The 64584-nt window shown below is 46.1% G+C and overlaps 1 pseudogene across 1 annotated transcript; it reads right to left on the bottom strand.

The window, feature by feature from the left end:
• Positions 1-20663: 20663 nt before the first annotated feature.
• On the bottom strand, positions 20664-32256 carry LOC310823979 (annotated as a pseudogene). The gene is made up of 3 exons: positions 32121-32256; positions 30615-31797; positions 20664-20850 (listed from the first exon to the last, which is right to left on the bottom strand). The product of its transcript is annotated as an uncharacterized misc_RNA (transcript).
• Between the last annotated feature and the right edge of the window lie 32328 nt (positions 32257-64584).

Here is a 64584-nt window from a genome sequence, read left to right as displayed (position 1 = left end):
ATGCATTTGTAGCCTGAATGTGTTATCTAAATGATGACTCTTTGTGGAGTTAGCATATGCGGCATATCCAGTTATATCCTGTTTTTGTCAGGTTAATGAGACTAGAGTCAAGTTTCTCTCTGAAACGAAGTCAGCAACTTGGCAACCTCAGTCACATCCAATAGAGGTAATATAAGTATGTACACACATTTGCATTTGTGATAGTTAGGTTTCTGTCTGTTTACTACTGCCGTTTTGACTTCCTTGTCATGTATATAGAGTGAGAGAATCCCCAATTTGCCTGCAGCGGGTATTGCACTGTATGCAAGTATATGCAGAGAAACGTAATTCATTTGTTAACCTTGTCCTGGGACAACTCAGGGTGTGCCTAGTGTTGTTACAACTCACAACATTGTGCTGTCCAATTTAGGCCATGAACTAATCATCAAGCCCTTGATTACATTATTCCGGCATTATTGGTGTACTATGACAACATGGGCACAATCTGAGTCCTCAGGACTGGGAGAGCAAAGATATTGTATTGTATCTTGATCTACAGTCCTGTGCGCAGCCCTGATTGGAACCCTGATTGCAGCTCCGAGCAAAGTGGTGATACATGTGGCCAAAAGGACCATGAATAAATATTATGGTAATATTAACATCTGTGCATATTTCAGTCGATTCAATAGCAGATTCAGTCATATAATTTATTACATGATTTAATCCTGTCTCACTCAGTGAAGATGTGCTGTGTTGGCTAGCTGACCAAGTTGAGTCAAGCAAAGGATTTGTGTCAAGGACCAACCTCCTCGAAAGAGGTCTCACTCAAAGGGCTCGCTTGTCAACCGACTCAAGCTAACCTTTATCATTGAGGCTGGAGTGGACACAGGTGCTTTAAGGAAAGGGCTTTTGACCGGTAAGTCATTTAATTAGTGTTCAGTTTTTACATACAAACCTGACTAAACAGATGGGTAAGGAACAGCACCTCTCATGTATTTTCTCTAGAGATAAGTGTCATCAAGATACGTCTCTTTGTGGGCAAAGGAGATGGAGACAGGAAGGAATCAGGAATCCCCAGTACTTCATCAGTGACCTTGACGATGGTCTTTTCAGGTTTGTTCACCTCCAGTTATTTTACGTGTGCCCGATTTGTGTAATTGCCTATTTAGGCAACATGATGTCATGATTTCTGTTTTTATTGCAGTGTGGCAGGAGAGATATTTGCTGTGAGTTTAGCACTGGGTGGGCCAGCCCCTTCATTCCTGAGAGAGTGGTGCTACTCCTACCTAGCAACAGGGGATTTTCTCACTATTGATCGCAAGGGTAATTCATTATTAATTAAAGTGTGCAAAAGGGGTTACATCAGAAATTCCAAAATCAATTACATATGTTCTTCTTTTTCTTTTTTATCAGGTGTGACAGCACTAGGCTGGGACTAAAACCCTAAACAAAACATTTTACCTTCAGCCAGTCTGAGGGAAACCATTGAATGTTAGACTAAGAATGGACAGAGACTTTGTTTTCAGAAGCATATATATAAAAAAAAAATGATTACATGATTTGTGATTGGTGTGTTTTGTTTAATTCAAACATTCCAATGCAAAAAGCAAATGTTTTCTTCTTTTAACAGCAGAATCCTCAGTATTTCATGCTGTGCAATTTCATTGATTCTTCAGTGTACCCCCTTCCCTGTCTAGTTTGTAGTTACAGGATCAGGGGTATAACAGGCAACACAGATGTTAGCCTGCACCCAAACTTCCAACAATGAATTTAGTCATTATTTGTCCCCAACCCTCAGCTTAACAAACAAAAATGTCACCATGTGTCACCCTGAGTGTTCTGTGGTGTGAAGAAGCACATAACAGTTCTAAATTATGTAAATGTCTCGTCCATGGTCCTGAGACAGCGAGAATGGGTCAATCGCAGCTCTCAGCCCGGCCATACACCAGTGGGCATTCAACAGGGGGGATGACAATTCCAGGGCTCTGCTCTTCTGTAACGGTGGCAATGTCCCAATCAAAGTCATCCACAGCCTACACACAAAGTTGTTTGGAATAGTTGGTCTTAGTATTAACAAATGTAATCTTTAAAGAATGCAATACCAGTCTAGTTAACTGGAATGAACACCTGAAATTGAATGCCCATGCTGCTATTCTAATTGCCATGAAATGTGTCAGATTCTGTGAAATACATGCCTGGAGAAGTGACAGGGTTCTGGATGTATCCTATTTCCCCACATTTGGTTGGGGGACAGATTTTGCTCTGTGAGCACAGGATGGTTATCCCAACCATCAGTGAAGGCATCCAGGGCTGCCTGGAGGCGGGACAGGAACACAATGTGCACAGAAGAGGTGAAGGCTGTTGGCAGGGTCAAGCGAGCCCTCCTCCTCTAGACTGTGCAGAACTTAGAAGATGTTTGATGCGGCCATCCACACATCCCACCATTGGTATTCGATCCTGGAAGTGGGTGAGAGGGAGATCCTTTTCCATGAAGTGCACAATCCCTACACAGATTAAAAAGCATGTAACAGCCATGTTTACACCAATCCTATGTAGGGCAGTGTGTAGATGAATTTTGGTGGTGCCAGCCTTGATTTTAAATGTGAACACCTATTTACAGTTGAATGCGCATACCTGGCGGACATCCTGAAGATATCGCACTCTCGCCATTTGTCAATTCCTTCGCGATTGTAATGTAATGTCTCACACCTTGTCCTTTGTTGGGAATGATACTTAAAGAGAAGGACAGCAAGATGTCCTTTGAGTTACTCAGGTTAGGAGACCAGTGGCCATGGGCCTGTGTTGTCCTCGATACGTCTAGGTATGGTTAAAACTTAGTCATATGTTGCTTTGAAACTGTTCAATTGGTTATTTTGTTGATACTCTATTGTCATTCTTCCTATGTGCATTAATGTGATGTTGTGCACTAGATAAAGGTTCTGTTAAAACAGCACGACAACCTGGTCACAATTATCATAGTGTTGAATCGAGGATCCGATAAGATCGAGTGTCTGTCACACAGGGATGCGCAAATCATTATTAACCATTGTGGGGGGACATGCAGCGTTTACGTTGAGGGAACAACTTTCCCGTTTATTCATACAGGGCGTTTTAAATGTTCGTTGGGACTTTCCCGTCCCCGCTTTCCAGCCTTTCCACGCTCAGCGACTTTCCAGTCGACGTTCTCTCTACTGTCAGCCTGTCTCGCCGTCTCCAGCTTAGCTCGCCTACTGAAATGGCAGAAGCACACACATCTTAAACATTCGCCGGCGAGACTTAATTCGCAGCAGGTGTGCAACAAAAGTCTCGCCGACACAACCCCGGCCACGGTCCTGTAGCTCCCTCTACAGGCCGAACGCTGCATGTCCCCCCACAACCATGAAATATCTTTTGGAGTCAGATATAACGTAATGTTAACTTGTGTTAGTTGGTCATGTGACCACTTGTGTTGAGTTCGCTTCATCATGTCCATAACCGTTTGAAGTAATTATTGGGAATAAATCTGTCTTATTTTTGACCTGTCCGCTATTCTTCAGTGTTTTATTTCCAATTCTTCAAGTGGACTAGTGTTCACTTCAAGGGAAAAGATGGAGAATTGGGACCTGTGGGGGGACATGCAGCGTTCGGCCTGTAGAGGGCGCTACAGGACCGTGGCCAGGGTCACGGGGGACGAGGCTTTGTTGCACAGCTGGTGCGAATGAAGCCTCGTTTTAACGAAATGGTTAAGATGTGTGTGTCTCTGCTTTCAGTAAGTGGGCTGGGAACGGCGGAGCAGGAGGAACTAGACAAGAACGACGACTGGAAAGTCGCCGAGTGTTTTCGAAGGGCTGAAAAAGCCACAACTTGTACAATAAACGGAATAGCAATTCATCCTCACTCTGCGTCTGCTTCTGTATATAACGGACATTGCTACAGGACCCATGTACAGTGTTCCTACTTACCTTTTGATTGTGAATGCTTTTACCAGAGATGAAGCTTCCCCTCCCACAGCCACGGACTGTAAACATGCATCTTGCAATTACATTTTCCATGCCTTGGTCTGCCCTCACCTTTGATGTTTTAACACACACACACAATGAGCAATTAGTTATGAAATGAACCTGCAGAACTGTTTGAGAGAAGAAATCCATACCTTAATGGAAAGCCATGCTTCTCCACTGACTATGAAGAAACCAAGGGCGGTTGCTGCCTTGTTATTTGTTGCAGCACCCAGCAAATTAGAATTAGGCAAATTAGAAATGTATAAGCTACTGTAGTACATTGAAGCACAAATCATCCCTCGCACACCCCCTGCATTGCAGTTTTAGCCAAAACATTTTCAAATCTGTCATCTCTGTGAAATAATAAAATACATGATGTACACTCACCGGCCACTTTATTAGGTACACCTTGCTAGTACCGGGTTGGACCCCCTTTTGCCTTCAGAACTGCCTTAATTCTTTGTGGCATAGATTCAACAAGGTGCTGGAAACATTCCTTAGAGATTTTGGTCCATATTGACATGATAGCATCACGCAGTTGCTGCAGATTTGTCGGCTGCACATCCATGATGGGAATCTCCCGTTCCACCACATCCCAAAGGTGCTCTATTGGATTGAGATCTGGTGACTGTGGAGGCCATTGGAGTACAGTGAACTCATGTTCAAAAAAACAGTTTGAGATGGTGTGAGCTTTGTGACATGGCGCGTTATCCTGCTGGAAGTAGCCATCAGAAGATGGGTACACTGTGGTCATAAAGGGATGGACATGGTCAGCAACAATACTCAGGTAGGCTATGGCGTTTAAACGATGCTCAATTGGTACTAAGGGGCCCAAAGTGTGCCAAGAAAATATCCCCCACACCATTACACCACCAGCCTGAACCGTTGATACAAGGCAGGATGGATCCATGCTTTCATGTTGTTTACGCCAAATTCTGACCCTACCATCTGAATGTCGCAGCAGAAATCGAGACTCATCAGACCAGGCAACGTTTTTCCAATCTTCTATTGTCCAATTTTGGTGAGCCTGTGCGAATTGTAGCCTCAGTTTCCTGTTCTTAGCTGACAGGAGTGGCACCCGGTGTGGTCTTCTGCTGTTGCAGCCAATCTGCTTCAAGGTTCGACGTGTTGTGCGTTCAGAGATGGTCTTCTGCATACCTTGGTTGTAACGAGTGGTTATTTGAGTTACTGTTGCCTTTCCATCATCTCGAACCAGTCTGGCCATTCTCCTCTGGCATCAACAAGGCATTTTCGCCCAGAGAACTGCCGCTCACTGGATATTTTCTCTTTTCCGGACCATTCTCTATAAACCCTAGAGATGGTTGTGCGTGAAAATACCAGTAGATCAGCAGTTTCTGAAATATTCAGACCAGCCCGTCTGGCACCAACAACCATGCCACGTTCAAAGTCACTTAAATCATCTTTCTTCCCCATTCTGATGCTCGGTTTGAACTTTAGCAGGTCGTCTTGACCATGTCTACATGCCTAAATGCATTGAGTTGCTGCCATGTGATTGGCTGATTAGATATTTGCATTAAAGAGCAGTTGAACAGGTTTACCTAATAAAGTGGCCGGTGAGTGTATATGAATTCTCAATAGCTCCATAAGTGTAAAAACTAAAACAAATTGCTTGTTTGTTGTTCTTGTCATAGAAGATTAACAAAATTCAAACCAATCCTGTTTAAAACAAGTTGCGCTGCTCTCACGTTGTCATTCCTTGAGCACTAAAGATATGTCATGTCCTGGAAATCAAGTACTATTAATGTATTTGCTCCATTGTTTAGGTTTTTGTTTGTGACCTGGTATGCAGAAATCACTGTGTAGGGCAGTAATTTATTGTTAGACCAAAATGTTTTCATCCATGCACTGTTACATTTTGCTTTGAAATTGCTTATTATAAGAAAGATAACTATCTAAAAGTTACCTTCATTGAAAAACCATCAATGCCACCAAAGATCACAAGGCCATACCTGTTTAAAGACAGATCAGTATTAGCAGTATCAGTACAATTCAGACTTGTTTTTTGTGATTAAATGCAAAGCAATCTTGGTGACTGCCAAATGAACCAGTCTGCGAAATTGAGATGATGAGAGAGTGCTGTCTAATGCCCCAGAAGAATGAAATCAACATTTGCTAAGACATCGCTTTAGACTCACTCACCTGATCCATATTCTATAAGTGTTGCCGAATAGAGTGGTACCAGAAATTAATTTAAATATTTGAAAAACAGTTCTGCACAGTCCATTATGTGTCCTACACAGTGCAGATAGGGCACTTTGAGCTATATGCCGCCAGTAAATAGCCAACAACATTTGCTAAGACATCGCTTTAGACTCAAACTCACCTGATATGCATTCTAGATGAGTGTTGGTGAGTAGAGTAGTACCAGAGATTAATTTAAATCTTTGAAAAATATTTCTGTACAGTCCAGTTTATACAAATATAAAATCACATTTTTAAAGATCAAAATAACTTTTTCAAAATGGTATATACTTTCTGTTGGTTAATTTGTGATTATTTCAGCAAAAATAAGAGAAAATATTGTGATCCCATCACTTTCCATTCATGTTTTAACCTGCGCTTTTATTTTTAGTGGCTTCAAAGCAAAACCGGAAGTTTTAATGGAGCTAGGTGGAGCTTATTGGAGCTCAGAGAACGCAGATCTGAAGTTGAAGCAGTGGAGAAGCTGATCACTTGCTTGTAGCGTCGCACATAATGACTGTAAATGAATGGACACTTGAGTCTAACGTCACCCGAATAATTTCATTAGTAGCTTGCGTCACTAATCCGCCAACAAAATGCATACTTCCTCGTCGCCATTTTGATCTGTCGGCCCGCTGAACGTGCTCAGTATTCGCTCTCGTCTCGAACAATATGAGAAGAACACATGTTCTTCTCATATTGGAAGCAAAAGGAAGCCCCATGCAGGCCTCTGCCGATCGAGCATGCGCAGTGGTTTGTCAAGACAAGCATCACACGGTAATGCGTAGGCTCTGCCACTGAGCATGCGCACTGGGTTACCAATACGAGAAGCACAGAGAACGCGCCTTGGCCCTCAAGCAATGTTGGCAACAGGGCAATGTAGATAAGAGTACATCATTCAGCTGATGAAACAATACCCGCTACAGAAGTCGCTTTTCTTTAACCAAGGCTAAAGTGCATATAGGTAAACTGCAGTAACCTTAATACCTACATCGGAATTATTGATTGTATTTATTTTGTTCTGACGTTTAATCATTTATGTAGATTACATTTACATTACATTTATGGCATTTAGCAAACGCCTTTATCCAAAGTGACTGACAACAAATACATTTGTTTAAGTAAGTGAATCATCTATCCATCAGTCATCTTAAGATAAATTAACCAATGCTCGGGCCATTGGCAGTCACAATGCTAGAAGAAGGAAAAATTACTTTTTTTAATTATAATTATTTTTTTAACAGGAGAGAAACTTGTACAGGGGGGTAGTGGGGATGAAGAGGCCTTTAGGAAGGACCGTTAAGATGTAGCCTGAAGTCAATCTACGGCGGAAGATTGGTAGTGACTGCAGTCATGACAGCAGTGGGAAGCTCGTTCCACCAGCGGGGTGCCAGGACAGTGAAAAACCGTGACCGAGTAGTGCGGCTGCTGCATCCACGTAGAGGCGGTGATGCCAGGCGGCCAGCTGAGGTGGAAGAGCGGAGTGATCGGACAGGGCTTTGGGGGCTGACCATTGCTTGCAAGTAGGGAGGGGCTGTTCCCTTTGCCGCTTGGTAGACGAGCACCAGGGTCTTGAATCTGATGCGAGCTGCTACAGGGAGCCAGTGAAGAGTGCGGAGGAGGGGAGTGACATGGGAGAATTTGGGGAGATTGAACACCAGACGGGCGGCAGTGTTCTGGATGAGCTGCAGAGGCCTGATGGTGGAGGCGGGGAGACCAGCCAAGAGTGCGTTGCAGTAGTCAAGGCGAGAGATCACAAGTGTTTGGACCAAAAGTTGTGCTGCTTCTCTGGTGAGGAATGGACGTATCCTTCTGATGTTGTAGAGGAAGAATCTACAAGAGCATGCTGTCGCTGTGATGTTCGCCACACAGGATAAGTGGTTGTCAAGGATCACCCCAAGGTTCTTGGCTGTATGGGAGGTTGTAGAGAAGTCTTGGAGAGGGCAGGCTTTCCCTGGGAGGAAGAGCAGCTCAGTCTTGTTAAGGTTGAGCTTGAGGTGGTGGGCTGACATCCAAGCAGAAATGTCTGCAAGACACGCAGAGACACGTGTTGCCAACTGTGAGTCAGAAGGAAGGAAAGAGAGAAAGAGTTGTGTCATCTGCGTAGCTGTGGTAGGAGAAACCATGTGAGGAAATTAAGAGCCAAGAGATTTGGTATAGAGGGAGAACAGTAAGGGCCCTAGGACAGAGCCCTGGGGGACCCCAGTGGTGAGTCACCTGGTAAGAGCGATCGGCCAGGTAGGATGCAAACCAGGAGAGTGCAGAGCCAGAGATGCCCAATTCTGAGAGGGTGGAGAGAAGGATCGGGTGGTTTACTGTGTCGAATGCAGCGGACAGGTCCAGAAGAATGAGAACAGAGGAGAGGGAGGAAGCTCGAGCAGAGTGCCTCCGTGACAGCAAGGAGAGCAGTCTCAGTCGAGCGCCCAGCCTTAAAGCCGGATTGGTGAGGGTCAGGGAGGTTGTTCTGAAGAAGGTAGAGAGACAGTTGGTTAGAGACAGCACGTTCAAGGGTTTTAGATAAGAAGGAACGAAGAGATACCGGTCTGTAGTTATGGACAGCAGACGGGTCAAGAGTTGGTTTCTTGAGAAGAGGCTTGACTCTGGCTGTCTTGAAGGCCACTGGGACAGATCCTGTGGATAGAGAGGAATTAATTAAGGTGGTAAGGAACAGAAGGAGGTTATTGGAGATGGATTGGAGAAAGGGGGAGGGGATAGGATCGAGGGGGCAGGTGGTTGCCTGCTTGGATGTGACCAGTTTTAGAACATCATCAGGGGAGAGGGGGGGGAAATCTGATAAACTAGAGACCGGGTGGAGCACAAGTGGGTTTGGGAGGAAAGGTAGCAGTGTTGGTGAGAGGTAGAGGGAAAGAGCTGCTAATGTCATCAACCTTCTTTTCAAAGTAGGTGACAAAGTCACCCGTAGACAAGGGAGGAAGGAGAGGAGGTGGGTTGAGGAGTGAGGAAAATGTGGAGAACAGTTTCCTTGGGTCAGAGGCAGATGATTGAATTTTGGAATGGTAGTAAGATGATGCAGATGAGGTGTAGTTGAGGAGGAGAGAGAGATAAGGGTCTAGGTCATCACGGAGGCCAGTTTTTCTCCATTTCCTCTCAGCTGGCCGGAGCCCTATTCTACAAGCTTGCAGGGTTTCAGACAGCCAGGGAGCGCGTGGAGAGGATCGTGTCGGCCTTGAGGTCTGTGGACAGAGAGAGTCGAAGAATGAGGAAAGAGAGGACAGGAGGGTGGAGGAGGCTGCATCAGTGGATAGAAGGAAGAAGGATTCAACAGAGGGTAGGGCGGATAAGACAAAGGAAGAGAGAGCGGTGAGTGAGAGGGTACGCAGGTTGCGACGAGAGGATACAGTGTGGGTAGAGACTGACTGGGAGGGGGAGGATTTCAGAGGAAAGGAGAAGGATACAAAATCAGAAACTAGAAGAGGGGTAACAGTAAGGTTGGAGGTATGGGAGGATCTGGTGAAGACAAGGTCAAGCTCATTGCCCGCCTTATGAGTTGGAGGAGAGTGGGACAGGGTAAGGCCGAAGGAGGAGGGAAGGTCAAGTGCTCCAGACGAGTGAAGCTTCTTCGACTGGATGTTGAAGTCACCCAGTAGTGTGAGCGGTGTGCCGTCCTCAGGGAAGAAGCTGAGAAGGACATCCATCTCGTCTAAGAAGTGGCCAAGCTGACCTGGTGGACGATAGATAACAACAATGTGACGTTTGACAGGGGAGGTGACAGAAACAGCATGGAATTCAAAGGTGGATATGGACAGGTGTGACAGGGGAAGGACATTATGTGACCACTTAGGCGAGATGAGGAGTCCTGTTCCTCCTCCTCGACCAGAGAGTCTAGGGGAATGAGAAAAGGAGTAGGCATCAGAGAGGGCTGCCGGAGTAGCTGTTATCCGGTGTAATCCATATCTCTGTGAGAGCAAGGAAGTGGAGGGACATGAAGCAGGCATAGGCTGAGATAGTGTCTGCTTTCCGAACCGCTGACTGGCAGTTCCAAAGTCCTCCCGTGACAGTGAGGTTGTGGTCAGTTGAGCATGGTGGGTAGATTAGATTGGAAGGGTTGCGAGTGGGGGTGTAGCATCGATGTGTCCTCCTGAGGGATGAAATAACAGGAATGGGGAGGAAGCACATTGTGAAATTTGCCGGTATAGAGAGAGAGGGTTTGTGGGCAATACAAGATGTCGGTAGCACTCAGTACACTCAGAGTAGTGAAAAAACAAAGTAGAAGAATAAAAATACTTAGTAGTTTGGCCTTCCTCTCAGGCCTTCCTTGATGGAGTCCACAGATTGACTCCTTCGTCTTTGTGTCAGGAGGCTGTCGCTCTGTGATCGTCACGATATAAATGCAGATTCTGTGATTGCTAATGACTAGCAGGATAGCAGCCCCTCCCACCTGACGATCAGTTAACGACCAGACAGGTTTCCCCACTCACCACTTCGTTCATACAATGTAATAATAATGCATTTATTTTGTATACAGCTTTTTGAGGGATCGTTTGAAGGAGAGAGCATGCTGGATAAATTGTCACGCCTTTGTTTGTTAATCAGAAACGATCAAGAAAAAGATGGCCCTCCCCAAGGGACAGACTGGGACAACAAAACGGCCTGGGACTTTCAGCCAAAGGGGGGAGGGGGGGGATATTTTTGGTGACAAATAGGACACTATTGAGAAGCTGGTAAAAATGACAACCATTATTGACAACTAATTTGGCCACATCTCTCTTCAATGACTTCCACAGCAGAGGCGTGTCTTTTTTCCCCCCCCTTGGTTTCGCTAATTCTATATTGCCACAAATATAAAACAGCCTTTTGGAGTTGCAATGACTACTGAATACCTGAGGCTCTCAAAACGCAAATTAATACAAATGCGATTTACACAAATGATCAATATAGGCTACAGGGTCCATCCGACTGCAGCCATGTATTTTCCACGAAATATGTAGAGGGGAAAGGAGACATGCAGGCAACGAGCATGGCATTATTTCTATTACAGCATATTGGATGACATTCATCATATTCCATTCACCAGCACAATGTAACATTGATTGGTTTAGGCTATTTACATACCCACCCCGGGCATGATACTCAAATTTAGCCACCCTATACCCATCATGAGGTTGCTACAACCTAGCCAACAAATGAAAATTTAGAACGCAAGTGCACAGGAGGAGAGTAACATTGAAGGAATCAAGGTGACAGTGACGCATTCAATAATGTCCTGCACACTCTTGCATCCCCCTCCCGTTCTCTCACACAAAGATTACTCTCCCCCATCAACATTACATAAGCCTAACTTTGACTCAAGTCTGTGACTAGAGACGCGCCAAAAGTGAGATTTGTTTCGCTTGGATCTCTGTTGTAATGACACAGGTCTGTTTGCTACAGTTCAGAACAACTTACACCAGTAGGCTAATTTTCTCTGAGTCACAACATTTTAGGCAGCACCCCCTTGCGAAATATATTTCCTACAGTAAGTCCCTGGACAAATAGCCAAAATGCAAGGGTGATCAGATCAGATTGATATACTGACAAATATATGCAATGCTTGTGTGATCAGAGCTGTTTATTTGTTTTGTTCTCGTCATTGCACATGGCATGTAAACATTTTTGATTGATTCATGAAAGTTCTCATTTCAATCATGTGAAATAGGTTCAAGTGCCAGAGCAGAACATTTGACACAAACTGTGCTCTTTGCTTTGTGAGCACGCTGTGTCCATATACAGTAGCCTACTGCTGAAATGTGTGGAATCAACTGAGAAACATTCTATCCAAATTGAAACAACAACTCATAAGCTTCTCTTCACATAATTAATCAGGCAGCAATGTTTGTAAACACACTATAACACACTGTACCCCCGCAGCCATGTTCCAAAATCTAGTGCAAAGCCTTCCCAGAAGAGTGGAGGCTGTTGTAGCAGCAAAGGGCATATTAATTAATTAATTAATTAATATTAATGCTCATGGTTTTGGAATGAGATGTTCAACAAGAACATATGGGTGTGATGCTCGGGTGTCCACATACTTTTGGTCATGTAGTGTGTGTGTACATACAGTTAGGTCTGGAAATATTTGGGCAGTGACACAATTTTCATTATTTTGGCTCTGTACGCCACCACAATGGATTTAAAATGAAACAATCGAGATGCAATTGAAGTGCAGACTTTCAGATTTAATTCAAGGGATTGAACAAAAAATATTGTATTAAATGTTTAGGAATTGCAACCATTTTGATACAGACCCCCATTTTCAGGGGCTCAAATGTAATTGGACAAATTACATTTACAAATTTACATTAATTGGCTTTTGTAAACAGCCTGGGCCAATCAATCTTTCAATAGACAAACTGGCGGCAAGGCAGGTGGGAGTTGCCCACCTTGATGACGAAATGTAATTCTTGAATGTTATTGGTGTAAGTAGACAGGAACAGAGGTACATTGAATAGAGGGTGTTGACCTGTGTGAAAGTCTATAAAGACAGATGACAGACGAAAACTCAGGGTCAACTTTGCAAATTTGAACGGCTTCGTATTCTCTGTGAATAAAGTCTGAATGAATCAACAGCTCTGGTTAACGGTATGTTATTTCAAAATACTATTTAAATTCCACGACACCTTCTCCATACTTTTTTCTTCCCTTCATTCTGGCACAGGTTGATCTTAGTTTCATCTGTCCAAAGAATGCTATTCCAGAACAGGGCTGTTTTTTTTTATGTTTTTTGGCAAAGTCTAATCTGGCCTTTCCATTCTTGAGGCTTATGAATGGTTTGTGCCTTGTGGTGAACCCTCTGTATTTGCTCTTGTGAAGTCTTCTCTTTATGGTAGACTTGGATAATGACATGCCTACCTCCTGGAGAGTGTTCTTCACTTGGCTGGATGTTGTGACGGGGTTTTTCTTTACCATGTGAAGGATCCTGCGATCATCCACCACTGTTGTCTTCCGTGGACGTCCAGGCCTTTTTGTGTTGCCGAGCTCACCAGTGCGTTCTTTTTTTCTCAGAATGTACCAAACTGTTCATTTGGCCACTCCTAATGTTGCCGCTGTGTCGTTGTGTTCTTTTGTTTTTGCAGCCTAAGGATGGCCTGTTTCACTTGCATTGAGAGCTCCTTTGACCGCATGTTGTGCGCTCACAGCAACAGCTTCTAAATGCAAATGCCACACTTGGAATCAACTCAGACCTTTTACCTGCTTAATTGATAAAGAAATAACAAAGGAATAGCCCACACCTGTCCATGAAACAGCTTTTGAGTCAATTGTACAATTAGTTTTGATCCCTTGGAAAAGAGGATGTAACACAGAAGGTCTGAGGAACCAAACGATGGCACACAGAGAGGGTAGATGAAGCCTGAAGGTGTATTTAATAATAAAAGGGAAAAGGGTGGGGGAGAGAAGGATAATCCAAATGAGAGTGGTCGAGGTTCGGTCCAGGGGTCGGCAGGAGAGCGGGCAGTCAAACAGGCAGGGGGTCGGGCAGGTAGTCGGACAGGCAGGCGGTCGGGCAGGCAGACGGGTAGTCGGACAGGCAGATGGTCGGGAGGCAGGGAGGTCCAGTAGTTGGTAAGGGAGCTAGGTCCGTGGAAGGGTCGACGAGGGGAAAACCATGGAGGACGAGGTATCTGGATGGGCACAAGGGAACGCGGTGAAACACAAGGAACACGAGAGGATATCAAAGGCTCAAAGCGTAATGCGGGTTACTGGGAAGGTTACCATGGACACAGTACGATCTGGCACTGGAGTGAAGATCAGGCAGGGTTTAAGTAGGTTGTAGATTGGGGATGGGTTGCAGGTGCGTTGATAGGAGATCGGGTCCAGGTGCGCTGTCGACTGGGAAGACGCTCCAGTGATGACCGCCGCGGCCTCGAGGTGGTGCCAGAGGATTGGTTGGGAGGGGGAACCGTAACAGAGGGGGCTACATATAAAAGAGGCAAGGCAACTTTATTTATATAGCACATTTCATACACGAGGCAGACTCAAAGTGCTTCACATAAAAACATGTCATACAATAAAATGAAATGAAAGAAGAAAAGAGTAAAGATATAAAAGTGCAAAAGTTAAAAAGCTAAAAAAAAAAATGCATTGCGAAAGGCAAAAGGCAACCACACAACACTCTTGAGGGGAACCCACAGGGCAAAGCTGTCCAAAAAGAACATGGGGATGGAGCAGGTAGAAGACACCTGGAGCTAAGTTGATAAAACTGCCCAAAACACGTTTCCCTATGAAAGTCCATTTGAGGCCCTTTGAGTGAAAAAGGAATACCTCTTTTTGTTTCCTTTCACCTTTGCTGATGTAATGGAAGTGGGTGGTGACCTGCCTGAGACCTGAAGACTTGCATTAGCTCCACAAGCTAGCAGGCTCCACAAGCTCAGCAGGCTTCAAAACGTGTTATTGTCTTTGGTCATGAATCAATCATACATTGTTATGTGACTCACCCACCCTATACTTTGGAGAATGTTCTGATCTGATCTGTCCACAGATATGATCACAATGTTCATGAACACATCTGCAGTCAAGATGAGCAGGACACCTTGTGGTGAAGAAATTAATTACTGTTATTTTTGCCATTTCTTAGCTAGACTGAACTGACTATTCTTTACAGGCGGAGGCATCATGCCCATCGGGGCCACAAGGGCACATGCCTCTGCAGATGTGTCCTGTTTTAAATGTTTTAGATGTTAAATGAATCACTATAATTTTAAGTTTATGCCCATGTTTTATCATAGTTATTCAGATAAAAATCTTGGAGGGGGCATGCTGGACTGGTCATACACAATTGAGTAAAATAGCTTTTCTTGGTATGATATTATAAGTTATACATGTGAGACAGTTAAACTCCTAAGGCATAAAAGGCCAAAAATGTGTATTATGAATTGGAATGACCATTGAACAGCTAAACGGGTATGCTGATAACCTATGCAGAAAATAGACTTATTTCAGACCTACAATTAGACATGGGGATTATGGCACTAGATTGCAGGACAAAGCTATTTCAGGTGTTGAAGAAAGGCAAAATGCATCTTACTCCTTCTGTACGTTGTAGTCAGCATATGTCTTTCAGTCAATAAAAAGTATGTATTCCTTTGACTCTCTTTCTCTCTCCATCTCTCTCTCTCTCACTCTTTCTCACTCTTTCGTGCCTCATACCCCTCTAGGGCTGACTCACATGTACTGTAGGAGAGATAGGGAGAGGGTTCATAGTGGTGATAGATGAGATAAGAAAAATCTGTTGTCACTACAAGAGGCAGATAGCAGCCTCTCACTGTCCTAATGGCTTCTGGGAATTAAGTAGATTGATACTGTAGCAAGAATATAATATGACACAATATGATGGAATTGAATAGAAGGGTTATGATATTAAAAGGTATACAAGTGGGACAGTTAAACTCATAAGGCATACAAGTTCTTAATGAGCACTTAATATCAACATAAAGCCCTGCAAACACCAAAACATAATTTGTTTTTCATTTTAGGTCAATGAATGAGAGTACAGTGATTTGCATATTTCGCAATAGTCATATACAATCAATACTTGATGTATAAGGGGAGGTTGAGGGCAGTCATGTATTATTTACTGGGCTATAAAGATGGTCAGTAGAAAGGCCTAAAGTAGCTGAGAGAGAAACTTGGTTAAGACTTTCAGTTAAAATCATTTTCTGCATGTTTACATTGCTCGGGTCAAATTGACCTGAAACATCAAAGTTGTAAGTTTATTTGAACATAATAGGAGGGTTAAAGAACAAAATGTGTATTATGAATTGAAATTACCATTGTTTAAAATAGACTTATTTTAGTCATCCTCAGAATTATGGCACTAGATTGTTAAAGAAAGGCAAAATGTTCCAGTTTACAGAGGGGGGAAAGCCCCCCTCCGAACATCCCCCTCTCCTTCCTCACGTATTTAGTGCCCCCTCTAAAATATTGGCTGCATGATGCCCCTGCTGTTTTTGTGTTTGCGTTATATTAGTTGTATTGCACATTAGAAATAACACTTATTGTACCTGTAAGCAGATGCATGCAGCCGATATTTTAGAGGGGGTCCGTAGGGGGGCTGTCCCTCCTCTGTAAAATGGAGCATTTTGCCTTTCTTTAACACCTGAAACAGCTTTTTCCTACAATCTACAGTAGTGCCATAATCCCTACGCCTAATTGTATGTCTCTGGGAATTAAGTAGATTGATACTGTAGCTAGAATATAATATGACATAATATGATGTAATAGAATATGAATTGAACATAATTTAATTGAATAGAATAGAACTGGAATGTCCTTGGAGGACAAATTGGATGCAGCAAAATGACAAAAGAGGCACAAAAAGTTGTGTGTTTACAATGATGAATTACAGAAGACCAGCTTGATGATATTGATGGTTTTATGATTGATATTAGAGAAATGAGAGAGATACGCACATTGGTTGTTGCTCCCGAAATGTGCAGTTTATAAAGACAACTGGAATATGTAACAGTTGTAGGAATCACTTTTTCACTCGAAATAAAGAATGTGAGACCAGTGTTACATTAATTGGGATAAATCAAATGAATAATTTATTATCGTTCATTCAATACTCAATTAATGTTCAAGTAAGAATCAAATACAACATTAATAACGAACAGAAAGATAAACTTGCAAGGAGAGAGCAAAAACATACCCCAGGTGAAAATAGAATAGTAATTTACTGGCCACAGCTCCCAAAGACTCTGACAAAAACTTGAACATTCATTTGTTATATACACTGAAAAGGCCTTCTAAAACATGTGTGTGGAGAGGACAGATAACTTTTCCTCTGAACTTTGTCCTTTGACACTTGTATCTCAGGGACATTTGTTTCCGGAGTCCAACCAAGGTTTACCATTTATTACAGATCTGCAGGAGAGAGTCAAAAACGGCTGTCTGCGCAGAGACCTGTTCCCTTGGAAGAGTGCACAATCTCTCTCCGTCTCAAACTCTCTCAGATAAGGTGTTTTCGAGCAACTGTCGATGGATTTGAAGACAGGCTGATTATTAAACTGGTCTGAAAATATGATTAGTGTGGGAATACAGCTGTTGGCTAAATGTGTGACCACTACATTTCATTTTCATGTGTTTACATGTGAATCACTATCTGTGTTTATGATCACTATCTGTGTTTGTGAATTCTGTCTGGCCACCAGAGGGCGGCAGAGATCGCCCCAGAGACTATTGGCTCACAGGTATTGCCAATTGCTAATTAGGACCCTTCCCTTTAAGAAGTGTGTTTTCTGTTGTTTCCTTTGTGTTGGCTTGGTTTCCTCTAGGTTGTTTCTTTTGATGTCCCTGTGTTCGTATTCTCTTGTGTTCCTGTGTTTTGTTATTTCTCCAGTGTTTCCTTTGCATCCCTGTGGATTACTGTAAGTAAAGTGTTTTTTGCCTTTCACTGCATTCGCTCGTCTGGTCTCCTTTCTGCACCTGGGTCCTACACCCATATGACCTCACAGTGTTTACACTTTTGATTGTATGACTTGAAGTAAACTGGATTGCTTACATTATTTCTTGTCTCAATAAATCTCCTCAAATTATAATACGACACTATTCTCATTTGTCCGAAGATGCCTCGAATTAATCTGTGTGCTCGGATAATCTGCTAGAACTAAGTATGCAATTATAATTGACCAGGTTAAGCCTAGAAATGACTTTATGATCATTTAGTTGTGTTGCAAACTCAAGATTTAGTGTACAATACGGTTTGGATCACCGGTTGACGTTCAAAAACGTCAGATTTCTTTCTTTAGTATCTTATCTTATAATTGGGAGAGACATTTCCGACGTACAGTGGGGGAAATAATTATTTGATCCCCTGCTGATTTTGTTAGTTTGCCCGATTACAAAGAAATGAGCGGTCTATAATTTTTATGGTACTTTTAGTTTAACAAATAGAGACAGAATATCAACAAAGAAGTCCAGAAAAAACACATTATATAAAGTTATAAATTAATTTGCATTTGATCGGAGGAAATAAGTATTTGATCCCCTACAAACCAGCAAGAATTCTGGCTCATACAGACCGGTTATATGCCCATGAGGCACACAGATGACTCCTGTCACTTTAGGAAAAGTACTCCTAATCTCTGCTTGTTATGGGTATAAAAGACACCTGTCAATAGAATCAATCTCTTCCATTCCAACCTCTCCACCACCATGGGCAAGACCAAAGAACATTCAAAGGACATCAGGGTAAGAGTTGTAGACCTGCACAAGGCTGGAATGGGCTACAAGACCATCAGCAAGAAGCTTGGTGAGAAGGAGACAACTGTTGGTGCAATTATTAGAAAATGGAAGAAATACAAAATAACCATCAATCGCCCTCGGCCTGGAGCTCCATGCAAGATCTTGCCTTGTGGGGTAAGGATGATCATGAGAAGGGTAAGGGATCAGCCCAGAACTACACGGGAGGAGCTTGGTAATGATCTCAAGGCAGCTGGGACCACAGTCACCAAGAAAACCATTGGTAACACATTACACCGTAACGGATTGAAATCCTGCAGTGCCCGCAAGGTCCCCCTGCTCAAGAAGGCACATGTACAGGCCCATCTGAAGTTTGCCAATGAACACCTAAATGATTCAGAGAATGCTTGTGGAAGGTGATGTGGTCAGATGAGACCAAAATCGAACTCTTTGGCATAAATTCGACTCTTCAGGTTTGGAGGGAGAGAAATGCTGAATGCTACAATCCCAAGAACACCATCCCCACCGTCAAACACGGAGGTGGGAACATTATGCTTTGGGGTTGTTTCTCTGCTAAGGGTACAGGACGACTTCACCGCATTGAGGGGCCAATGGACGGGGCCATGTACCATAAGATCTTGGACGAGAACCTCCTTCCCTCAGCCAGAGCACTGAGGATGGGTCGTGGATGGGTCTTCCAGCATGACAATGACCCAAAACATACAGCCAAGGCAACAAAGGAGTGGTTCAAGAAGAAGCACACTAAGGTCATGGAGTGGCCTAGCTAGTCTCCAGACCTTAATCCTATCTAAAATTTATGGAGGGAGCTGAAGCTTCGAGTTGCCAAGCAAAAGCCTTGAAACCTTCAGGATTTGGAGAGGATCTGTAAAGAGGAGTGGACCAAAATCCCTCCTGAGATGTGTGCAAACCTGGTGACCAACTATAAGAAACGTCTGACTTCTGTGCTTGCCAGCAAGGGTTTCTCCACCAAGTACTAAGTCATGTTTTGCTTGGGGATCAAATACTTATTTCCTTCGATCAAATGCAAATGAATTTATAACTTTATATAATGTGTTTTTTCTGGACTTCTTTGTTGATATTCTGTCTCTATTTGTTAAAATAAAAGTACCATAAAAATTATAGACCGCTCATTTCTTTGTAATCGGGCAAACTAACAAAATCAGCAGGGGATCAAATAATTATTTCCCCCACTGTATATATATATGTGTAGAGGTGGTACTAGGATATACAGTATTAGTTGTAATGCTAAGACACAAAAAAAACACCAGATACATCATTTAAACTATGTCTTTTTTAAAAACAAATTTTTTTTATTGTAATAACAGTCCACAGAGAATACTTTATAAAACATAACTTGTTTATTTGGCTGCAATTTACCTGATAATTACTTGGTATATCTATCTATCAAACAAGAGGATCTGAATTGGAGACATATTAATCAAAATAAGATTCTCATGACCTCATAGTATATCAACCCAACAACAATTTATTGTTGTGCCAACAGTTGATTGTTTGTTCGCAAATACAGCCAAGAGAAAAAGTGAAAAGAAAAGACAGTGAATGCCATGGATAATTTCCCCCGTTGTGTACAAAACAAAATGAGTATGATGTAGGAGGATAAAGCTTGTCAGTAAGTGAAATTTGAAACAAAATAAAGCGTGACTTGAGAAATGTTGTGTGTTGATTGCTAAGCCATGCAGTTAACAATATTGTCATTATCAAATAAGTCACACATGCTTTTTCAAAAATGTTGTACATGCATTGATTACTTAAGAAGGGTTGTGGTAAAAGAGTGAGATAATACAATAGCATTTTGGCAATAGAATTTCTTGTATTTTGAGGCGTTTTGTTCATAACATTCCCACAGCATTTAATTCAAACATTCTTTCTGCAATCTCCAATCCCAGATGAGTAGATAAAGCAAAGCATACAGAATTGTATAAATGAAACAAAAAGTACAACACTAAAGCATGAAACTATGCTGCCATTGTGTGTCACTACCACAACAAGCAGTCAATCATAGCTCAAACTCAAACCTTACAAGGCTGTGAGTGCAGATCAGAGAGTCACAGTGGTCGCGGACAGTTCAGAGTTTGATTATGTCTCCTAAATTCACCAGACTAAGGCTTGTAGTCATCCTGGGAAACATTTGAAAAGGTAAATTGTGTTGTTCATCGTCTCGTAACAATAATAAAGCAATCATATATATATTTTTTTTTAAACCTACCAAAATCATGCAACTATCCTCCAGACAAGACAGACAGTTCTGTAGACGCTAGTGCTGGTGGAGGGGGCAGGGGGATTTTAGCCACTGGCGTTCTGCTTTAGGCGTTGACTACGAGCCTTGTACACCTCAATTAGTAAATCTTTGACGTATTGGATCTCTCGCTCCACTGACTCCGCCTTGTCTCGCAGCACGCGATTCTGCCCCTCCAGACCATGTAGCTCCTCCTCCAGAATGTCCAGCTCCGCCCTCTTACGCAGTCGATACCTGTTGTTTATGAGTAGTCCATGGTCAGCTTTCAACAAATCAAAACAAAAAGTCTACAACCTCTTTTTATTGTTATTTTTTATATGCAAAGATTTTTTACATGTTTATTTTGGATTTTCAAACAGTGAGTATAATGCAATATTAACATCTATTGATAGATTTACAGTGCCCTTCATGTATTGGAAAGAAGAAGCATTTTGTCCTCTTTTAGCTCTATACTCCAACAGTTTGGATTTGAAGTCAAACAATTAATATGGATATCTCTAAAGAAGAGATTCTCAGCTTTAATTCAATGTTTTCTTTTTTCAGATTGGTTTCACCATTTAGAAATTACAACCCTTTGTATACATAGTCTCCCTATTTCAGGGAACCAGTAGTATTGGAAAATTGGCTTGGCAGGTGTTTCTGGTATGTCAGGTGTGTTCTGTCACATAATTTGTGCAGGTATAAGAGCTATTGGTGTCTGTCAACATGGGCCAAAGAGGTGTCAATGAAAGTCAAGGAAGCCATTGTTAGGCTGAAAAATCTGAAAGACTTCTACAGTGGATGACCAAAGAATGCTCACCATAATTAAGAAAACCCCCAAAACAACTGTCCCACAGATCAGAACACTCTCCAGGAGGTTGGCGTGAGTGTGTCAGACACCATCTGCAGAATATGTCACCAGCCGAACTACAGAGGCATCATGATCCTCAAAAAGGACAGTTTACTACAAAGTACCTGAAAAGCCTGCAGAGGTCTGGAAAAAGGTTTTGTGGACAGATAAGATAAATATTATCATGTATCAGAGTGATTGCAACCAGAAAGTTTGGAGAAAAAAGGATCTGCCCAAGATTCACAGCATACCACCTCATCTGTGAAACATGGTGGAAGGAGGTGTTATGGTTTGGGCACAGACAGCTGCCACTAGAACTGGCTAACTTGTCTTAATTGACAATGTTACATTTACATTTTCCATTTTTGACATTTAGCAGATGCTTTTATCCAAAGCGACTTACAACAAGTACATTTGTCTAAAGCAAGTGAATCATCTATACATCAGTCATCATAAGCAAAAATCTATGCTCGGACCAGGTGCCATTGTCAGTCACAATGCTAGAAAAAGGAAGGATTCTTTTTTGTATTCTTTTTTATTATTATTATTATTAACAGTAGAGCAACTGTACAGAGGGGTAGTGGGGGGTGAAGAGGTCTTTAGGAGGGACAGTCAAGATGTAGCCTGAAGAGATGGGTCTGCAGTCTACGACGGAAGATAGGTAGTCTGACTCTGCAGTCCTGACGGCAGTGGGAAGCTCATTCCACCACCGGGGCGCCAAGACAGTGAAAAGCCGTGACTGAACAGCGCGACCACTGCATCCTCGTAGAGGTGGCGGTGCGAGGCGGCCAGCCGAGGTGGAAGAATGGAGTGATCAGGCAGGGGTTTGGAGGCTGACCATTGGTGGGGAGCCGGGCCAAGAGTGTGTTGCCGTAGTCAAGGCGGGGGATCACTAGTGCCTGGACCAAGAGTTGTGCTGCTTCTCTCGTGAGGAATGGACATATCCTTCTAATGTTGTAGAGGAAGAATCTACAGGAGCACGCTGTTGCTGTGATGTTCGCCACACAGGACAAGTGGTTGTCAAGGATCACCCCAAGATTCTTGGCTGTCTGGAAGGAGGTCACAGTTGAGTTCTCGACTGTGATGGAGAAGTCTTGGAGAGGGCAGGCTTTCCCAGGGAGGAAGAGCAGCTCAGTCTTGTTAAGGTTGAGCTTGAGGTGGTGGGCTGACATCCAAGCAGAAATGTCTGCAAGACACGCAGAGACACATGTCACCACCTGTGTGTCAGAGGCAAGGAAAGAGTGTTTGAGTGTCATCAGCGTAGCAGTGGTAGTAGAAACCATGTGAGGAAATTACAGAGCCAAGAGATTTGGTATAAAGGGAGAACAGTAAGGGCCCTTGGACAGAGCCCTGGGGGGGGGTGAGGGCACGTGATGAGGACAGCGACCCTGTCTACGTCACCTGGTAAGAGCGATCGGCCAAGTAAGATGCAAACCAGGAGAGTGCACAGCTCTGAGAGGGTGGAGAGAAGGATCTGGTGGTTTACTATGTCAAATGCTGCGGACAGGTCCAGAAGAATGAGAACAGAGGAGAGGGAGGAAGCTCAAGCAGAGTGGAGGGTCTCCGTGACAGCAAGGAAAGCAGTCTCAGTAGAGTGCCCAGCCTTAAAGCTGGATTGGTGAGGGTCAAGGAGGTTGTCATCCAAATTCATTGGATGACATTTTATCATACTGTGACGCCCGACGTGCGAATGAGGGGCCACGGGAAGGTGGAGTGGTGATAAATGGGGTGTATATCTCGCCCCGCTATGTCTCTGCTGTCGCCTCTCTCTCTCTATCCCTCTCTCCTGGCAAGATCGGTGGCATGCCCATATATGGAGTTCCGCCGACCAGGGTGAGTTCAGCAGGAGAACGCAATCAGCGGAGCGCAGCTGAACCAGATCAGCGCGAGTGGAGGCCGCAGAAAAGGAGGACTCAGACCAACAATGGGAGGAAGTACTTCGGTGGAAGAAGGTGGTAGTAGGTGATGAGAAGAGTGAGAAAGAGAGATTTAAAAGCGCTGTGTATGACCCATTTGTGTAGGAGAACCCCGTTGAAAGTCCGACCCCCTGACCGTCTGAGAGCCCGCCTGTGTACCGAACTTTGCCTGCCCGACTACCCTCCCGACCGCCTCATCCTGGATCGTATGACTACCCGAGCCCGTGTACCGAACCCAGCGCTTGACCACCGACGACGGATTGACAGCCCAGCGGACGCATTGACTCCCGATTCTCCCTTCCCCTATCACCTCCCTTCTCCCCTCCCCGACTCCCAAATAAAGTTAATTAATTTGGATCCTGGTGCGGAACTCACATCTTTTACTGTGTTTGGTTCAGTGACACTCCCTCACGCCCCGGAGGGTGTCACAATACTAAGACAATGACCCAAAACATACTGCCATAGCAACTAGGGAGTTTTTAGGGCCTAAAGGTGGAAGGTTCTTGACTGGCCAAGTCAATGCTGAAGAGGGAACTTCAGGCAAAAAGCAAACAAACAACTAATGAAGATGGCTGCAGTACAGGCCTGGCAGAGCACACCAGAGAATATACCCAGCGTCTGGTGGGGTCAATGGGTCGCAGACTTCAGGCAGTTACTGCATGAAAAGTATTGTCGATCAAATGCTAAACATTAGTGCTTTATTTTGACATTACATTATTTTTTCCAATACTTTTGGAGCCCTGAAATGTGGATTTTTATTTTCATGTAGATATACTTAAAAATAAGAATTATTTATAGAATATAATTGTTTTGCTACAATAATCCGTCTATCTATCAAACTGTTTTGTATTTTGAGGGAGAGATAGTTGCACACGCCCTTAAGAAATGCGCTATCCCTTTGAAGCTCACGCTAGATGCAGGGGGGGGTAGGCCTGAAAGCACTGCCCCTCTTACCGATGAGAGTGCGTGCTGTCACTGAAATTATGTACAAGGTCTACAAGAGGAGCCTCTGGACGCCACTGATGATCCCTTGGCATGGTGGCGTGACAACCAGGGGATTCTAGCCATCAAATACATGTGTATTAATGCAACGAGCACAGCCTCAGAGAGTTTTTAGTACAGCAGGGAACATTGTTAATGCATGGAATGGAATAAGGAATGGTATTAAACATGTTTGTTTGATACCATTCCTAATTCCATTCCATACATTACCATGAGCCCATCCTCCGATTTCTACCTCCACCAGCCTTCCCTGGTGTAAATCTATCAGATACTTTCAGATCTACACCTATTAAATAATTCGAGATCTACAGGAGTGGCTAGGGGCCGAGTTGGAATTCAGTATATTATTTTCTGCTGCTGTCCTCTACGGAGGTGGAAGTAAGAGCAGGGCACTGCGATAGGCTGCCGGCTGGCAAGTCAATATCAGTTCTCTCGTGAACTTATGTCGTGAACTTGTCATAGACATGCACGATTTACTTTAGAATAGAATAGAATAGAATAAAAAGTGAACTAGCTCACTAACCTCAGTCTTCCACCCTCTACCCTCAACTATCAAATACACATATTTATGAGGAATATTTACTGAGGAATTTTGAAGCACTTCAGAGCACAATTAACTATGCTCATGAGAATCAACAATCTTCTTTTCATTAGTCAGGATCTCTTTGTTTATGTAATTAAACACATTGGTAACACTTAAAAATAACCTTCATTACTAAGCCATTACAAATGCTTAAACGTTTGTAATGTTTAACATTTCTTTATAAATGCTTATATAAGACTACAATGTTTCTGTAATTTTAAATGTTTATACATACTCATACTGTATGCTTAGTAATGTTTACACTGTATGTATTGTATGTAATGTATTCCTTCATTATATGTACTGTACTTTGTATTTTGTATTCATGCTTACTAATGAACATTATCATGAAGTACTCCAAAAACATTTTAATTCTGGAAAAATCAGTCCATGTTAATGTAACCCAGGGTTACTGCCTACTGTCTTGAATGAGGGTCCCGTTTGATCAGAATGCAAGTGGAAAACGAATGAGAGAGAGGGAGTGAGTAAGTCAATATACTAAACATATCTGTGTGCAGCTGTCTAGCTCTGGTCTATAATTCTTGAATACTCATTGTGGGGGGACATGCAGCGTTCGGCCTGTAGAGGGAGCTACAGGACCGTGGCCAGGGTTGTGTCGGCGAGGCTTCGTTGCACACCTGTTGCAAATAAAGCCTCGTTGACTAGTGCTTAAGATGTGTGTGCCTCTGCTTTTTCAGGAGGTCGGCTGGGAACGGCAAAGAAGGAGTGAAAGGAGAGAAGACGGCTGAAAAGCCAGAGACATTGCAATAATAAACGGGACTACCAATCCCTTAACGAAATACTGCGTCTGCTTCTGTGTATATCGGACATTGTTACATTGGTGCCCAACGTGGGGCAGGAGCATGGAGACGCTGACGACGGCCATAGCGAGGATGACGCTGATCTTGGAGCAGCAGGCTCTCCTGCAGCAGAACCAGCAGGTCGTGGTGGGAGAGATGACAGCGGCGAGGTCTGAGGACCGTGCCCTCCTCCGGGACCTCGCCGGGGCCATCAAGGCGGGGCCGGCGGCCGGGTCGGCACAAGGCCCCCCCAAGATCCACCTCCAGAGAATGGGGGACCTGGACGACCCGGAGGTGTTCCTCGCGGTGTTTGAGGGGACGGCGAGGATCTCGGGGTGGCCGGACGGAGAGTGGGCCTACCATCTGCTGCCCCTCCTGTCAGGGGAGGCGCAGCTCGCGGCCCACAGCCTACCAGCGGCCGCCCAACGGGACTACCCGTCCCTGGCCCGGGCCGGGACCACCTGGGCCTCACACCGGAGGAGCACCGTCGCCGGTTCCGGGCCCTGACTATGGAGGAGGGGAGCCGGCCCTTCACCTACGCCCAGCGGCTGCGGGACAGCGCGTGGCGGTGGCTGGACCCAAGGAACAGCTCGGCGGAGGAGGTCGGGGACTGGGTAGTTCTAGAACAGTTTCTCACAGGGCTCCCGGCCCGAACCGCCGCCTGGGTCCAGTACCACCGACCCCAGGATCTCGCGGCCGCCGTGGGATTAGCAGAGGACCATCTCTCCCTCCCACCGCGGGATCTGCGACGACCAACCCCGGCCCCGCGCCAGGGGGCGGGGGACCGGCGCCCGGGAGGAGTCGAGGGACCGGAAGGGGAAAGGCCGGCGCCCGCCCCGAGGACGAGATGGCAGGGGCGCACCCATCCGGAGCCAGCCCTGGCCCCACAGGTAGCACCCCGAGCGACAGGGGGGATGTCCAGTCCATGATCCAGGAGCGCCTGGTTCGACCAGGGGCATTGTTGAAGGCGTCGAGGGTGTTGGTGAAGTGTGTGCATGGGGACATTCACGAATATCCTGTGGTCGCTATCGAAATTCATTATGAGGGGAAAAAACATATTGTACAGGCGGCGGTTAGCCCACGCCTCACGCATCCCCTGATTCTAGGTGTAGATTGGGAGGGGTTTCCTCAAGTGGTGAAGAGGGCTACCGGGGTGCGTGCACGACAGAGAGGGAGGTGTGAGGCGTGTAATGTGCTCTGTGCGGAGGCGGCGCCTCGCGACACTGCCGGGGAGCCGGAGCCGGCGGGGGGGTCTCACCCCGAGATTTCCTCGCCGAACTATCCGCTGCTAGGCGACTTCCCCCTCGAGCAGTCTCGTGACGAGGCCTATGACCAAGTGATAGCAATTGATGGTACGTTGGTACGGCCACACGCAGTGCGCGCCCACACCTATTTTGCGATTATCGGCGACAGGTTATACAGAGTAAGTCGTGACTCACATAGTCAGGAGGAAGTAACCCAGTTGTTGGTTCCCCGTAGCCGCCGGGAAATGGTCTTCCTGGCGGCTCATTTCAACCCCATGGCGGGCCATTTAGGTTATGATAAGACACTGAACCGTATAATGGCTCGATTTTATTGGCCGGGAATTCGGGCAGAGGTGCGTAGGTGGTGCGCTTCTTGTCGCGAATGTCAGTTGGTAAATCCCCCGGCCATTCCACGGGCCCCCTTGCGGCCCTTACCATTGGTCGAGAACCCATTCGGCCACATTGCGATGGATATTATCGGGCCATTTGATCGGTGTACACAGGGATATCGATTTGTGTTGGTCCTGATAGATTACGCAACCCGATACCCCGAGGCAATACCGCTGCGCAATATCTCTGCCAGGAGTGTAGCGCAGGCATTGTTTCAAGTAATCTCCCGCGTGGGAATCCCGAAAGAGATTCTCACCGATCAGGGCACTAATTTTATGTCACGCACCCTCAAAGAACTGTATGGCTTGTTGAACATCAAGGCGGTTCGAACCAGTGTCTACCACCCGGCCACTGATGGCCTTTGTGAGAGGTTCAGTCGGACCTTGAAGTCAATGATCCGGAAGTTTGTACACGAGGATTGTCGGAATTGGCATAAATGGCTAGATCCCCTGTTGTTTGCGGTACGGGAAGTCCCCCAAGCTTCCACCGGGTTTTCCCCGTTTGAATTACTCTACGGGCGTAAGCCCCGGGGTGTCCTAGACCTTCTTAAAGAAAATTGGGAGGAAGGGTCTAGCGACAGTAAAAGTAAGATTCAATACGTCCTGGACTTGCGCACAAAGCTTGAAAATCTTTGTGCGAGCATTTGCTGCAAGCCCAGGAGCGTCAAAAGCGCCTATACAACAGGGGAACTACCCTACGAGAATTTGCACCGGGGGACAAGGTGCTCGTACTGTTACCCACCTCCAGCACGAAATTACTCGCGAAGTGGCAGGGGCCGTTTGTGGTCACACGTCGCATGGGGGACGTGGATTATGAGGTTGTACGCTCGGACCGGGGGGATAGCTTGCAGGTGTATCACGTAAATCTCCTGAAAAAATGGAACGACGTGGTCACTGTTGCTCTGGCTACAATAATTCCAGAGAGAGAGGAGTTCGGTCCGGAAGTCCCAAAATCGAAAGTTAGCACTCCGGTCGGTATTGATAACCATCTCTCTGCTAGCCAGGCCACGGACGTTGCAGATTTGCAAGCTAAGTTCGCCGACGTGTTCTCTCCCCTGCCCGGTCGGACTACGCTTATCGACCACCATATAGAAACGCAGCCGGGTTTAACGGTGCGCACGCGTCCCTATAGGTTGCCGGTGCACAAACGAGACATTGTGTGCAGGGAGTTGGAAGCCATGCTGGAGCTGGGTGTGGTCGAGGAGTCCCGCAGTGACTGGTGTAGCCCCATCGTGCTTGTCAACAAGCCGGATGGAGCTATACGGTTCTGTGTGGATTATAGACGGGTTAATGCGGTCTCCAAGTTCGATGGTTATCCAATGCCCCGGGTTGACGAGCTCTTGGACCGGCTTGGTACGGCCAAGTATTTCACGACATTGGATTGCACGAAGGGATACTGGCAGATTCCACTCTCGCCGGTATCCCGGGAGAAAACTGCATTCTCCACTCCGCTCGGGCTATTCCAGTTCACGGTGCTCCCTTTCGGGTTGTTCGGAGCCCCAGCCACTTTTCAGCGCCTCATGGACCGCATTCTGCGGCCACACTCTGCCGATGCTGCGGCCTACCTGGATGACATTGTCATTCACAGTGACACCTGGGCGCAGCATGTGCAGAGTGTGGCGGCTGTTCTGCGGTCCCTGAGGCAGGCGGGGCTGACGGCCAACCCGAAAAAGTGCGTGATCGGGGCGGAGGGAGATCCGGTATCTGGGGTACCACTTGGGTCGGGGGGAGGTGCGGCCGCAGATTGAAAAGACTGCGGCCATCGCCGCCTCTCCGCGGCCCAAGACGAAAAAGGAGGTGAGGGCCTTCCTGAGGCTGGCTGGCTATTACCGGCAGTTCGTGCCGGGATTTTCAGAGCTGGCCAGTCCCTTGACGGACCTCACCCGAAAGGGTGCCCCGGATCCGGTCCAATGGTCGGGCCAGTGCCAGGGGTCGTTCGAGGCCCTTAAGGGCGCTCTTTGTGGAGAAACGGTCCTGTATGCGCCTGATTTTAACCTCCCTTTCTCCCTACAGACGGACGCGTCGGATAGAGGCCTGGGAGCAGTGCTGACCCAGCGGGTGGAGGGGGCTGACCGGCCGGTGCTGTACCTGAGCCGCAAGCTATCGGAGAGGGAGGGCCGGTACAGCACGGTGGAGAAGGAGTGCCTGGCCATCAAGTGGGCGGTCGGCGCCCTCCGCTACTACCTACTGGGTCGCGCCTTCACCCTCTACTCCGACCATGCTCCCCTCCAGTGGCTCCACCGCATGAAGGATGTGAACGCGAGGATCACCCGGTGGTATCTCGCGTTGCAGCCCTTCAACTTTTCGGTCGTGCACAGACCGGGGGCGCAGATGGTCGTGGCAGACTTCCTCTCCCGTGCGGGGGGGGGGGGGGAGTAGGTTGTCGGCCGTCGTGTCCCCGGCCTGTGTCAGGCGGTGGGGGTATGTGGGGGGACATGCAGCGTTCGGCCTGTATAGGGAGCTACAGGACCGTGGCCAGGGTTGTGTTGGCGAGGCTTTGTTGCACACCTGTTGCAAATAAAGCCTCGTTGACTAGTGCTTAAGATGTGTGTGCCTCTGCTTTTTCAGGAGGTCGGCTGGGAACGGCAAAGAAGGAGTGAAAGGAGATAAGATGGCTGAAAAGCCAGAGACATTGCAATAATAAACGGGACTACCAATCCCGAAATACTGTGTCTGCTTCTGTGTATATCGGACATTGTTACACTCATCTATCAATATTAAGTATACTCCTTAATAATGCTTACTTATGAGTTAGTATGAAGTTCTACCAATACATTCTAACACTGAGAAAAGCTATCAACTATCAACACAGCAAGCCACTGTGATCACAGTCAAATGAATTATAATATCAACAAACTTCCTTTCATTATTCAGGATCTGAAAAATGAGAGAACTTCGTACCTCTGTTCGATTAAAGTTACACTATGCCTCTGGGGGTGCTCTTGAGCCAAAAGGTGTCCCCTAAATATTTTGAAGTAATATTTGAAATAATGCCCAAAAATGATTCAATTGGTCACAAAGGGGCACACCTCCCACTGCCCATGAACATAAACTTAATTTGCCAAAATGTGTAAGCCTGAAACTAAGGGTTGTGGATTTAATGAGACAAGAAATTAATTGATATCAAATCACAGGGATATGATAACCGTACACTCAACACTCAAGCAAAGAAATTGAGGTAAACAATCACCAATAACATTTTTGTAGTGTATCTTTAAATACAAACATAGCTTACCTGTGTGCAGCTGTTTTGTTCTGGTCTCTCTTCTTCTGTTTCCTTTCCCCAGTGTGAACCTCCAGAGGGACAGAGACCAGCCCAGGTTTGAGGGAGCAGGGGTCCTCCTTCAGCCTTGGGGCAGGTCTGTGGATGGACGAGCCCACCATTGGTCCTCCCTCACTCTCTCCTCTGGACAGACCATAGTTTTGGTCTGCAAGGCATTCTGGGTAGAGGTAGTGGGCATGGCTGAGCTGGGGCTCTACAGCTGGTACCTGTGTCCCCTGCGTAGGCTCGTCTAGTTCACCTATAAAGGTATCATAAGGCTCTGTGTTAACGATGGTCTGGTGAAAGTAGCCATCGCTAGCCACTGTGTCTTGTGGGATCATTCCAGAGAGTCCACCTCCGCCTTTGTTGTAATGCAGGACCTCAAGCCCCATTCCATCATAACTGCCATTGACCTTCACACCGTGCATCAACTGTCCTTCTCTCTTATGATGGGTGTCGCATGACGGCCCCAAACAGAAACCTCTAGCCATCTCCTCACTGCAAAACATGTCCTCTGTAAAACAGTAACTTTCCTCTTCCTTTAATGATAAAGCACATTCTCTAACCTTTTTCACACTGTTCATACTCTTCCCAACAGTCTTCAATGTAGAATAGTGGTTCACAGCTACCTCTGTGCTACCTGAGTAACTTCCTTTGGAGCTCCACGTCTCATGTTCAAGTTCATCTCCAATTTTAAGTCCATCACTAACTAATCTTCGGCCATTGTTGTACAAACGATGATAGCTATACAGGGTGGGTCTTGCCATTTTGGGTCGACCAATGGGACCGACACAGAAGCCCCCCAAGTCGAGTTCCCCTGTTGCCAGGGTAACAACCAGTGGGCTGGCTTCTGATTGGTTGCTGCTGTATGATGCATAGGGCAACTGATAATAAGACTGGGTGCCCATGGCTTGGGCACTTTTGTCACATTTCGAGGGCTTTTCAGATTTTGTTGATGTTGAGTCAGCCCGGAAGTAGTCCTCGAGCTGAGTTAGCTCTTCTTGTAGTAGAGAGGTCATGACCTCCAAATCTGATGGCACCTTGACATCTTGTTCCAAAGGCGAGGGCGGGAGGGATGAGCTAGGAGAGGATTCAGGCGTCGACACAAACAAAGACAAATCAACTTTTTCCGTCATCTAGTCTGTATGACCATCACCTAAGAAAATTTGGCATTAAAAAGATTTCATTCAACTGTCCATATTACAGGCATAAAAAATAACCGAGAATAAAAAATTTAAATAAATCTTAAAACTCATTAGCTTGACGACTAGCTGTAGAAAAATCTGAAAAACGATTTATTGAAAAAATAAGGTTGAGAAAGATCCATGTGAAACTAACCGATCATTTGAAAATTTGAAAAACATTCTCTGCATTGGAAAAATATCCACTGAGCTTTACTCACGATACGACATTAGCTTGTACTGCACTGCGGCTCCGACCTGGAATGTTGGGGGAAAAAAGCGTCTTGGCACAACTCACCAATGAAGTGCCTCTCCAATGACTCCGCCCCCCTCTTGCCCTGTGATTGGCTGATGTTAGCCTGTTGGGGAGAGGGAATGATGAGGTCGACCATGCAAACAAGAGGAATTTTCCTGTGAGGGATCGATGCCGCCATGGTGTGTTCAGTATCGAACAGAATGGTTATTATGGTGAAAACCCTGTGTGTGTGAGAGTTGGAATGAGGCATCACAATGGACAGGGTTGTGGCAACACTAGAAGACCTGTGAAAGAACAAAGAAAACATGCAACATCAGTCATGAATTTTCTTGCATCCACAACACATTATCACACCCTACCACACCTCCACACCCAAAAAACACCTGCTTAAATCATGCTTTTCTCAGAGGGTCATCTACCATTGACCAGTCAGGGTAAGAACCATTGATAATTGATAGGAGGTCACATGGATAAAACCAGTTCTCAAGTTTCAGACTATAAAACTACTTAACTCTACCATCTTGGGTTCTTGAGAGATCTTAGCCTATATAGCAAATATTAACATAATTATTGTTATTATTATTCATAATGATAATGATGATGATGATAAAAACAATATTACTACTACTACTACTACTACTACTAATAATAATAATAATAATAATAATAGAATTGATAATAATAATAATCCTTCTTATAGGCAGAAACATAAAATAGATGTTTGTTTTATTTATTCAGATATAAATGTGTACAAGTATGCACATCAACAGCCCACTGAATGGGTCATTGGGTTTTAAATGAAGAGGTGTGTCTGTTGGAAAAATAAATGTGAATTTTGATTACAAATATCTCTGAAATAGGGTAATCATAATCCTAAACAACATTTCAAACATGTTCCAAGATTTGTTTAGAAAAACAGTACTTTGACAAAGCGTATATGTATACTCTTACCACAACTACTCAAAAAAGACCACTTACCCCATAATTTGTGAATAGGCTGTTTGCTTGGAACTGCGTTGCAAATGCAAAGCACAAAGACTGAGATGGTGACAAAAACGTCAATCTAATAAGAAATATTTTTCTTGGAATGCAAGGACTTTACATTAACTGTTATAAAGACGAATAGAGTCGCAGATAGAAAGTTTAAGAATCCGCTACTCTCACTCCTCTAACCGAACCGTATCACGGCATTGCAAATGAATCCGCAGTTTACAGTTCACTTCTCCTCCGATGCCATTGCATGAAAATGTTTCTGGTATTTCTATAGATAGTGTTTTCGAGGAAATTTGTAACCAAAAGATTAATTTATGTTTCCGTCACGGAAAACCTGCTGCGCTACTTGAAGTTGATATAGGACGATATAGGGCAACCAGGAGGAAGGACACAGTCTTGCAGTTGGAAGGTGTAACTTTAGTTGCAGTCTTGTTGCATCAGATCCGCAGGGGATTCGCCGAATGCTGTAACATTGCTGCTACACCATTGGTTTATCTGGGGAATCATCCTATTGGTCGATTATGAATCGCCCAGTGTGTTTTAATTGTCATGGAGCCAATAAGCTACTCTTTATTTAGTATGTTTGTATTGTAAGGACTTATGGGTCACTCGTCAGTGTGTCAGCATCATCAACATTTCCCTCTGCAGAATACATAAATGAAAATGGGCCTACATTCCTTTCAAACTGTCATTGAGGTTAATAACATCTATTCATGTCTGTAGCCCTACATAACACATACAACTTGCATCATGTTGAATAATACATCGCCCACAATTTGTAATTGACAGCCACAATAACATATAATAATATTCAAATGTACAAACATCCTTGTCTAAAACATACTGTAGCAACCAATGGCAAAACACCTTGAATGACTTACTTAAATCATATGTATCATTCAGTTCTCTGTGTACTATCCATTAGTGTATTACATCAGGGAATACATAACCTTTCCATCCATTTCAGCTCAATAAGCTACTGATATTTGTCAAAAAAAACAGAACATCATCCTCATCGGTGTTATGGACTATCATAGAACTAACAAACTAACTTATACAACCATATTGGTTGTTGCGTAATTGCTGAATTGTCATGTTTTATTTCTTACACATTGTTGTTGATCATAACAGTTCAGATATCATCAACAACAACAACAACAATATATATATATTTTTTAAATGAAGCAAACTAAAGGCCTGATATCAGTCCACATAGAAATCTTCAAGTAGATCAGCACCAGTAACTGAGATTGAACTGGATTGTAATCATGTGAGATTTTGAACTGGCAATAGGAATGATACAAATGAAAACGAATACCTAAAAGAAAAACACTATCACTTCATACGAATATTATCCCTTGATGGTGCATGATGCTACCCTTTCTACATTCTGTTTGTATTTTTATGTGCTATAGTATATTGAATTAAATCACAATATCTATTTTACACAAATGTGATCTGCTGTATACCAGTGTTAGATCATTGCCTGCCTTTTGAGCAGTGTTGCCTACCATCTCCCAGCTACAGTACAACTGAACAAGCTTGGAGAGATCTCACCCTGCAGCATAGGCAGAGGAGCGTTCAAATGTGGGCATACACTTCTCTACTATAGCACATTGGTAACAGTTACACCATCATTTCATCACCAGCTGCTCCGTACAAATCTTGCTTACATTAACTTTACCCAGGGATTGGCAACCTAGAAATGGACGCATGGGTTACTGCCAGTGCAGGATATTTATACTTTTAGAGGGTTCTTCTTCTAATCAATCCAAACCTCCCACACTGGGTATTATTATGTGAGATGTAATGAGTGATTAGATCGTGTATTGAAGTGGAAGTATTCTAATCTAATGCCATTGAAATGTATACAATTGAAATCCTTTTTTTGGTTTATTCTATTCTATGTGGTCCAGATTTGCAACTAAAACCTGAATTGCTGTACACAGATGTAGGCCTATTTAATATAGATAAATATAATGTAGATGATTCCACAAATATGAGTATAAACATTAAATTTCACTCCTACTTCAGAATCCTGAGTAAAACCATGACAGTCACAGTAATAAATAGGCCTTTTAAATTGGATACATCCCCTAATGACAGTCATTCATCCTTGAGGAAGGTTGTAGAGAGGGATTGTCACTTCCTCCTCCCCTCACACAGAGAGTGAACAGGGGATTGTCACACATGTACCAGGAGAGGCTGGTAGAGGTAGAAATCGGAGGCCTGTCCTGGTACATGTGTGACAATCCCCTGTTCACTCTTTGTTTCTACCTCCACCAGCCTCCACTGACATGTACCAATCATCATCTGGAACTAACAACTACATGATGAGTGAGACATTCACACACATACACTGTGAATACAAGTAATCATGTCGAACTTAAAGGTCCAGTATATGGATTCTAGCTTTAAAATAGTGCTAAATGGCCACAATAAATCGGTAGCCATCAAGGAATGAGATCACATGATGAAGAACGCTGTAGTGCAGTGAAAAGTGCTGTATTAGTCCAAACAAAGCGTTTTCAGTAATTACAATAGTAGTTTACAATATCATGTTTTACCCTTTCATGGATGGTATGTTTTTACTAAAGTTGATTTTCTAATGATTGTTCAGATTTTTCACCTTCTGCTGTTGTATTTGGAGTTGCTTTGTCTTTACATAAAAGACTGTGCCATACTGATTACTGTAAACAATGAGTGTTGTAAACAAAGTACATTTTGACTTCAGTGGGGAACTCTGTCTCTAGACTAAGTGTGGGGGGACATGTAGCGTTCGGCCTGTAGAGGGAGCTACAGGACCGTGGCCAGGGTTCGAAAGCGAGGCTGGCTGCGCACCTGTTGCGAATCAAGCCTCGCTAACGAAAGGGTTTAAGATGTGTGTGCCTCTGTGTTCGAGAGAACGGAAGGACGGCAACTGGAAAGTTGAGTGCATGGGGGCTGAAAAGCAATAACTAAAAAGAAAAACAATACTTTATGAATAAACGGGACCTTTCCCTCACCACACCACTGCGTCTGCCTCTCTGTGAACATGGAACTCGTTACAGTGGCGCCCAACGAGGGACGCAGAGAAATGGAGGCGTTAAGCGCGGCCATCGGGGGGATGGCCCTCATACTGGAGCGGCAGGCCCAACTCCAGCAGGAGCAGCAGTCCGCAATGGGGGAGATGGCGACGGCAAGGGCTGAGGACCGTGCCCTCCTCCGGGAGCTCGTCGGGGCCATCAAAGCGGGACCGGCGCCCGGGTCGCCACAAGGTACACCTCCAGAAAATGGGGGACCTGGACGACCCGGAGGCGTTCCTGGCGGTGTTCGAGGGGACGGCGAGGATCTCGGGGTGGCCGGACGGCGAGTGGGCATACCATCTGCTGCCCCTCCTGTCAGGGGAGGCGCAGCTCGCTGCCCACAGCCTACCAGCGGCGACTACCAGCGGGACTACCCGTCCCTGGCAATTCGAGACCGCCTGGGCCTCACACCGGAGGAACACCGTCGCCGGTTCCGGGCCCTGACGATGGAGGAGGGGAGCCGGCCCTTCGCCTACGCCCAGCGGCTGCGGGACAGCGCGTGGCGGTAACTGGACCCGAGAAACAGCTCGGCGGAGGAGGTCGGGGACCGGGTAGTGTTAGAACAATACCTCACAGGGCTCCTGGCCCGAACCGCCGCCTGGGTCCAGTATCACCGACCCCAGGATCTCGCGGCCGCCGTGGGCTTGGCAGAGGACCATCTCTCCCTCCCACCGCGGGAGCTAGGACGACCAACCGGGGGACGAAATGGCAGGGGCGCGCACATCCAGAGCCAGCCCTGGCCCCACAGGCAGCACCCCGAGCAACAGGGGGGGGGTGTTGGCGATGCGGACGGCCGGGCCATGTTCAGGCCGAGTGCCCGGTGATGGAGGTGGGGCAGGTCATCCGCATCGGCGACATACCGGGCCCTCCCCCCGGACCAGGAGCGGCGTATCGTGTTCCGGTAAGGATACAGCATGATACGCACCAGGCGTTCTTGGATTCGGGCTGCATGCAGTCCATGATCCAGGAGCGCCTGGTTCGACCGGGGGTATTGTTAAAGGCGTCGAGGGTGTTGGTGAAGTGTGTGCATGGGGACATTCACGAATACCCTGTGGTCGCTATCGAAATTCATTATAGGGGAAAAAAACATAGTGTACAGGCGGCGGTTAGCCCGCGCCTCACGCATCCCCTGATTCTAGGTGTAGATTGGGAGGGGTTTCCTCAAGCGGTAAAGCGGGCTACCGGGGTGCGTGCACGACAGAGAGGGAGGTGTGAGGCGTGTAATGTGCTCTGTGCTGAGGCGGTGCCTCGCGACACTGCCGAGGAGCCGGAGCCGGCGGGGGGGTCTCAACCCGAGATTTCCCCGCCGAACTATCCGCTGCTAGGCGACTTCCCCTCGAGCAGTCTCGTGATGAGACCCTAAGATCGGCCTATGACCAAGTGATAGCAATTGATGGTACTTTGGTACGGCCAGACGCAGTGCGCGCCCACCCCTATTTTGCGATTATCAGCGACAGGTTATACAGAGTAAGTCGTGAATCACATAGTCAGGAGGAAGTAACCCAGTTGTTGGTTCCCCGTAGCCGCCGGGAAATGGTCTTGCAGGCGGCTCATTTCAACCCCATGGCGGGCCATTTAGGTTATGATAAGACACTAAACCGTATAATGGCTCGATTTTATTGGCCGGGAATTCGGGCAGAGGTGCGTAGGTTCTTGTCGCGAATGTCAGTTGGTAAATCCCCCAGCCATTCCACGGGCCCCCTTGCGGCCCTTACCATTGGTCGAGAACCCATTCGACCGCATTGCCATGGATATTATCGGGCCATTTGATCGGTGTACACAGGGATATCGATTTGTGTTGGTCCTGATAGATTACGCAACCCGATACCCCGAGGCAATACCGCTGCGCAATATCTCTGCCAGGAGTGTAGCGCAGGCATTGTTTCAAGTAATCTCCCGCGTGAGAATCCCGAAAGAGATTCTCACCGATCAGGGCACTAATTTTATGTCACGCACGCTCAGGGAACTGTACGGGTTGTTGAATATCAAGGCAATTCGAACCAGTGTGTACCACCCAGCCACCGATGGCCTTCATGATGGTTCAATCGGACCTTGAAATCAATGATCCGGAAGTTTGTACATGAGGATAGTCGGAATTGGCATAAATGGCTATCCCCTGGATCCCCTGCTGTTTGCGGTACGGGAAGTTCCCCAAGCTTCCATCGGGTTTTCCCCGTTTGAATTACTCTACGGGCGTAAGCCCCGGGGTGTCCTAGACCTTCTTAAAGAAAATTGGGAGGAAGGGTCTAGCGACAGTAAAAATGAGATTCAATACGTCCTGGACTTGCGCACAAAGCTCCACGCCCTAGGGGTTATTTCACGCGAGCATTTGCAGGAGCGTCAAAAGCGCCTATACGACAGGGGAACTAACCTACGAGAATTTACACCGGGAGACAAGGTGCTCGTTCTGTTACCCACCTCCAGCACGAAATTACTCGCGAAGTGGCAAGGGCCGTTTGTGGTCACACGTCGCATGGGGGACGTGGATTACGAGGTAGTACGCTCGGACCGGGGGGATAGCTTGCAGGTGTATCACGTAAATCTCCTTAAAAAATGGAACGACGTGGTCACTGTTGCTCTGGCTACAATAATTCCAGAGAGAGAGGAGTTCGGACCGGAAGTCCCAAAATCAAAAGTTAGCACTCCGGTCGGTATTGATAACCATCTCTCTGCTAGCCAGGCCACGGACGTTGCAGATTTTCAAGCTAGGTTCGCTGAAGTGTTCTCTCCCCTGCCCGGTCGGACTACGCTTATCGACCATCATATAGAAACGCAGCCGGGTTTAACGGTGCGCACGCGTCCCTATAGGTTGCCGGTACACAAACGAGACATTGTGTGCAGGGAATTGGAAGCCATGCTGGAGCTGGGTGTGGTCGAGGAGTCCCGCAGTGACTGGTGTAGCCCCATCGTGCTTGTCAACAAGCCGGATGGGTCTATACTGTTCTGTGTGGATTATAGAAGGGTTAATGCGGTCTCCAAATTCGATGCCTACCCGATGCCCCAGGTTGACGAGCTCTTGGACCGGCTTGGCACGGCCAAATATTTTACGACATTGGATTGTACGAAGGGATACTGGCAGATTCCACTCTCGCCGGTATCCCGGGAGAAAACTGCATTCTCCACTCCGCTCGGGCTATTCCAGTTCACGGTGCTCCCTTTCGGGTTGTTCGGAGCCCCAGCCACTTTTCAGCGCCTCATGGACCGCATTCTGCGGCCGCACTCTGCCTATGCTGCGGCCTACCTGGATGACATTGTCATTCACAGTGACACCTGGGCGCAGCATGTGCAGAGTGTGGCGGCTGTTCTGCGGTCCCTGAGGCAGGCGGGGCTGACGGCCAACCCGAAGAAGTGCGTGATCGGGCGGAGGGAGATCCGGTATCTGGGGTACCACTTGGGTCGAGGGGAGGTGCGGCCGCAGATTGAAAAGACTGCGGCCATCCCCGCCTCTCCACGGCCCATGACTAAAAAGGAGGTGAGGGCCTTCCTGGGGCTGGCTGGCTATTACCGGCAGTTCCTGCCGGGATTTTCAGAGCTGGCCAGTCCCTTGACGGACCTCACCCGGAAGGGTGCCCCGGATCTGGTCCAATGGTCGGGCCAGTGCCAGGGGTCGTTCGATGCCCTTAAGGGCGCTCTTTGTGGAGAAACGGTCCTGTATGCGCCTGATTTTAACCTCCCTTTCTCCCTACAGACGAACGCGTCAGATAGAGGACTGGAAGCAGTGCTGACCCAGCGCGTGGAGGGGGCTGACCGGCCGGTGCTGTACCTGAGCCGCAAACTATCGGAGAGGGAGGGCTGGTACAGCACGCTGGAGAAGGAGTGCTTCGCCATTAAGTGGGCGGTCGGCGCCCTCCGCTACTACCTGCTGGGTCGCGCTTTCACCCTCTATTCCAACCATGCTCCCCTCCAGTGGCTCCACCGCATGAAGGATGTGAACGCGAGGATCACCCGGTGGTATCTCGCGTTGCAGCCCTTCAACTTTTCGGTCGTGCACAGACCGGGGGCACAGATGGTCGTGGCAGACTTCCTCTCCCGTGCAGGGGGGGGGGAGTAGGCTGTCGGGTGGTGGGGGTATGTGGGGGGACATGCAGCGTTCGGCCTGTAGAGGGAGCTACAGGACCCTGGCCAGGGTTCGAAAGCGAGGCTGGCTGCGCACCTGTTGCGAATCAAGCCTCGCTAACGAAAGGGTTTAAGATGTGTGTGCCTCTGTGTTCGAGAGAACGGAAGGACGGCAACTGGAAAGTTGCCGAGTGCATGGGGGCTGAAAAGCAATAACTAAAAAGAAAAACAATACTTTATGAATAAACGGGACCTTTCCCTCACCACACCACTGCGTCTGCCTCTCTGTGAACATGGAACTCGTTACACTAAGTAAATTAAATTAATCTTGTTGAGACTCAGTGAGTTGTTGTTGTAGCTATCCTGCCTGAAGCCTAGGGAGCTAGTTTCTGTTGAGAATAGACTGTGCTTAAAGCCAATTGCTGTCAATTGCCAGTGAGAGCGGCTGAAAACTTTGCTCACTACTTAAAGTGGCTGTCAGCTCCTCACTGCAACAAAGAACATTTTGACTTCAGTGGGGAACTCTCTCTCAAGACTAGCTGGCCATTAACTGATCGTTAGGTGGGAGGGGCCGCAAACCCTGCTAGGTCATCAGCAATTACAAAATCTGTACTTCTATCCAGACTGTCTACGAGCGACAGCCTCTTGACACAAAGCCGAGGGAGTCAATCTGCGGGAGTCCAGCGAGGAAGGACTGAGAGAAGGGCCAGACTACAAAGTATTTGTTTTTTGTTGTCGCTACTCTTGAGTGTATTTAGCACTACCTGCATCTCATATTGCCTACAAACTCTCTAACTCTATCCTGAAACTACCACAATGTCCTTTCTCCCCATTCCTGTTGTTTCATCCCTCAGGAGGACACACAGATGCTATACCCCCCCTCGCAACCCATCTAATCTAGTCTAACCACCATGCTCAACTGGCCACGACCTCGCTGTCATGGGAGGACTTTGAAACTGCCAGTCAGCGGTCTGGAAAGCAGAGGTTATCTCAGCCTGCTTCATGTCCTTCCACTCCCTGGCTCTCACCGAGACATGGATTACACCGTACAGTCTGTTATGGAAAATACATTCATTGAACTATTTTCAGGTTATACACTTTCATATGACTGATACAACTTGTGTAACTACTGTGATGACATTTTCTCTTGCCACACCTCTAAAGTTCTATAGCCATTGTTCTGAGAAGCACTGTATGATTTACCATATGAACAGCGGTGATCTCTGAGGGAGTGGAAGGAGAGAGCAATAATGGGGGGACAGGCGCATCCTGTCGATAGGTGTGAAATGTTGAACGGCGATTAATCAGTAAGAAAGCCTCCCCATTGTTCATTCTCTCCCGCCCTTTCTCACGTAAGCACAAGGCCATCAGCCGATAGCCTTGTAGGCGCCTGGCAATATGTTCAAACTGTATAAAAGACAAACCTGATCATTGTCTCTTTAGACTTGTGCTGAACGAACCCCGGTTCTACGCTGGGCTGCTGTTACGCTCTTGTCTCTTGTTTGCAAGCAATAAATACCAGACTCAGATATTGTGGCTACTCAGGACTTGTTTCTTGATTCTTACCTCCGAAGAGCTAAAGTACAGAGTGGTAAATCCTAGACTTCCACCACAAGTCAGAGAAGTTTCACTCGTCTGGACTACTTTACCTTCTCTCCTCATTCGACCTTACCCTTTCCCACTCTCCTCAGACTCATAAGGCAGGCAATCAGCTCGACCTTGTCTTCACCAGATCTTCCCATACCTCCAACCTTACTGTTACCCCTCTTCCAGATTCTGACCATCAATTTGTATCCTTCTCCATTCCCCTCAAATCCACCCCCTCCCAGTCAGACTCTACCCACACTGTATCCACTCGTCACAACTTGCGAATCCTCTCCCTCATCTCTCTCTCTTCCTCTGTCTTATCCTCCCTACCCTCTGTTGAATCCTTCTCCCTTATATCTACTGATGCAGCCACTCTTTCCTCATCCGTTGACTCTCTTTGTCCACTGACCTCAAAGCCAACGCGATCCTCTCCACGCGCTCCTTGGCTGTCTGAAACCCTGCAAGGTTGTAGAATAGGGCTTCGGCAGCTGAGAGGAAATGAGAGTAGAAACTCTCTCTCCACAGGATCTGTCCCAGCTGTCTTTAAGACAGCCAGTCAAGCCTCTTCTCAAAAAGCCAACTCTTGAACCATCCATAACTACAGACCGGTATCCCTTCTCTCCTTATCTAAAACCCTTGAACGTGCTGTCTCTAACCAACTGTCTCACTATCTCCTTCAGAACTTCCTTGACCCTCACCAATCGGGCTTTAAGGCTGGGCACTCTACAGAGACTGCTCTCCTTGCTGTCACGGAGACCCTCCACTCTGCTTGAGCTTCCTCCCTCTCCTCTGTTCTCATTCTTCTGGACCTGTCTGCTGCATTCAACACAGTACACACTTGATCCTTCTCTCCACCCTCTCAGAATTGGGCATCTCTGGCTCTGCACTCTCCTGGTTTGCATCCTACTTGGCCGATCGCTCGGTGGCATGGAGAGGGTCGCTGTCCTCTTCACGTGCCCTGACCACTGGGGTCCCCCAGGGCTCCGTCCAAGGGCCCTTACTGTTCTCCCTTTATACCAGATCTCTTGGCTCTGTAATTTCCTCACATGATTTCTACTACCACTGCTACGCTGATGACACTCAACTCTTTCTCTCTTTCCCCCCCTCTGACACACAGGTGGTGACTCGTGTCTCTGCGTGTCTTGCAGACATTTCTGCTTGGATATCAGCCCACCACCTCAAGCTCAACCTTAACAAGACTGAGATGCTCTTCCTCCCTGGGAAAGCCTGCCTTCTCCAAGACTTGTGATCTCCCGCCTTGACTACTGCAACACACTCTTGGCCGGGCTCCCGCCTCCGCCATCAGACCTCTGCAGCTCATCCAGAATGCTGCCGCCCGTCTGGTGTTCAATCTCCCCAAATTCTCCCATGTCACTCGCCTCCTTCGCACCCTTCACTGGCTCCTGGTAGCAGCTTGCATCAGATTCAAGACCCTGGTGCTCGCCTACCGGGCGGTAAAGGGAACAGCCCCTCCCTACTTGCAAGCAATGGTCAGTCCCCCAAGCCCGATCACTCCGTTCTTCCACCTCGGCTGGCCACGTGGCACCGCCGCCTCCACGAGGATGCAGCGGTCACGCTGTTCATTCACGGCTTTTCACTGTCTTGGCACCCCAGTGGTGGAACGAGCTTCTCACTGCTGTCATGACTGCAGAGTCACTACCTATCTTCCGCCGTAGACTGAAGACCCATCTCTTCAGGCTACATCTTGACTGTCCCTGCTAAAGACCTCTTCACCCCTACTACCCCTCTGTACAGTTCCTCTATTGTTAATTTAAAAAAATTAAATAATAATGCATTATGACTGCCAATGGTCCCTGGTCCGAGCATAGATTATTTTTTGTCTTATGATGACTGATGTATATATGATTTATGACTTCAGACAAATGTACTTGTTGTAAGTCGCTTTGAATAAAAGCGTCTGCTAAATGGCAAAAATGTAAATGTAAATGTAAACAAATGTGCGGTGTTCTGGAAAGTCGCTATCTTTTTTTATCAAGATTCTTTTAAAGAGATGCTACAGGATTTGTGTCGCCAATTCTTTACATCAATAAAGTGTTGACTGTATGGTGCATGATATAATGTTAATTCATTTCTTATCTCATTAAAACGATTGTGTTGCTGCAGAAGAAATTACAAATACAGTCATGAGAAAAAATTAGGACACCCTATGAAAACCTTTGTCTTCTTCAACATATTCAAACATATGGACATTTGATATTCATTTGAACAATATTGAAAAATGGAGGTAATATAACTAAACAAATACAACTGAAACAAATTATTTAAAAAATGATTGGTAAAATGTAATTAATAGAAATGCAATCTTCTTGTGAGGAAAAAGTTAGGACATCCCCACATTTAGTTCCACTTAAAATGCCTAAAATTATTATCAAGAGCACCACATCAGGTGCAAATGATTAGAACATCGTTACAGAGGATTTTAGAGGAGCCTGTCCTATTCAAACCTCAGACATTTAGTTTGGTTTGCTCTTGATTGTTGAAGTGAGTTGCATCACCATGGCGAGATCAAAAGAGCTCTCTGAGGCCTTCAGAAGAAAAATTGTTGATGCATATGAGTCTGGGAAGGGATATAAAAAGATCTCCAAACAATTCGAGCCAAGCCAAGAGAGCTGACCGAAAGATGCTTAAAGAAATCTCCAACAATCCCAGAATGTCATCACGGGACCTACAGGTATCTCTTGCCACAATTGATGTCAAAGTACATCCACCATAAGAAAGATACTGAACAAGTTTGCATTACATGGGAGGTGTGCAAGGAGGAAACGCCTGCTGTCAAAAAAAAACATCAGGGCAAGACTAAAGTTTGCCAGAGAACACCTAGAGAAAGACCAGAACTTCTGGAACAATGTGCTTTGGACAGATGAATCTATTTGGGCACAGTAAGAGTAGACATGTTTGGCGCAAAACCAAGACAGCATTTGAGAACAAGAACCTCATACCAACTGTGAAGCATGGGGATGGAAATGTCATGGTTTGGGGCTGCTTTTCTGCAGCAGGGCCTGGTCAGCTCACCATCATAGAATCCACTATGAATTTTTGTATTGTATCAGAGGGTGCTTGAGGAAAATGTGAGACCATCTGTTCGAAAGTTGAAGCTGAAGCGGATGTGGACCATGCAACATGACAATGACCCAAAACATTCCAGTAAATCTACCAAGGAATGGCTCAAGAAAAATAAATTGAGAGTTCTGGAATGGCCAAGTCAAAGCCCGGATCTTAATCCTATTGAGATGCTGTGGATTGATTTGAAACTGGCTGTGCATGCAAGACACTCCTTGAACATCACACAGCAAAAAGAATTCTGCAAGGAGGAGTGGGAAAAACTTTCTCCCAATCGATTTTAGAGACTTGTAGACAGTTATAAGAAACGTCTAATTGAGGTTATTTCAGCCAAGGGGGGCAATACTAGCTATTAGGGAATAGGGTGTCCTAACTTTTTCCTCAGTAGGAATTGGCATTATTGTTAATTTTTCGTTAAATAAATGATTACAAAGTTACATTTTCATTGTTTTTTTGTTCAATTACATCCCCTTTATCTATAGATATTGTTAGAAAGAAGATAAAATATTGATATGTCCATATTTTTAAGAGAATAACTTAATATTTTGGGGGGTGTCCGAACTTTTTCTCATGACTGTATATCTAACAGACCACACAGTCCTCAGTTTAAGGCCAGCAAACGGCTTTTGCTCATGGGAATGGATAGGTGCCTCTCTGTCCTTTATTTTTCTGTATATTTCAGGGTCCCCTTTTTGGCTTGTGAGGTCTAATTTTAGAGCTAATGGCTGAAATTATACAAAAATCCTGTAGCATCTTTTTAAGGGTTTAACACAGATGAATACTGCACCAGATCTATGATTTATGACAGTAATACACCCACTTAACACTTTATTAGGAACACCTGTACACCTTCTCATGGTGGAGGTGGTGTAATGGTGTGGGGAATGTTTTCTTGGCACACTTTGGGCCCGTTAATACCATCATCGCTTGAACGCCACAGCCTATTTATGTATTGTTGCTGACCATGTGCATCCCTTCATGGCCACAATTTACCCATCTTCCAGCATGATAATGCACCATGTCACAAAGTAAAAGTCGTCTCAAACTGGTTTCATGAACATGGCAATTAGTTCAGTGGTCTTCAGTGGCCTTCCCAGTCACCGGATCTGAATCCAATTGAATACCTTTGGGATGTGGTAGAACGGGAGATTCACAGCTTGAAAGTGCACCTGAAAAATCATGTCAAAAAAAAATAATCAAAAATCATGTCATCATGGACCAGAATCTCAAAGGAATGTTTCCAACATGTTGTGGAATCAATGCCACAAAGAATTTAGACTGTTTTGAGAGCAAAGGGAGGCCCTACCCAGTATTAGTATCGTGTTCCTAATAAAGTGTTAAGTAAGTGTATAATCTATACCAGTCCATACAGCTTTCACCTGAAGAAAATTATGATAGAGCTGCTTTATTGCAAATTACTTGTTTTGTTTGAGATCAATTAGATTTTCCAATATAGAACTTTTCTCCACTTTTTCTCCAATATAGATCTTTTTGTTTTTCACATACCATGAAACTTGATGGAAATGTGAAGAACATGGCCTCACATGTATACATCATATTTTCAACACTTGAGTGTCAACATGATAGGCTTATCAAAAGATAGGCCTACGTTTATCATGTTCCCATGTATTTTCAGACAACTGTATAGATTAGATTAGATTAGATTAGATTCAACTTTATTGTCATTGTGCAGAGTACAAGTACAGAGACAACGAAATGCAGTTAGCGTCTAACCAGAAGTGCAAAATAGCAGAAAGTGCAATGAACAGTATTTACAGGTAGTGCAATATATGAGCAGTAAGTAGTGCAGTATATGAGTAAGCAGTAGCATTATAGCAGAATAAATAAGTTACAGTATGAACAGTGTAGCAGCATATGAGCTGTATAGGTAATGCAGTCTAGCAGTATATATGTATTAACAGTAACATGAGGTAGATAGCAGAATAAATATAAATATGGAATGCCGTATGAACAGTATAAACAGGTATGTACAGTGCAGTGTATTAACAGTAGTATTAAAGAAAATATAAGGATATGTGCATTATGAACAGTATGGACAGATATGTACAGAAGAGCAGTGGTATTGAGTAAGAGCAGGGGAGGGGAGTAATAGTGCAATTGTCCGGGTGGGGGGGGGGGTTGCAGGGGTTGGTAGGTTGTCAGGTAGGTGCAGTGTTCGAGTTCAGTAGGGTGACAGCCGCAGGGAAGAAGCTGCCTCTGAACCTGCTGGTTCGGGTGCGGAGAGACCTGTAGCGCCTCCCGGAGGGGAGTGGGGTGAAAAGTCTATGGTTGGGGTGAGAAATGTCCTTGACGATGCTGCGTGCCTTACGCAAGCATCGTTTGCCCTGGACAGCCTCAATGGAGGGGAGTGAGGAACCGGTGATGCGTTGGGCAGTTTTCACCACCCTCTGCAGTGCTTTCCGGTCAGATGCCGAGCAGTTGCCATACCATATGGCAACTGTGACACAGTTGGTAAGGATACTCTCGATGGTGCAGTGGTAGAAGTTCACCAGGATCTGAGGAGACAGATGGACCTTCTTTAGTCTCCTCAGGAAGAAGAGACGCTGGTGAGCCTTCTTTATCAGGGTGGAGGTGTTGAGGGTCCAGGAGAGGTCCTCAGAGATGTGGACACCCAGAAACTTGAAGCTGGTGACTCGCTCCACCTCAGTCCCGTTGATGAGGATGGGGGTGTGTGCGCCAGCTTTAGACTTCCTGAAGTCCACAATGAGCTCTTTGGTCTTCCTGGTGTTGAGAGCCAGGTTATTGTCGTTGCACCACACTGTTAGGTGCTGGACCTCCTCCCTGTAGGCCGACTCATCGTTGTTGCTGATGAGACCAATCACCGTTGTGTCGTCTGCAAATTTAACAATGGTGTTTGAGCCATGTACAGGTGTGCAGTCGTAGGTGAAGAGGGAGTAAAGGAGGGGGCTCAGCACACAGCCTTGTGGAACGCCGGTGTTCAGGGTGAGGGTTGAGGAGGTGTGGTTGTGTAGCCTAACAGACTGCGGCCTGTTGGTTAGGAAGTCCAGAATCCAGTTGCAGAGGGAGGAGTTGATGTCCAGTTGCCTGAGTTTGGAGATCAGTTTGGAGGGGATGATGGTGTTGAATGCTGAACTGAAGTCAATGAACAGCATTCTCACATACGAGTTAGTCTTGTCGAGGTGGGACAGGGCGGAGTGAAGTGCCGTTGAAATGGCATCCTCTGTACTCCTGTTCTGCCGGTAGGCGAATTGAAAGGGGTCCAGTGTGGGTGGTAGGCAGGTCTTGAGGTGAGCTAAGACCAGCCTCTCGAAGCACTTCATGATGATGGGCGTGAGTGCCACTGGTCGGAAGTCATATATATGTTGTATAGGTTATGTACCTGTCAGTTTGTAGATTACTGTAGATGACTGTAAACATGTTTCTTCCCCTGAGTCCATAGCTCTCTCACAGTCATCTCAAGCCAGCGATTGACTGTGGCTGAGGTCGGCAAGGCGGTCTCTCTACCCTGCCAGTTCTCCCCCATTTCCTTAACTGACTTTCTGCAATAGGCTGAATCATGTGTCTGTCCCCAACCTCGTTAGACATCAAATAAGGCTTGGAATTCTTTACACATAACATTATTGGATTACTGTGTGTGTTATTCATGTACGAGAGAATATTCGTCAGATTCCCATAACAAGTTGGAATACTGATGGTCCAATTGTTTCAAGTCATTGTGTTACACGAGGACGTTCGGGTGGAACCAATAATGGCACAGGGCGCAGAGAAAAGCGATATTGCCCGAAGGCATCTTTAATAATAATAATAATAATAGGGAAGGGGGAAGACGTGGAGAGACATGGAGAGAGACATGGAGAGGGAGAGACATGGAGAGGGAGAAAGACAGGGACAGAGACATGGAGAGATACATGAAGAGAGACATGTAGAGGGAGAGAGACGTGGAGAGAGACATGGAGAGAGACATGGAAAGAGACATGGAGAGGGAGAAAGACATGGAGAGAGACAGGGACAGAGACATGGAGAGAGACAAGGGGTGAGAGACATGAAGAGAGACAGGGAGAGAGACATGGAGAGGGAGAAAGACATGGAGAGAGACAGGGGTGAGACATGGAGAGAGACAAGGGGTGACACATGAAGAGAGAAGAGAAATATGAAGAGAAACATGGAAAGAGACAGGGAGAGGGAGAAAGACAGGGAGACAGGAAGAGGGAGAGAGACATGGAGAGGGAGAAATACATGGAGAAAGACAGGGGTGAGACATGGAGAGAGACAGGGGTGAGACATGAAGAGAGACAGGGAGAGAGACATGGAGAGGGAGAGAGACGTGGAGAGGGAGATGGAGAGAGACAGGGAGCGAGACATGAGGAAAGACAGGGGGAGAAACATGGAGAGAGACGTGGAGAGAGACAGGAAGAGGGAGAGAGACATGGAGAGGGAGAGAGACATGCAGAGAGACAGGGAGAGAGACATGGAGAGAGACATGGAGAGGGATAGAGACATGGAGAGAGACATGGAGAGAAACATGGAGAGGGAGAGATACATGGATAGTGAGAGAGACATGGAGAGAGACAGGGAGTGAGACAGGGAGAGAGCCATGGAGAGGGAGAGAGACGTGAAGAGAGACATGTCGAGGGAGAGAGATGTGGAAAGAGACAGGAAGAGGGAGAGAGACAGGGAAAGAGACATGGAGAGAGACACAGAGAGAGACATGGAGAGAAACATGGAGAGGGAGAGAGACGGAGTGAGACAGGGAGAGAGACATGGAGAAAGACAGGGAGAGAGACAGGGAGAGAGACATGGAAAGACATGGAGAGAGACAAGGGGTGACACATGAAGAGAGAAGAGAAATATGAAGAGAAACATGGAAAGAGACAGGGAGAGGGAGAAAGACAGGGAGAAAGACATGGAGAGAGACAGGAAGAGGGAGAGAGACATGGAGAGGGAGAAATACATGGAGAAAGACAGGGGTGAGACATGGAGAGAGACAGGGGTGAGACATGAAGAGAGACAGGGAGAGAGACATGGAGAGGGAGAGAGACGTGGAGAGGGAGATGGAGAGAGACATGGAGAGGGAGAGAGACAGGGAGCGAGACATGAGGAAAGACAGGGGGAGAAACATGGAGAGAGACGTGGAGAGAGACAGGAAGAGGGAGAGAGACATGGAGAGGGAGAGAGACATGCAGAGAGACAGGGAGAGAGACATGGAGAGAGACATGGAGAGGGATAGAGACATGGAGAGAGACATGGAGAGAAACATGGAGAGGGAGAGATACATGGATAGTGAGAGAGACATGGAGAGAGACAGGGAGTGAGACAGGGAGAGAGCCATGGAGAGGGAGAGAGACGTGAAGAGAGACATGTCGAGGGAGAGAGATGTGGAAAGAGACAGGAAGAGGGAGAGAGACAGGGAAAGAGACATGGAGAGAGACACAGAGAGAGACATGGAGAGAAACATGGAGAGGGAGAGAGACGGAGTGAGACAGGGAGAGAGACATGGAGAAAGACAGGGAGAGAGACAGGGAGAGAGACATGGAAAGACACAAGGAGAGAGACATGGAGAGAAACATGGAGAGGGAGAGATACATGGATAGGGAGAGAGACATGGAGAGAGACAGGGAGTGAGACAGGGAGAGGGAGAGAGACATGTCGAGGGAGAGAGACAGGAAGAGGGAGAGAGACAGGGAGAGAGACATGGAGAGAAACATGGAGGGGGAGAGAGACATGGAGAGAGACAGGGAAAGAGACAGGAAGAGGGAGAGAGACATGAAGAGGGAGAAAGACATGGAGAGAGACAGGGGGTGAGACAGGGAGAGAGACGTAGAGAGGGAGATGGAGAGAGACAGAGAGTGAGACATGAGTAAAGACAGAGGGAGAAACATGGAGAGAGACATGGAGAGGGAGAGAGACATGGAGAGAGACAGAAAGAGGGAGAGAGACAGGGAGATATATATGGAGAGGGATAGGGACATGGAGAGAGACACAGAGAGAGACATGGAAAGACACAGGGAGAGATACATGGATAGGGAGAGAGACATGGAGAGAGACAGGGAGAGAGCCATGAAGAGAGACATGTCGAGGGAGAGAGACGTGGAAAGAGACAGGAAGAGGGAGAGAGACAGGGAGAGAGACATGGAAAGAGACATGGAGAGAAACAGGGAGAGAAACATGGAGGGGGAGAGAGACATGGAGAGAGACAGGGAAAGAGACATGGAGAGGGAGAGAGACATGGAGAGAGACATGGAAAGAGACATGGAAAGAGACAGGGAGAGAGACATGGAGAGAAACATGGAGAGGGAGAGAGACATGGAGAGAGACGGAGAGAAAGACGGGGAGAAAGACAGGGAGAGAGACATGGAGAGGGAGAGAGACATGGAGAAAGACAGGGAGAGAGACATGGAGAGAGACATGGAGAGAGACATGGAGAGGGAGGGGGAGAGAGACAGGGAGACCGACACGGAGAGGGAGAGAGACATGGAGAGGGAGAGAGACATGGAGAGAGTGAAGAATATGAAGAAAAAAATACACTGAAGAATAGATGACGGGTCAGACATTCCAATGATTACTTCAAACAATTATGGACATGATCGAATGAGCTCAACACAAGTGGTCACATGACCAACTAACACTAAAGATATTTCATGATTAATAATGATTGATAATGCTTTGCTCATCCCTGTGTGACAGACAATAGATCCTATCGGATCCTAGATTACATTAAGAATACCCAATATGCTATGACCATGCTTATAAGTGACAGGAAATCGTGAGGAGTTTACACATGGTCAAGTACCTGATGTGATGACTTGAGTCAACGTGTTGCTAACTATGCATGTGAACATTAGACATTAATGGTAAACTCTGTGATAACCTGGTCACGATTATGTCGTGCTGTTTTAACAGAACCTTTATCTAGCGCACAACATCACATTAATGCACATAGGAAAAATTTGAATAGAGTATCAACAAAATAACCAATTTAACAGTTTCAAAGCAACATATGACTGTAAGTTTTAACCATACGTTAACGTGCGTCAAGGACAACACAGGAGAATGGTGCCTGTGGCGGGCCTAACCCAAAACTCAAAGAATCACGCTCGCTGTCCCTCTATTTAAATATCATTCTGAACAAAGGGCAAGGTGTGAGATGCATTACAATCGCAAAGGAATGGCGAGGGTGAGATTTCTTCAGACACATTACAATCGCAAAGGAATTGACAAATGGTGAGGTGCGACTTCTTCAGGATGTCCGCCAGGCTCATTCAACTGTAAATAGTTATCCACATTGAAATCAAGGCTGGCGCCACCAAAATCTGTCTACACCATCACTTTGGTACATGTTAATCTTTGTCTCATCTGTCCACAAGACCTTTTTCCAGAACTCTGCAGGTTCTTTTAGGTACTTTTTAGCAAACCGTAACCTGGCCATCCTGTTAACTAGTGGCTAACTCGTGGTTTGCACCTTGCAGTGTATCCTCTGTAGTTCTGCTGGTGAAGTGATCTGCGGATGGTAGTCTCTGACACATTCCCGCCTACCTCCTGGAGAGTGTTCCTGATCTGTGGGACAGTTGTTTTGGGGGTTTTCTTGATCATGGTAAGCATTCTTCAGTCATTCACTGTAGAAGTCTTCCTTGGCCTACCAGGCCGTTTGCGATTTCTGAGCTCTACAGTGCTTTCTTTCCTTTTAATGATGTTCCAAACTGTTGATCTTGGTAGGTTTACAGTTTTGGCTAAGTTTCTGATCGATTTTTTTCTGATATTTCAGCCTCTTAATGATCAGCAGACTGTATTCTGAAGTGTACAGAAACATCTTGTCTGCTCAAGTACAAGCAAATGCCAAATTCATTGGTTGGCTCTTCATCATACAGTAAGACAATGACCCCAAACATACTGCCAAAGCAACTAGGGAGTTTTTCAGGGCCAAAAAGCAGAAAGTTCTTGACTGGCCAAGTGACTGCCAAACTGCAATTGAACATGCATTTAATTTCCTGATGATAATATTTTCGCAAAAAGACCTCAAAACAAACAACAACTGAAGATGGCTGCAGTACAGGCCTGGCTGAGCATCGCCAAAGAATATACCCAGCGTCTGGTGGGGTCAATGGGTCGTAGACTTCAGGCAGTTATTGCATGCAAAGGATTGTTGACAAAATACTAAACACGAGTACTTTATTTGGACATTATATTTTTTGGAGCCCTGAATTAGGGGGAGTATGTTTAAAAAATGTCTAAATGGTGAACCCAATCTGAATCTGACATTGAATTAAAGCTGAGAATCTCTACTTTGACCCTGATTAATTGTTTGATTTCAAATCCAAACTGTTTGAGTATAGAGCTAAAAGAAGACAAAAATACATGATATGCAGTTAGGTGTTGTTGGGCTTGACTGCAATAAAATAGTTCCATTCAGCTAACATTTGACAACAGCAGTGAATTTCCATGCTATCAGAATTACTGACATAACAAGCTCTGTAATGGTAGAATCAAGAACACTCACTGTCATTTGATACCAGCTGTTATGTCTGCACAGTGGGTTAGCAGTGATGCATGAGAGTTCATTGCAGTGGTCGCTGTGCTGCGATTGTTGTGTTATGCCTGAGTGTTTGATTGCTAGGTTCTGTCATGTGATTTTGGGGTGAGTAAACAAGTGTTGAGTTGATGCTACGACTGGTGTGATCATTACAAACCCAATATTTGGTCACAACGATGGCTGATATCGCTCTCCCACCACCTCCCTCCTTTCTTGCATTGCCTGGTGAACCTTGGTGAGCCAACAATACTGTGGGGTCGGGAAATGCTGGTTACGGTCCTTCGAAACGTACATAATAGCTTTGGGGCTAGCCGACGTGAGTGCCGCTTGGAAGGAGGCACTGTTGCAACACTGCTTGGGATTGGAAGGCCAGCGTGTGCTCGGGATGTTAGGGGACACCAATGACTTTACCTATGACATAGCTGTGGGCCTTTTGAGCACTCATTTCACTGCCCCACAGAGTGCTCTCCAACAGCGATTTGTGTTCAGACAGCGCCATCAGCTTCCCGGTGAGTCTGTTCACCAGTACGTGGCTAACTTGAGGGGGTTGTAAGTTGTAAGTTTGGTGCGCTTCAGGACGAGATGATCCGTGACCAGTTGATTGAACACACAAACAACACTGAAGTGCATGAGAGCCTCTTACTTGAGCCAGATGATTTATTGCTGTCCAGGGCAATTACATTTATGGCATTCAGCAGATGCCTTTATCCAAAGCGACTTACAACAAATACATTTATTTAAGTAAGTGAATCATCTATCCATCAGTCATGATAAGACAAAGTAATCTATGGTAGGACCAGGGGCTATTGGCAGTCACAATGCTAGAGAAACTTGTACAGGGAGAGAAACTTGTACAGGGGGGTAGTGGGGATGAAGAGGTCTTTAGAAGGGACAGTTAAGATGTAGCCTGAAGAAATGGGTCTTCAATCAATGGCGGAAGATAGGTAGTGACTCTGCAGTCATGACAGCAGTGGGAAGCTCGTTCCATGTAGAGGTCAGGGGTTTGTGAGTGATCGGGCAGGGGTTTGGGGGCTGCAAGTAGGGAGGGGCTGTTCCCTTTGCCGCCCGGTAGGCGAGCACCAGGGTCTTGAATCTGATGCGAGCTGCTACCGGGAGCCAGTGAAGGGTGCAAAGGAGAGGAGTGACATGGGAGAGTTTGCGGAGATTGAACACCAGACGGGCGGCAGCATTATGGATGAGCTGCAGAGGCCTGATGGTGGAGACAGGGAGACCGGCGAAGAGTGCGTTGCAGTAGTCAAGGCGACACAAGTGTTTGGACCAAAAGTTGTGCTGCTTCTCTGGTGAGGAATGGATGTGTCCTTCTGATATTTTGTTTGCCACACAGGATAAGTGGTTGTCAAGGATCACCCCAAGGTTCTTGACTGTATGGGAGGAGGTCACAGTAGAGTTCTCTACTGTGATGGAGAAGTCTTGGAGAGGGCAGACTTTCCCTGGGAGGAAGAGCAGCTCAGTCTTGTTAAGGTTGAGCTTGAGGTGGTGGGCTGACATCCAAGCAGAAATGTCTGAAAGACACGCAGAGAGGTGTTGCCAACTGTGAGTCAGAAGGGGGGAAAAAGAGAAAGAGTTGAGTGTCATCTGCGTAGCTGTGGTAGGAGAAACCATGTGAGGAAATTACCGAGCCAAGAGATTTGGTATAGAGGCAGAACAGTAAGGGCGAGTAAGAGCGATCGGCCAGGTAGGATGCAAACCAGGAGAGAGCAGAGCCAGAGATGCCCAATTCTGAGAGGGTGGAGAGAAGGATCGGGTGGTTTACTGTGTCGAATGCAGCGGACAGGTCCAGAAGAATGAGAACAGAGGAGAGGGAGGAAGCTCGAGCAGAGTGGAGGGCCTCCGTGATAGCAAGGAGAGCAGACTCAGTAGAGTGCCCAGCCTTAAAGCCAGATTGGTGAGGGTCAGCCAGGTTGTTCTGAAGGAGGTAGTGAGACAGTTGGTTAGAGACAGCACGTTCAAGAGACGTTAGAGAAAGGGGGAGGGGATAGGATCGAGGGGGCAGGTGGTTGCCCGCTTGGATGTGACCAGTTTTAGAATATCATCAGGGGGGAGGGGGGAAAAAGCTGATAAACCAGAGACTGGGTGTTGCACAGTTGGTTTGGGAGGAGAGGTAGCAGTGTTGGCAAGAGGTAGAGGGAAAGAGCTGCTAATGTCATCAACCTTCTTTTCAAAGTAGGTGACAAAGTCATCCGCAGACAGGGAGGAGGGAGGAAGAGGAGGAGGTAGGTTAAGGAGTGAGGAAAATGTGGAGAACAGTTTCCTTGGGTCAGAGGCAGAGGTTTGAATTTTGGAATGATAGTAAGAAGCTTTAGCAGCTGATGCAGATGAGGTGTAGTTGAGTAGGAGAGAGAGATAAGGTTCTAGGTCATCAGGGAGGCCAGTTTTTCTCCATTTCCTCTCAGCTGCCCGGAGCCCTATTCTACAAGCTTGCAGGATTTCAGACAGCCAAGGAGTGCGTGGATAGGATCGTGCCGGCCTTGAGGTGGACAGAGAGAGTCAAAGGATGAGGAAAGAGTGGACAGGAGGGTGGAGGAGGCTGCATCAGTGGATAGAAGGGAGAAGGATCCAACAGAGGGAGGATAAGACAGAGGAAGAGAGAGCGGTGAGTGAGAGGGTACGCAGGTTGCGACGAGAGGATACAGTGTGGGTAGAGACTGACTGGGAGGAGGAGGATTTGAGAGGAAGGGAGAAGGATACAAAATGATGATCAGAAACCGGAAGAGGGGGAACAGTAAGGTTGGAGGTATGGCCACCATACCAGGTCTCGACAGGTCTGGTGAAAACAAGGTTGAGCTGATTGCCTGCCTAATGAGTTGGAGGAGAGTGGGACAGGGTAAGGCTGAAGGAGGATAGAAGGTCAAGTACTCCAGACGAGTGAAGCTTCTCCGATTGGATGTTGAAGTCACCCAGTAGTGTGAGCAGTGTGCCGTCCTCAGGGAAGAAGCTGAGAAGGACATCCATCTCGTCTAAGAAGTGGCCAAGCTGACTTGGTGGACGATAGATAACAACAATGTGAAGTTCGACAGGGGAGGTGACAGAAACAGCATGGAATTCGAAGGTGGATATGGACAGGTGTGACAGGGGAAGGACATTATGTGACCACTTAGGTGAGATGACAATCCTGTTCCTCCCCCTCGACCAGACAGTCTAGGGGAATGAGAAAAGAAGTAGGCAGAGAGGGCTGCCGGAGTAGCTGTGTTTTCCGGGGTAATCCATGTGTCTGTGAGGGCAAGGAAGTGGAGAGACATGAAGCAGGCATTGGCTGAGATAGCCTCTGCTTTCCGGACCGCTGACTGGCAGTTCCAAAGTCGTCCCGCGACAGTGAGGTCGTGGTCAGTTGAGCATGGTGGGTAGATTAGATTGGAATGGTTGCGAGGAGAGGTGTAGCGTTGGTGTGTTCTCCTGAGGGATGAAATAACAGGAATGGGGAGAAAGCACATTGTGATCTTTGCCGGTATAGAGATTGAGGGTTTGTGGGCAATACAAGATGTAGGTAGCGCTCAATACACACAGTAGTAGTGAAAAAAATAAACTAATAGAAAAAATACCTTTGACCTTCCTCGATGGACTCCACAGATTGACGTCTTTGTGTCAGGAGGCTGTCGCTCTATGACCGTCACAATAGAAATAGATTCTGTGATTGCTGAGGACTAGCAGGGTAGCAGCCCCTCCCACCTAACGATCAGTTAATGACCAGACAAGTTTCACCACTCAATCCCAAATATATTAGTCCTGGTCCAAGGTGAGCAGGAGTTAAAATACCTTGCAGGATAGTATCAGGCCCTCCCACTGGAGATTGACAGCAATTGGCTTCAAACAGATGGCTTTCAATATTAACTAGGTCCCAGAGCTTAAGGCAGGATATCCATAGCAAAATACACAAGCTACCAACAGCACACTGACTTTAAACAAGTCAGTTACCATTGCTTTTCAAATGAAGAGTACCCATATCCAGCCACACACCCTCCTCCGACCTCTCGCTCTACCCCAGGCTGCCTCCCGTGCTGCCTCCCCATTATTCACAATGTGAACTCATGACCAGTGGCCAAATCATGCACAGTTGACCTCAGTGATGTGTGCATTCCTCTGCTGTTGGACACAGGTGCCAGTGTGTTTCTCCTGAACATTGACACTTACCGAAAATGTTTCAGCTCACAGCCACTGTCTGTGCCCTCTACTGTCCTCTGTGGCTATGGTGACTCCAGAATTGATCTGGTCGGCTCACTCCAAGTGACTGTTCGCTATGGAACCAACTTTGACCATGTTTTCATGTTGCCCGCTGTGGTGCCAACGTGATAGGCCTAGACCTCTTCAGTGCTCTGGGGTTCTCCCTCTTGGACACGGGTGGGTCTGTGATCCTGACTGTTGCCACACTGTTTGAAGGGCTAGGCTGCCTCTCTGCCTTCGCCCACCAACCTCTCCTCAACCCCTGCGTCACCTCTGTCATCCAGCCACTGCTCCGAATCTCGCTGGCTCTCCGTGATGGGGTCTCTGCCGAGCTACAGCAGCTGCTGGAAGCTGATATCATTGAGCTAGAGGACGCTTCACCCTGGGTCTCAAACCTGGTGGTGGCTAAGAAGAGGTCTGGTGCTCTGCGTGAATAAGGCTGTGATCCCCGACAAATATCCACTTCCCACCAGAGGAGCTCTACGGCTCTACTGTCTTCTCCAAGCTGGATCTCATATCTTCAGGTGCCTCTCCACCCCAGCAACAGAAACCTCACAGTCTATGTGACACATGTAGAAGTGTTCCGCAACACCCGGATGCCCTTTGGCCTCAGCTCTGCCCCCAGCTGCTTCCAGAAAGTGATGGTCTCTGTGCTGGCTGGCATACCGGATGTGGCCATTTACCTCAACAACGTGGCCACCACCGCAATTCACAACGAGTGACTCAGCAGGGTTTTCGCAGCCCTAGCCAAGCACATGCCAGCCATTGAACACGTGGGGTTCCAGCTGCAGGTGGCATATCTCCACTCCAGTCCAACGTGGACACCATTCAGGCCATTCCCGAGCCCAGCTCAGCGCTCAGGTTGCCTCCTTCCTGGGCATGACGGGCTATTACCTGAAGTTTCTGCCACAGTACTCTGCCACCAGAGTGTCTGCGCCAGATACTGCGTAAGGATGAAGTGTGGGTGTGTCCTCAGGCGTGCACTGATGCTGTGCGTGCCTCAAAGCACAACTTACCTCATATCCAGTGCTGGCTCACTTCGACATCTCCAGCCCCACCCTCGTCACCTGTGACGCTTCCTCCACAGCTGTAGGGGCTGTGCTGTCACAGATGTAGATCAGCCCATCGCTTTCGCCTCCCGTGCCGCCAACCCGACTGAGCAGCGGTACTCTGTGGGTGAGTGTGAGGCGCTAGCGTGCATCTGGGCCTGTGAAAGGTGGCACTTATACGTCTATAGCTGCTCCTTCGCCCTGAGGACAGACCACCAGGCACTAACGATGCTGCTATCCATGTCAGGAACAGACACCTGTGTGATGCACAGGCTTTGCACTGTGATCCCTAGTGCTCTTCATGCGCATGTTTTGACTACGGCACAAGGGCCATCTGGGCATATTGAAGCTGAAACAGCGCTGTCGAGACCTGGTATGGTGGCCAAGTATAGACAGAGGCATTGAGGCCCTGGTCAAGGACTGCTCTGCTTGCCTTGTGAGTGGCAAGACTGGCCACCAGGCTCCCCCACCCCTGCAACCTCTCACCTGGCCTTCCCAACCCTGTCGGCAGTTTGTTGTGGAGATGGATGCCTCGGACATGAGTATCGGGGCGGTCCTCTCCCAGCGGTCTCAAGCGGACAATAAGCTCCATCCATGCGCCTTCCTTTCCCGGAAACTCTCCCCTGCCGAGAGGAACTACGATGTGGGAAACAGGGAGCTGTTGGTCGTCAAGGCAGCTCTGGAGGAGTGGCGCCACTGGTTGGAGGGAGCGGAGCATCCTTTCCTGGTGTGGACAGATCACATCATGTATTTAGAATACATCAGGACCGCCAAATGTCTCAACTCCAGGCAGGCCAGATGGGCTCTGTTTTTTAATAGATTTGATACGCTTAGTACGCTCACAACACCCTGCAGGGCTCTGCTTCCGGTCTCTCCCTGTTCCATTGTGCCTATGGGTATCAGCCGCCACTGTTCCCTGACCTGGAGGCGGAGGTCAGCGTCCCGTCTGCCAAGGCGCTCATTTGCCGGTGTTGCTCCTCAGGACCTCGGCCCGGTACAAATGGGGGCAGACCGCTGGCGAATTCCTGCTCGAGCTCCAGCCAGGACAGAGGTTCTGGCTTTCCACCCGAGACCTCCCTCTGCGGGTTGAATCCCGCAAGCTGGCTCCCCAGTATGGCGGTGCGACTGCGGCTTCCCAGATCTCTGAGGGTTCACCCCACCTTCCATGTGCCCAAGGTCAAGCCGGTGAAGGAGAGTCCCCTGGATCCCGCCTCCAGGCCCCCTCCACCCCCCTGGTTCATTGATGGAGGGCCGTTGTACACGGTTAAGTGGCTCCTGGCTGTTCGTCGTTGGGGGCGTGGCCGGCAGTACCTGGTGGACTGGGAAGGGTATGGGCCTAAGGAGAGGTCATGGGTCCCCACCAGGGACATTGTGGATCCTGACCTCATCTGGGAGTTTCACCGAACCCATCCTTACCTGCCTGGACGTCAGGTGCCGTATTTAAGTTTTGTCTCTGAGTCGTGCATTTGAGTTCTCTGCTTAAGTACTCCAGCCATTACAAACTCAAAAGGAATGACAAATGAGAACATGAGATAAATTATAAAAATGAGCAACCATGTAAAAGAAAAAAAAAATCTATGTAACACAAGAATTGCATAACCTATATAAACCATAAACTATTCCCCTGGAAAATAATTAAAGATTATTTGTTATCATCACCTGAATGACTGGTGAATAGACACTTACTTTCCACAAACCGTCAGTGCTGCTTTTTTGTCTAGAATTGTAATGACGTTGGGAAGCTGTATAACGACAGCTGTATAACGACAGACCAAAGCCCCGAATAAATTAATTGCATATAACAGGTTTCCAGGATAACATGATTCTTCTTGTGCAGCAATAACAAATGTGTGGATTCTTGTCCTCAACAAAATAAGCCTAGCCGCACTTAAATAATTATTGGTAAGGCCATGCAAACTTGATTAATTGTTTAACGGATTTCCTTTTCAGAAAGGTTAGGCGAGCGACCAGTATGAAAATGTATCGAGTGTACGAATATCCAGCTTAAATGGATAAATATGAAAAGTATGACAAATATGATGCTACATTTCAGTCTGATTATGGAATGCAACATTAATGAATTTGGGGTCACTTGAGATCTTAGCTTAAGTCACTGATGTTTTGGAAAAGTGAGACAGTTGTAATTACTTCATTATGCTATTTATAAGGCTTTAAGCTGCAAGGGCCCGATCTCTGCTTTCATTTGATATGTTTAGATGTCTGATCAGTTAGTCATTGTCACGGTAGATTTAGAGTTAGACCACCAGAGGCTCTATTCACCTGAGCCAAAGCTGATGGTTAACCAGGAAAACCCCAAAAATGCAGAGTCAGAAGAACAGTTGAGGGAGGTCCAAGGCTTTTACTCGAAAACTTAGGAATCTTTACAATACACGGAAAACAGGAAAAAACATTCAAGACTCAGCAAAGAGGCACTGCTAACAGAGGTATTTAAATACTCCGGACCTAGGGTTTCCAAAGATGCTGTAATATCTTTGTTTCGTGACGGCACAAATGACGTCACCTTTGATATATGGGCAGCGCTTCAAGTCGCAAAGTAAAATAAGGTGGACGCTCCCGTCTCCAGACGTTCAGAATACTCGAAAAATATTACAGAACATACACATGTTTGGTACTGGTTGAAACAGGACAGTCTTTTGGTTCTAAGTAGCAGGTCAGTGTTGTTTTCTGTTAAAGTCAAGTGAATCTACAGCCCAAAGTGTCGAGATGTTGATTTTGCGTTTCATTTTATAAAAACAACAAACATGTCATAACAGTCACCGTACAGGTCTCTGTGTTTGATCAGACATCATATGTATGGAATGTAGTTATTTATTAGGTTGTTATAAACATAGCGAGTATAGTTTGCTGTGATCAGACAAAGAGTGTGTGAGTACTCTAAATGCGCAACAGGGTCACTACATCGAAAGAGCGTGTTGAAGCCACACAATGACGCTATAGGCTGTGGAAAACCAGACAAGCTTGTAACCAATGAGAGGGGGGGGGGGGGACACTTCCAACCAGGTGGTGTAAAGGTGATTATTGTTCATATTATTGTATATAGTTGATGTATGTGTTGTTGGTATTTGATAGTCATCCATAATGTTCTACAGTTGGGTGGATTGATAGGTTTTATTGATTTTATAATGTTATTTGTACATTTCTATGGTTCTAAAAGAAAGTAAATCATTTGGACACTTTGGAGACATTTCGGGACACCTGGAGAGGTTTCAAGGGAATCACTCACAAAAAGCTGTATAACTTCTGTTCTGTTAGTGTCGTAGAATTTAAATCATAGTATTTTGAAATAAAATATCGTTACCCAGAGCTGTTGATTCATTCAGAGACTGTATTCACAGAGAAAGAAGCCGTTTCAGATTTGCAAAGTTGAACCCCCTTTCCACTTCCGTTACCTGTCTTTTTATAAACATCACACAGGTCAACGCCCTCCATTCAACAAACTTATAGTTCCTGTCTACATACACCAATAACATTCAAGAACTACATTTCGTCATCCAGGGAGATACTCCTATGGTAAATTTAAAGACATATAAGGGCATATTGTGATCCCACACCGAGGGGAAAAGGTCACAGGTACAAACAGATGGCCCTAGAATATTTGGAGAATGCAGGCAATAGGGGTGAGGTCAGATTGAGGGCTTGAAATAGGTGAAGGATAGAGTAATTAAAAGTTAGGGTAAATAAGTCATAAACAAAGTTGTAAACAGACAGAACAAAAGGTTTTTGAAATCAGCCAGGGTCATCAAGATTTAGGTAGACGAAGAGACGCCAGGGCAGGTGGGGGAGCCCACCTTGATGACGAAATGTAATTCTTGAATGTTATTGGTGTAAGTAGACAGGAACAGAGGTACGTTGAATAGAAGGCGTTGACCTGTATTAGAGTCTATAAAAACAGGTGACAGACGGAAACTCAGGGTCAACTTTGCAAACCTGACATGGCTTCTTTCTCTGTGAATAAAGTCTCTGAATGAATCAACAGCTCTGGTTAACGGTATGTTATTTCAAAATACCATTATACCATTAAATACCTTAAATTCCACGACATATTTGGCGTCACGAACAGGATGGATAAATAAGGCTCGCATCGTGAACTATCGTTGAGGAGGGACCTGGACGATTTATACAAATTAAATGAGCTCAAAAACAAAGTAAGCAGAATTCCTGCTTTTAGTATAGAACATTTGTATAAATCGCCCTGGACCTTTGGCCTCCGCGGTGGAACACGTGTATGGAGTCTTACCCACAAAGAAACCAAATTTAGGATTTGAACTAGAGCTGTTGAGGATTTCAGAAAATGTGCATGCCGTAATTGTTGATAACTGTAAATAAGTTAAAGCCCAAAGAGTGGGTCACATGTGCAAAGTCCCGTGAGTACCGCAGAATTGAAGAGATCAATACTGGGCAGAACCACGGGCAAGGAGCTTGTTGCTAACGCTGAGCTTAATTGATTCAGGTCTGTACGGATAAGCTAGAGAGTATTTAGAAACTTTGTGTTCGTATGGAGGAAGTGTATCGGATATATTGCTGTTTCTGGATAGAAGTGTTAAATAGGCGGACGCAGAGAACAGAAGTGCTTGTTAGTGCTGTGTTCTGAAAGAAAGCTGCCGCCTGTAGTTTTAGTGAAATATTGCTGTTTATATTAGTATTGGGACTTAAGCGACCGTAGATAGCAGAAGTACTTGTTAGTGCTGTGTTATAATAAGAAAACCGCCGCTTGTAGTTTTAGTAAAAATTGCTGTGTTGTGATAATATTTGTAAAAATTGCTATGTTGTGAGTGTTTGTGAAAAGCGCTGAGTTATGTTGAGAGAGTGATATTTCGTTGTGCTGGCTTGTGTTGAGAGAGAGAGATATTCTGTATAAACACTGTTGGTCGGGAATTGAGGACTACAGTTAATATATAACATAAGAGAGAAGACAAAAGTTTAATTAATTAGATATATTATAGAAATTAGGTATAGAGGAATAGAGAGTATACATTTTTAGAGAACGGGTCAATGTGTGAACTTTTTAGGCCTCCCAGTGTACAGAATAATGAGAAAACTGTGTGATATATATAGTATATCTGGGTATACGGAATTGGGAGAAAGCCATCGGTGCCTCTTAAAGGAAACGTAAGATACTAATTGTAAAAGCCAAATAATCAAAAGTAAGAATTGGGAGAGACATTAACGTAAAAACGGGAAGACCACCATCTTGAAACATCATTCGAGTTGGACGGTATTGTTGTAAAAGGGGGAGGGAACTAACTGAGTGGGTTGAGTGCGTATTATAACAATAGACTCCACAGCAGTTAGGTTTAGGATGAATGAATACATAGATAATGAAATAAATAAATAAGATAAAGTAAGAATATTTTATTGTATAAGTATATGCTGAGTGAAAGTGATTCTTAATTGAAGAGATTCATGTCTAAGCTCACACTGATTTAATTCACCTTCTAGGGTCACACACGCAAACACACCTCACATTCACACCTACTCTACACACACATACCCCCTCCCCCTCATCCCCACTCACACACATAGACACACTCACATAGACACACTCACACACACATCTTATATACTCATACACCCTCATCCCCACTCACACACATAGACACACTCACACACACATCTTATATACTCACACACCCTCATCCCCACTCACACACATAGACACACATCACATACTACACTCATACATACATTACACATTCACACACATAGACACACACACATCTTATACTCATACACACATCACATACTACTCTCATACATACATTACACACATAGACACATACACATAATTATACCAAAATAGACACACACTCATAGACACATTCTCAATCACATATACATACATGCAAGTACACAAGTTGTTGGTTATACCTATATTTGATTCCCAGGGTGTAAGACATCAATTGTGATTAGGATATCTCAAGCTGATTCCAAAGCTGTTTCTTAACTTATTTCTTTAATTTTAAAGT

The sequence above is a fragment of the Argentina silus genome (genome assembly GCF_951799395.1).
Source record: "Argentina silus genome assembly, chromosome: Y".
Lineage (NCBI taxonomy): Eukaryota > Metazoa > Chordata > Actinopteri > Argentiniformes > Argentinidae > Argentina > Argentina silus.
The sequence above is the reverse complement of the archived record's forward strand: the minus strand, read 5'-3'. Positions and strand labels throughout refer to the sequence as shown.